The sequence below is a fragment of the Dipodomys spectabilis genome, unplaced genomic scaffold (assembly GCF_019054845.1).
Source record: "Dipodomys spectabilis isolate Male_0828 unplaced genomic scaffold, ASM1905484v1 ptg000002l, whole genome shotgun sequence".
NCBI classification, from domain to species: domain Eukaryota; kingdom Metazoa; phylum Chordata; class Mammalia; order Rodentia; family Heteromyidae; genus Dipodomys; species Dipodomys spectabilis.
In genome coordinates, this window is record NW_024870679.1 from 53,039,036 (window position 1) to 53,098,717 (window position 59,682).

Consider the following 59,682-nt stretch of genomic DNA (forward strand, 5'->3'; position numbering starts at 1 on the left):
TTTGATCCTTGTATACATATATTTCTACATCATTTCAAGATACTGTAGAATTGCTGTAGTTAATTTGTTTCACAGAAAACTACTTCAAATGTGTCATACTTTTTAATAATGTATGAATTTGAGCTGGTTTGTAATTCAGTGGTTGAGCTCTTTTCTAACATGAGTGAGGCCCTGGAGTCAATCCTTGCATAATAATAAAAACTAAATAAAATGTAAAGCATAGTTTTATTCCATTAATTGGCTGCACAATGTTTAAAAAATTTATCCACAATTTTACATCTCAACTGCTATAGATTGTCCTGCCCAAAGTCTTTTTTTTTTTTTTTTTGCCGGTTGTGGGGCCTGAACTCTGGGCATGGGCACAGTCCCTCAGCTTTTCAGCTCCAGACTAGCACTCTACCACTTGAGCCACTGCACCACTTCTGGTTTTCTGAGTGGTTAATTGTAGATAAGTCTCAGGGACTTTCCTGCCTGGGCTGGCTTTGAACTTTGATCCTCAGATCTCAGCCTCCTGAGTAGCTAGGATTACAGGCTTGAGCCACTGGTACCGGGCTCCCAAATTCTTATGTTGACATCTTTACCACCAAAGTGACAGTACGTGGTAGAGCTTTTGGGAGGTGATTAGAATGTGAGAGTGGAGTCTTCATGAGTGAGGTTAGTGCCCTTATAAAAGACACACACACACACACAGACACACACACACACACACACACACAGACACACACACAGACACACACACACACACAGACACACACACACAGACACAGACACAGACACACACACAGACACACACACACACACACAGACACACACACACACACACTAGGTTCTTTGCCCTTTTTCATCATGTGAAGTCACAAGAAGATAGCTGTTTGTGAAATGGGAAGCAGGCCTTCACTAGTTTCCTAGCACCTTGATCTTCAATTTCACCATTTCCACAACTATGAGAAATAAGTTTCTCTTGTTTAAAAGTTACCCAGTTTATAGCATTCTGTGGTAGTGATTCAAATGGAGTAAGACAATATATACCATTTTTTTTTTCTTACCCTTTTTCAGTACCTATTCAGGTACTGAACTGTCCAGAACCTGACAGGTTCTTCATGCATACATCAGGTAAATCTTCAGTGTTATAAACCCTGATGGTGTGTACTGACAGACGGCCTGTAAGGATTAAAGATCTATTGTTACACCAGGAACAAGGAAGTTGAAATCAGTTATTTCTCTTTTTACCTACTCTCTTCCTTATTTACTGTACTAAGTTTCTCCAAACATCCAACTTTTCCTCTTTCAGTTACACTTCTGAGTTATACTACTGCTTTTAAAAAACAAGCACAGCTTTGCTTTAAAGGAATATGTCAACTTATGGAAAACTCTTTTTAGATATTTATAACACACTGGTAACTTCTCTAAAACTATTTGCTGAATTGAGTTCATATGCCATCATCCTGACAAGAAAATGGTAGGTGGGCAGACCTACCTAAGCTTGACAAGTCTTAGGGAGTAATGATGCTATGAGATTAGTTTAAATCAATGTCTCTTCACTGGTCAGCCTGATTTCTGCAGTATGGAAGTGACTTCCAGGAAGGTAAGTCTGTCTTCTGTTGACAGACTTGGCATACCAGATTTTCAAAGATATGTTTCCCTTAACTCATGCTCTCAGAATCATTAATACAGCCTTTCAGCAGTAACCAGGCAAATAGGAATAATAGAAACCTTAATTTTAGTAACTCCATTAAGCATCAAGTTGTGCAGTGGGTTAAGGGTCCCTTCAAGAAATAGATTACAATATACTAGGTAGTTACAAAGGTCTGAATACAAAACATGCAGCCTGTGTGCTTAAAGAAGTGGGTACTCAAAAGGGGTGGAGAAGGGTCAAGAGGAAAAGGGTAGATAAATGAAGAGGAGAAGGGGAGGAAAATGCAGACAAGAATCCAATATATATCCTATAAAATTAAGAAGAATGAGGGAAAAAGTGGGTAGGAGAGAGATGAGTAAGACTATTGAAAAGGGGTGACATTGATCAAGATATTGTATTTCTAAACTGCTTTGTTAAATGATAAAAAAAAAGCATAAAAAATGACTAAAGACAACATTTCCCATATGCCCAAATGCTCATAGAAATTATGTAATTGGCAGTCCAATGCCCCATGAAGTGGCCTTGTGGAGTTATTGTCCAGTAAATATTGGGGCCAAATTTGATTGTATAAGTGTATATTGTTTATGAGGCTTAAGATCAGGCTCAAACTTAAGCAGTTTTAGGTTGTGTCCTGAAGAATTTTAGACTGTGTCCCACCCATGGTGAATGACAGAGTGCTGACTCTAGAGCTCCCATTGGGGTCCTCAGAAGTACTCTAGTCAGCTAATGTGGAGGGAACAGGCAGCAAGAAGGGATAGTCACCTGCAATTACTGAATTCCTTGGCTTATTCTGGACTGGTGGCCTAGGCCCTGGAGTAGGGCTGGGAACGTGGCACCAAGATTTTCCTCCCTGTTATAGCATGATGGCCTTACAGAAAATGGACTCTGAGTCCCCAGCTTACTGTAAGTGGTCACTCACCCGGGAAGAAGTGTGAATTGGATGGGGAGAAGGGATTCAGTCAGAAGGAGGTCAATTTGGCAGTGTTCTGGGTGGGCTGGGGCTAGGTCCCTGGAGCAGCTCAGATTCTCCAAAGGGAAGAGCAAATCCACCAAGGAGCCAGTGGATTTTATTGCCAGCCAAGGCTAACAAGGCCACCTTCCCCAAGAGGTGGGGAGAAATGGCACTTGTCTGTTTCCCACGGGCATCCTTACGTGGGGCTAGAGGCAGGAGGTACTCTGAGTGGGCAGCTGGACACCAAAAACAGCCTAGAAGCAAGGCAGAGTTTAGGTCTGGGCAGAGAGTGGGAATGCGGACTGATCCTGATCCTAGAGAAAACCAGCAGGAGCCAGGGGAGAGTGTTTTTTTTTTTGTTGTGAAGGGCAGACTGGAGTCCAGGTCTGGGTGGAGGGCATTCTGCTGATGCATCTGGGGGCTAGAGATACCTGCTGGGGCCTGTCAAGCCCCAAATGGAAGAGGACATACTAACAGTACCCTATTACAAATCAAACAAATTAACTTTTTCCTTAAGACCTTTTACATCACCCATTGCCACCCACAAGTTCTTTTTTTTTTTGGTCGGTCATGGGGCTTATACTCTGGGCCTGGACACTGTCTCTCAGGTCTTCAGTTCAAGGCTAGTGCTCTACCACTTGAGCCACAATGCTACTTCCAGCTTTTTGTATATGTGGTGCTGAGGAATCAAACCCAGGGCCTCATGCTTACAAGACAAGCACTCTACCACTGAGCTACCTTCCCAGCCACTCCCCCCCCCAAGTTTTTTGAAAGACATGTTTTCTTTTTTCTGTCAAAGCATTCATAGCAGCTCAAATAGGAGCACTAATATAGTACTCCCCAACAGAACTTCTTGTGATGATGGACAAGTTGTGTTTGTGCATTACACCAAGTGTAATGTGTAATGTGCGGACACAAGTGACTGTTGGGCCTTTGAAAAGTGGCCACTGTGCTTGAAGAACTAAATTTTAATGACATTAAATGTAATTTTATTTTTTTAATCAGTATCATTTCTTAGCATTTATTAGGCACACAATTAATCACATGTAGCTAGTGGCTACCATATTGGACGGCACATTTCCTGTTCCCTACCCTAAATAATCCATCTTTATTCCCATTGTTTGCATTCCTCATCTGTCCACATTCCTCTTTCAAGTTTGCTTCAACATGTGTGTGGTAAGATCCTGCATTGGGCAAGATCATTAGTTTCTTTGTTATGCCAAAACCAACTTAACTGTTGTACCCCTCTGCCTTTAATAATATTCTCAATACTCTTAAGTTTTTCTCCATCATTTCCAGCTCTTACTTCTTAGGTTCAATCTAACTTTTATTTATTTATTTATTTTTTATTTTTTTGGGTCCTGTCGTGGAGCCTGAACTCTGGGCCTGGGCGCTGTCCCTCAGCTCTTCAGCTCAAGGCTAGCGCTCTACACTTGAGCCACAGCACCAATTCTGGCTTTTTTCTTTTTGCTTATGTGGTGTTGAGGAATCGAACCCAGGGTCTCAGGCATGCAAGGCAAGCGCTCTACCACTGAGCCACCTTCCCAGCCCCTCAATCTAACTTTTAAAGGTTTGAGTTCACCCAGTCTCAATATTTAGACTCCTTTTGTTCTCCTTTAAGATTTTCCCTAAAAAACAAAACAAAAAAAAAAACAAACTGGGAAATGGAGTTCTAGTTAAGGGCTTCCCATTGCGATTAGAATATCATCCAAATTCCTTTCCATAGCCCAAAGTTCTTAATGATCTGCCACTTGCCTCACTCTGGTCTGTTTTTGCCTCCCAGTGTGGGACACTGTCCTAGTCTTTCCCTAGCGTTGCTCTTTCCTACCTTTGTGTCTTGCTTGATGTCCCCTCCTTTTATTTATTTTGTTATTATAAAGGTGGTGAACAGAGGGGTTTCAGTTTTTTTTTGTCGGTCGTGGGGCTTGAACTCTGGGCCTGGGTGCTGTCCCTCAGCTCTTCAGCTCAAGGCTAGCTCTCTACCACTTGAACTGCAGCGCCACTTCCGGCTTTCTGGTGGTTTTATTGGAGATAAGAGTCTCACGGACTTTCCTGCCGGGGCTGGCTTCGAACCGTGAGCCTCAGATCTCAGCCTCCTCAGTAGCTAGGATTACAGGCGTGAGCCACCGCCGCCCCCCGAGAGTACTTTTTGGACAATGTCACTCACCCCTTCTCCCGCGGTCTCCGAGTTTTTCCCGCCCACCTCCATCCGCAAGTCGTAAAAGTTCATTTTCCACACCGTGTCAACAGAGTACCACTGCTGCATCTGTCCACCCTTTGTCCTCCTTTTCTGTGTTTAATGTCACCCCTTTTGAGGTCCTGAGTACCTTAACCAAGTGGTGTCCTCGGTGGGTCCTGCGTTTTGTTTCCTAGAAATGGATTCGTGCATTTGGTAATTCGGGCTAAGCTGCCTCCCCATCGGAACTCGAAGTCCAGGGGAACAGACCACAGATTGGCACGCGCGCGCTTCCCGCCTCGGCGACTCAGCTAGTGGCAGGGCGGGGAAAGAGTCGCACCCGGATGTGGAGCCGGACTCGGGCCTCCTGACACCGCGGAGGCCCCGCCCCTTCCGCCGCCGGCTGACGCCCGGGCCGCAGGGCGGCGGAGCCCGGCGCCTCTCGGCCCGCCCCTTTTTCCCGCCCCTCCCCGCCTCGCCCGCCTGTCCGTCCGTCCGCGCTGGCTGCTGTCAGAGACGAGGTGTATGCTGAGCCGCTGTCGCTGCCGCTTGCTGCGCACCATTAACGCCCGACCGCTGCCGCCGATCCTCCCGTCGCTTCTCCTCTCCCCTCGCCGCCTCATGAAGCCGGTGGTCGTGTTCGTCCTCGGCGGTCCCGGCGCCGGCAAGGGGACGCAGTGCGCCCGCATCGTCGAGGTGAGGCCGGGCGGCGGCGGGCTCCTCCCGAGGCTTGACGGGACCGGGCGGGCCCGGGCCGCCGCGCTGGCGGTCCGCGTCCTCCTCTACCTCCCGGCCGCCGACTCCGGGTCCCGGCGGCCTCCGCGCCGTCCGCGTGGTCCCGGCACCGGGGCGCCCGCGCGCGGCTCTTTTCGGGGGGGTCGCTCAGTCCTCTGTGCGGCGGGGAGGGACTGCTCCCGGACGCTTTGTTCCCGCGCGGCTCCTTCCTGACATTTTGGAGGCTCGATGAGTCTCAGGGGGATGCCGGAAGAAGGTTCTGGTGGGGTCAGCCTCGGGGACCCGGCTCACGGAGGGCAGGGTGGGACCGAGCGCGGGTTTGACTAGCAAGGGACCCCGCGTCCTCTCCCGCAGGCCCGGTACCTCCCAGTCGGCGTTTAACCGGCCTGTACCCCCAGAAGGGAGTCCTTTCGGGAAAGGTCCTGCTCCGCACGTCCTGCGGGCTCGCCAGGCCCCGCCCACCCCAGGCTTCTGGGTCGGGACAGCCCTGGAGCTCATACCGCCTAGCAGTTACCCAACTCAGGCTTCAACCCTTGGCCCTGTTGCCACCTCACGCTTTGTCCTTGGAGAGTCACTTCCTCTCACCGAGCCTCACTGGTTCCCAGTAATAAGATACGGGGCTCTGCACCTAGATTGAGAATGTCCCAAATGTTAACCACGGTGGTGTTACCAGTTTTTGCTTTGTTTTGCTTTGCTTTAAGGCGTGGTAGGTTTGCCACTTAATTCTGTCAACAGTTTTCTGTGTGGAGTGGTAGATTCACTACTAGATGCAGGGATACTTTGAGTAAGGTTGAGTGGGTAGTATGGATGGGAAAACAAGACACCTAGAGCCAGTGGGGGGGCAAAATACCCCCCAGTTACTGAAAATTCAGTGGTCAGCAGACGTTTTTGACCCAGGAACATTCTAAAACAGTTTGACATGTCCTATATTCACTGGGCTTTTACTTCTCTCCTACCTTCCTACAATCAGCTCCTGTCCTATATTGTATTATCTCTGGAGTATCCAGGAAAAGTGGGATGTGTTCTATAACTGTATTTATAGTTACTGATCATTTTAGGACCTAGTTCAACCAAACAAGAAATACATGCTATTATTTTTTTTGACTTTTCAGTTTTTAAAAGACTGCTGATATTGTGCACACCTGTAGTCCTGGCACCTGGGAGGTTGAAGCAGGAGACTAAATAATTTAGACTCAAATAGATGTGGGTTTAAATCCCTATTCTGTCATTACTGTTTCTCTAGTCTCAGAAAAGTTTCTATTTATAGCTTCATTTCCTTTGTAAAATGGGAGAAAATAGAAGAACCTAAGTTATATAGTACCTTTTTTTTTTTCTGGTGCTGGTACTGGGGCTTGAACTCGACCTCAAACTTATTGCTCATCTGGTGCTCAACCACTGGGGTCACACCAGTGGTCTGGCATTTGGCTAATTTTTTTGGAGATGGAATCTCACAACTTTTTTGTCCAGTCTGTTTCAAACCTCAGTCCTCTAGGTCTCAATTCCTGAGTAACGAGGATTACAAGGGTAGCTTTGTAATGGCACGTGTAAATGGTAAATGAGGTAAAATATCTGGCACACAGAGGCACATGCAAATAATTTTTTCTCCACTTCAAACTTATTGATTTATTGTATTAGTTATTTTTATTTTGAAGTGGATTTAAAGTTTAATTTATGACTTTTATATTTAAATGCACTTAAATATTTTGTTTCTGAATCGTGTCTTTAAATATACACACTCAACCTAATAATACTCATTATTCCACTGTACTAAAAATAATCTATGTCTCATAAATATATACTTTACTCTGTTAAAATAAAGATTCTACCATGAGATATGTCTATAATGAGTTATGTAAAATTTCAGCAATTACATGTCACATCTGTCTCCCTCTCGTATTTTGACTCAATATTATACATGTGATCGTAAGTCAATTGCCAAGAGACTGTAATTTTTGAAACTGCATTTTTTTCTCTCATAAATGTGTGTGTTGTTGTTGTTGTTGAACTATTATCTATCATGCCAAGGCTAATTTATCTCAATGTACCTGAAATGGCTGAAGTAGCATTATTTCTTTGGGGAAATAGCACTGATTTTCATCTCAGGCTGGCAGCAAGTTTATTTTTGTTTTGTTTTTTGAGACAGGGTCTATCTTGTAACCCAGGCTAACCTGCAACTTGCATCCTCCTGCCTCAGCCTCCTGAGTGCTGGGATTACAGATGTGTACCACAGCCAGAAGTCCATCTCTTGAGTTTTGGCTGTAGAACTTGAGGATGGATATCTTGTGGGGGACGGGGCTTAGTTGGAAGGAAGCTGATACTTAATCTCTTGAAGTAGTTTTGCTCCACGAATTGCTTGCTCTCTGAGAAGGAAAAGGCAAATCTGATATAGTACCTTCTGTAAGTATTGCTGTTAGAAGAAAAGATTTAGTGGAGGTTTAGGGAGTGACTTTTCCTGCTTATTTGTACTGGACTTTTTCAATCCAGTACTGTCATTTTAACATTTTTTTAAATTAAGCTTTATTTATATTTATTTTGGCCCAAAAGAAATGGCACTGTAACAAAACAAAACAAAAAAACACTTATCTTTGAAAATAACCACAATTTGCATGTATTGGTTGGAAAGAGTATTTAAACCTCTTCAGTATTTAAACTTTCAGATTGTTAACATTTAGCTTACATAAATAATAAATAACGTGTATCCATACTAAATTAATTGCTTTCTGTGTTTTCAGAAAGCCTATTTGTCATCTATGTCATGACTTCCTCAGGGATTGTGTAGATGAACCTTGCTTTTCATGGATAGCCTACTCACTGGACTTAGGTATTGACTTTAAGTAACTTGACTGTATTTATCTTTGTGACTCCATTGTTGAATGTTGTATTTGATAATGATACTCTTAATGAGTATTGGTTGAATATTGATATGATGACTGAAGACATTAATTTATCCCAAAGATGATACATTTACAAGATTCAGTCCCAAGGGGGCGCCCAAGTAGCTGTTCTCCCAACTTTCTGTACTAAAAATATGAATGAGACCTTCCTCTCTCCTTCAGATTTCTTGTGCAATACTCTGTTTACTCTCATTGAATTAATAAGCCAAAAAGATTTTCAAAAATTCATAATTGTAAATTCCCAGAATAGATCTAGCTTCTCTTGAGAAGCTAAATAGGAAAAATCTGCCTAACATTAGATCTGGTGTTTAAGAATAGAAAAATAAGCTGGGGAGGTGGCTCAGTGGTAGAGCACTTGCCTTGCATGCATGAGGCCCTGGGTTCGATTCCTCAGCACCACATAAGCAAAAACAAAAAAGCCAGAAGTGGTGCTGTGGCTCAAGTGGTAGAGCACTAGCATTGAGCTGAAGAGCTGAGGGACAGCGCCCAGGCCCAGAGTTCAGGCCCCACAACTGGACCAAAAAAAAAAAAAAAAAGAATAGTAAAATAAGGCTCTTCTTGGAGTGGGGTACTTTTTTTGCGGGGGAGTGTATACTGGGGCTTGAACTCAAGGCCTCATGATTTCACACAGCTTTTTCATTCACAACTGGACCTTTACCACTTGAGCCACACCAGCAGTACCCAAATAATTTTCTAAAGAAAATTTAATCCATAAAAGGACCACAGAATCCTGATTTCTGAAACACCAATGTTTCAACAGGCATGCTTGTTGAATTTTTTTATTTTGAGAACTTGAGAAGGAAGATTGTCTTATTATTTCCAGTGCTTTTTTTTTTTTAAACAACTTTAAAGTTTTGGTCTTTCCATTTTAGGTTACAAAAGTAGGACATGCCTATTGAGAAAAGTTAAATCTCTCCTGAACCTGAAATTACCAGTATTAACTGCTTCTCCATTGCTTTATTAATACTCTTACAAACATGCAAATATTTATATGTATTTTTTTACTTCCAAATAGAATTTTTTTCATGAAAATGTGTCATTATCCTTTGGGCTTTTATGTACAGAATTAGTTTTTTTTGTTTTTGTTTTTTGTCGGTCATGAGGCTTGAACTCTGAGCCTGGGCATTGTCCCTGCATTCTTCAGCTCAAGGCTAGTGCTCTACCACTTGAGCCATGGCACCACTTCTGGTTTTTTGAGTGGTTTATTGGAGATAAGAGTCTCACAGACTTTCTTCCCTGGGCTGGCTTTGAGCCGAAATCTTCAGATCTCAGCCTCCTGGGTAGCTAGGATAACAGGTGTGAGCCACTGGTGCCTGGCTATTTATTTGTAACTGCACAATATTCTGAGTGTTATCTTAGCTTGGTTGTACTATCATACCCTTTGGAGTGATATTCAGGACGATTTCTGGGGGTTATTTTGCTATTGCAACAATGCTTCGGTAAACCTTGTTGTAAATGTAACTTTGAATATAAATGTTTTTATTTCATAAACAAAATTCCTAAAAGTGGATTGCTGGGTCAGAGTCAGTGACTTGGGAAAACACAACAACTCTTAGGAGATAGATTCAGAGGGAGTTTATTTGTAGAACTGGCCAACACACTTAGAAAAACCAAGAAGTCACATGCTTTGCTATGTGCAGGCTGAAGAACCAAGAAACCTACTGGTGTAATTCACTGTCTGAAGGCCTGAGAGTCTAAGTTTTGATATCTGAGGGCAGAAGATAGTTGTTCCAGTTCTTAGAGAACAAATTTACTCTTCTTCCTCCTTTGGTCTAATAGTGCTCAATGGATTGGATGATGCAGTTAACTTTACTAGAGCCACTGTTATAAATGCTAGTCTTTAGGAAACATTCTCACAGGCTTCTGAAAAAAAAATATTTGACCAGCTATGTGGGTTATCCCTTGACATATCATATTGACACTTAGAATTAATTAAGCATCACAAGCCCAATGCTTACAAATTTCTGTCAGAAGGACATTAATTCTTTTTTTTTTTTATTGTGAAAATACTGTACAGAGGTGTTACAATTACATGGGCAAGATAATGAGTACATTTCTTTTTCTTTTTTTTTTTTGCCAGTTGTGGGGCTTGAACTCTGGGCCTGGGCACTGTCCTTTAGCTCTTCAGCTCAAGGCTAGCACTCGACCACTTGAGCCACCGTGCCACTTCCGACTTTTTCTGCTTATGTGGTGCTGAGGAATCGAACCCAGGGCCTCGTGAATGTGAGGCAAGCATTTTACCGCTGAGCCACCTTCCCAGCCCATGAGTACAGTTCTTATCAAGCATTGTAGCCTCCTCCTTTGTTTCCCCTTCCCATCCCATCCTTCCCCCCCCACCAAAGTTGTAAAGTTTGTTTTTTGACATATCGACTTGTACGTCTCATTGTTGCAGTGGGTCCACCTGTATCCCTAGTTAAACGATTTGGTTTTTCCCTTCCCCTCCACAAATTATACCAACATCAAATACAGTGAAAGCAGGGGTTATACCCTAGGGGAGGGACATACAAAGCAACAAAGAAATAATCTTATAAATGTGTTAAAAACAATCGCATGAAAGAAAAAAAAAACGTTTGAATACATATCGTAGGTTTCATTTCCCTAACATCAACTTATCTGACCTTTTCTGCTTGACTCAGACATACACTGGTTATTGCAAATAAGGGAAACCATAGGACCTATGTTTCTTTGGGCCTGGCTTACTTCGCTTAATATATTTTTTCCAAGTCTTTCTATTTCCTAATAAATGGGGCAATGTCATTCTTTCTGATGGAGGCATAGAATTCCATTGTGTATATATACCACATTTTCTTGATCCATTCATCTACTGAGGGGCATCTGGGTTGGTTCCATATCTTAGCTATGGTAAATAAGGCTGAATAAACATAGTTGTGCTGGTAGCTTTAGTGTGGTCTTGTTTGTGAACATTTGGGTAAATGCCCAAAAGTGGGATTGCTGGATCATAGGGGAGCACTATGTGGAGTCTTTTGAGGAACCTCCATACTACTTTCCAACTTGGTTGAACAAGTTTACACTCCCACCAACAATGCAGTAAGGTTCCCTTCTGTCCACATTCCCAGGACATTAATTCTTTACCAACACTAAATATAGATAATTACCTTACTTTTTGCATATTTGTTGTCTTCTTTCTAAAATTTATGAGTAAATTCCTCATTTTTTTCTAAGATGTTTATTAAATCCATTAAGGTAAAATGGCATAATTAGCTCTCTTGTTCTTGCTTTCTCTGTGTATTAGTCATTTTTTCAGTAAAACTTTTTTTTGTGTGTGTGTGTGCTGCTCCTGAGCCTTAAACCCAGATCCTGGGTGCTATCCCTGAGCTTTTTTTTGCTCAAGACTAGCATTCTCTACCACTTGAACTACAGTTTACCTCTCGCTTTTTTGATGGGTTAGTGGAGATAAGCGTCTCATGGACTTTGCTGCCTGAGCTGGCTTTCAACTTTGATCCTCAGATCTCAGCCACCGGAGTAGCTACAATTATAGGCATGAGCCAGTGGTACCTAGCTTTAGCTCTATTTTTCTATCCTTGGCTGTTTTCTGAGATTTTAATGCTATATTGACTTTTTTTATTCCCATAAATGACATGTATAATGTTTTATAACAAAGATGTAATGTTTGGAATAACTTCCATGTCTACATACCATTTTCTTTAGTCAACATTTATTTTTGTATTTCAGGTCTCCCCTCTGAGATCACTTTTCTTCCTGAAGTATAGGCTTTAGAGTTTTCTTTAATCAGTATAACTTGTGATTAGGAATTTTTCTGTTTTCTCTGGGTAGTTTTTTCCCCCTAGTTAAACCACTGAGGGTATATCATCGTTCTGGGATCCTGACTTTTTCAGGCAATCTTTGAGGCCCCAAAAGGACAGGTCTTTGGTGTCTCTGCAGTGTGTTCTTGGCCCTTCCAATTCCCTAAAAGACCCAGGCTTTAGTCACTAGGGTTAATGATGGGGAGTCCCCAGGGCAGCCACAACTCATTCAATCATGAAATTAAATATATATATGGTTTGAGTATGTGACTCAATGGTAGAGCACTCGCCTGGCGTGTGGAATGCCCTAGGTTAGATTCTCAACACCAAGTTAAAACAAAAAATTAAAACCTTCCAATGATATTGGTGTGTTGAGCTGTGTGTGTGTGTGTGTGTGTGTGTGTGTGTGTGTATTTTCTCTAGGGTGAAAAATACAACTTTTTAAAAATCCCAATCAGATATGTTTCTATGTATAGCCGCCTTACCTCACAATCCATCTTCAATATTCTCTCCCTTGTCTCTCCCTGTCCCCCCGCCCCCCGCCACCCCTATCCCGCCCCCTATGGAGCCTGAACTCAGGACCTGGGGTGCTGTCCTTGAGCCTCTTTGTGCGCAAGGCTAGCACTCTGCCACTTAGCCACAGTACCATTTCTGGCTTTTACTGAGTAGTTTTTTGGAGATAAGAGTCTCATGGACTTTTCTATCCTAGTTGGCTTCAAGCCTCAATTCTTAGATGCTTCAAACCTCAATCCTTAGATCTCAGCCTCCTGAGTAGCTAGGATTACAGGTGTGAGCCACTGGCACCTGACTTAGTGATGAGATTTTTTTTTTTGGCTAAGAGGGCAGGGACAAGGTTAATGGTTATATTCTTTATGTCTTGTTGGCCTGTTCACACTGATTCTTTTTTTTTTTCTGGTCATGGGGCCTGAACTCTGGGCCTGGACGCTGTCCCTCAGCTCTTCAGCTCAAGGCTAGCACTCTACCACTTGAGCCACAGCACCACTTCCGGCTTTTTTTTTCTGCTTATGTGGTGCTGAGAAATCGAACCCAGGGCCTCATGCATGCAAGGCAAGCACTCTACCACTGAGCCACCTTCCCGGCCCTTTTTTTTTTTTTTTTTTTTGGTTGGTTGTGGGGCTTGAACTCTGCTGGGCTCTGCTCTTTAACTCTTCAGCACAAGGTGAGTGTTTTACCACTTGAGCCACAGCTCCACTTCCCATTTTTTGGTAGTTAAATGGAAATAAGAGTCATGGACTCTCCCGTCATGGCTGGCTTTGAACTGCTATCTTCATATCTCAGCCTCCTGAGTAGCTAGGATTATAGGCATGAGCCACGGATGCCTGGCTTCACACTGATTCCTACTACCTCAAAGTTAATACTTCCAGCCTATCACTATATGAACGTTTATTTGTTCTAACATTTTAGTTGCTTTTACCTTACACATCAAGACTACTTTTATAGACTAAACATGTGATAAGAGCATTTAGGACTTAATAGAGAACAGGTGTGGCTGACTGACAGATGTTTGCTAACAATTTTACACTGTCTGTTGAGTAAAGTTAACAACACATCACTTGTAGGAAAAAGCATCAGTTATTTCATACTCTCAGAAACTGTCACTTGAAGAGACTGTGTCTCATGAGACATGTTCCATTCCTGGTTTCTGTCAGTCTTTCCACAAGACTTGTAAGTTGCTTCCAATCACCATTAGGACATATCCCACATCAGTAAGCAATTAAATATGCGTAGCTTGGGGTCCACTACTTTCCTGCCTTCTTTCTGCTTGAGTCTTTAAGATATATTATTCATTGGAGTTTACTATTGGAAAATGCTATGTATGTAACCCACAGGCCTTACCTTTAAAATTATATATGGTTTAGATAGATAACATGAAAATCCATTCTAGAAGATGTTTTCCTTGTGTAATTTGTCACTTACTAAATGGCTAATTTAGATACTCAAATAGTAGCACTGTTTCTTTGGTAGTTATTTATTTAGTGATTATTGTACAAGGCAAGTAGAAATGGTAGGGTTTCAAAAGTGGAAATAGTAAGAGTGATGCCAATGAAACAATGATGATCAGAGTCTGATTAAGGTGGGCCTAGAGTACCTAGCTTGCCCTGCATGTGTGGCTCACACCTGTAATCCTAGCTACTCAGGAGGCTGAGATTGAGGATTGCAATTCAAAGCCAGGCAGATCAGGAAAGTCTGAGACTTCTATCTCCAATAAACTACTCAGAAAAAAGCTGGCACTGTAGCTCAAGTGGTAGAGCACTAGCCTCGAGCACAAAGAGGCTCAGGACTGGAAAAAAAAAGAGAGGAGAAAGAAACTCAAAGTTAATGGCTTTGTTGTATGCTAGCATGAAGATGACATCAGAACCATTATCCCCACACATAGAGCTAGGTACTCTTTTTATTTTTTGCTGGTCCTGGGTCTTGAACTCTGGGCCTGGGCACTATCCCTGAGCTTCTTTTTTTCAAAGCTAGCACTCTACCACTTGTGCCACAGTGCCATTTCTAGCTTTTTCTGCTTGTGGTACTGAGGAATGAAACCTAACATGCTTCATGCATGCTAGGCAAGCACTGTACAACTGAGCCACATTCCCAGCCCCAGAGTTTCTCTGTAATGTCTGTCGGAAGCTTCTTTTCAAAGACTGCAAAAGCTGGCAGGCTCTGTATCTGTAAACTGGTCACCTGAGGAATTATCTCGGTAGTCTACTAAGGAATGATTGAAACTGAGAGTCAGGAGGCCTGGGTTCAAGTGCCAGTTTTCACTAGCCAAGTTAGCACATCTCAGATTCTCCTAGTAAGTTATGAAGGTTGTCGAGTTTGATGGTCTTGCCAGTCAGAAAAGAGATCTGTATCATAAGACTTCATTAGGTAGCATGTTATCCAATCTGACCATACTCAAAAGGCAAATGACTCAGTCACTAGGTATATGTGTGCAGATGTTTTCTCTCATTCTGTGGGTTGTCTTTATTTTGTTGATAAGTGTCCCATAAGAAAGAAATCTTTAACTTTTATGAGGTCTTAGAGCTTTCAAATTTAAAAGACAATATTCTTTTTCTTGCCTCATACTTGGGACTATGAGTTGGGAGTAGAGAAGAGCAGGGATAGTGCTAAGAAGAAAGGATAAGAAGGTAGGTGACAGATTCTCCTTACTTCTTATACTTATTCCAGGACATAGTAGTTGGATGGGAGAAGATGCCCATTTTGGATGTTATGGTTGTATACTCATTATAGGAAAGAATTTTTTATGGAAAGTTTTACTCTGAGCTTATTACCACTTTTCAGGCATTTCTTTTATTTTTTGTTCATATTGATTTATTCATTGTCAATGCACATTAAAAACTTAAAATCTTATTCATTTGATGCCATGCCATGTGTTTCTATGATTGTGTTCTGTGTCCTGTCTCCTCGCTTGTCTCCAGTAATAATGGTGTCCCAATTCAGCCCTCCATCAGAGCTGAATTGGTTTGTTGGTATTGTTTTTGTTCTTTCTTTCCTCCCTGGCCTGTTTCCTAGCTGTATTAAGTGTGTTTGTAGGCTGCATGCAGGCTTTTGTTACAACTGGCTGTCTGCAGCCCGCTGTGAAATAAAGACTCCAAGAATCTATCTTCCAAAATTTACCTTACAACAGATGGGGGCTCGTCTGGGATCCCAGTGTCAAGGAGGGCATCTGGGTTCCTTGAAGCCATTGGCAGATGGCCTCCACGGCCCAGCTGCCAAAGTACAGAAACCCCTACAGGGGAGGTGTGCCCCCTGAGAAGTTCCAGGGCCTGTGGTCTTTCTGCCATCCTGACAGCCAGCTCATTGATACTGGACATGCCATCCAAACATCTTTTTGGAGTCACTTAGAAATCTGCTGGAAGTAAGTCTCTGTTTCTCTGTCCTGTTTTATGTTTATATATTTTTCTGAAACCTGGGGACTGCTCCATATGGAAATTGAAAAGGAATGGGGAACAGACATGCTTGACAACTCGCCCTTCTTCCTCTCACACTGATGAGGTAGAGAGGTTCTGGTGGCTGAATGGGTAGTGGCTCACTCAGACTCTTGTACTGTGGAGAGTTCTGCAGCCTCTGGTGGGAAGATGTATGGATTAAAGCCCACCTACTTTCTACTTTCAGTAGAAAATTCTGTATACAGTTGTGTTGTGTGGTCCCACTCATGGTAAGAGAGCCCCCACTTCAGCGAGCTTTTTTCTATCTATGTCTTGGTCTTGAGTGTCTTGTGTTTGGTCTTGTGTCTCCATGGGGGAAATCAGAGCCTGCTGTGTGCTTTGTTCCCTCTGTAAGGAGGCAGTGTGCAGGAGTGTGCAGGCATCTGAGGGCCTGGTTCATTTGTCCTAAATTTAATTAAAAAGGAAGGAAAAATAGCCAGTGTTGCCTTTTCCGTGTACCTCCATCTGCAGTTTTCAGTGGTAAACACATTAACTTAAGTATGTTTTCTGAGGGACATTTTTTGTTTGTTTGTTCTTTTGGTTGGTTGTGGGGCTTGAACTCTGGGCCTTGGCACTGTCCCTCAGCTCTTCAGCTCAAGGCGAGCCTTTACCTCTTGAGTCTCAGTGCCACTTCTGGTTTCCTAGTGGTTTATTCGAGATGAGAGTTTTGGGAAGCCAGGCACTGGTGGCTTATGCCTGTAATCCTAGCTACTCAGAAGGCTGAGATCTGAGGATCTCAGTTCAAATTCAGCCTGGGTAGGAAAGTCTGTGAGACTCTTATCTCCAATAAACCACTCAGAAAATTGGAAGTGGAGATAAGTGGTGGAGTGCTTACCTTGAGCTGAAGAGCTGAGGGACAACACCCAGACCCAGAGTTCAAGCCTCACAACCGACCAAAAAAAAAAAAAGTTTCACGGACTTTCCTGATGGGGCTGGCTTCAAACCATGAACGAACCTCAGATCTCAGCCTTCTGAGTAGCTGGATTAAGGCGTGAGCCACCGGCACCCAACAAGACACTTCTTTTAATTAAGAACTAAGCCCCTAGTGCTGCTCTACCAAAAAAACAAACAACAACAACAAAAAGTATCTATGAAAACAAAATCCATGAAATCCTGGCTGGGCTAGGTTTTGATTGCCCTGTCTTCAAAAGTACTAGACTGACTCTAATTTTTGAATTACATATATTCACAAAGACCATTTAAATTTTATTATTATTATTAAAAAGGTGATATACACAGGGGTTACAGTTACAGAAGTCAGGTAATGAGTACATTCAGTTTTGGACAATCACAAAGATTTTATACCAAAAAAACCTTTTAAGTACTATTTTTCAAAGCCAAGAATGATTTTTCTCACTTCTGTTAATACAAGTTGTTAGACTAAAAAATGAAGGTGGTTTTGTTGTTGTTGTCTAAACAGCGATTAATGTTTTTCTAAAGCTAATTAAGAGAGGTTGCTTAGCTCAATATAGCTCTAAAAATGTTCCAACAGATAGAGATTAGGAGTATATGCTATGGATGTGTCATTTCTAGAACATTTTTGTAATTTTGAATTCTAGTTTCTGGAGTAGGTCTTCATTGAATATGTTTCTTTTTAAATCTTTGAATAATCTCAGTTGCGTATGTATCTGAGTTTACGTTTGTTTCTAGGCTATGAAATTGGACTGTTTTCTGTCTCTCCTATAATTCTTGACTTTATGCCCAGATTATGTTTCTGTGTTGCTATATTATACTTTTGTTTTTCCATTGTTTAAGGAATGGGTCACTTTCCAAAGAAAATTTCATTTAAAGTTTGAAATTGTTTTTGATTTTAAGAAGTTCAATGATACATATCTCTAAAGCTGATTTTTTTTCCCCTACAATGGTTTATTTAAACTAATTTAGATTTTGTTTTGGTATCAGAACTTGAACTAAGGATGTCCAGCTCTTGCTTGGTTTTGTTGCTTAGTGTTGTTGTTCTACCACTTGAGTCATGCCTTCAGTCCGGTATTTTGCTGGTTGATTGGAGATAGAGTTTCACAGGATTTTTTTTTTTTTTTTTTTTTTTGCAGTGGCTAGCTTTGAATCATGATCCTCTAGGTCTTAGTCTTCCGAGTAGCTAGGATTACAGGTGAGAGCCACTGGGCACTTGTTCCTCAAACTCAAGGTCTCCTGCCTAATCTAATCCCAAAAAGGGATTACAGGTGTGTGCCAGTGCACCTGTCTTTTATTCTCATTTTAATAGCCTTAAAAAAAAAAGTCAGTTTGATCTGCTTACTGGTTAAGAACCTCTTGTTTTATTATTATTTTATTTGAATGGTTTGATGTATATAAAGACTTAGTCTTAAAAAAAAAATACCTAGGCTTCCATTGCTGTCTGCAAATGTTCTCCAAACATTCTTACAGGGACTGAGCTAACTATTTAGACCACTTGGGACAATATTTGTCTTGTAGTGAGTGCTACATGAGAGATTCCTTAAGATACTTTTTCTGCCCAGACATAGAATGAGTATGTAGTTTACAGACTTTGCATTGACAATAAACATTGATTGCTTAACCAACAAGACTGGATGAGTATTTACTAAATGTTAACAGGTTCTATCCATCAGTGCTGGAAGTCTTCAAGTTATTGCCTCTCAGTTTCTGAGCCCATGGAGGTTTTTGAGCCTGGTTTTCATTTTGACTATTTTTCATCCTCCTCTAATATAGATTTAATCAGAATGATGGAGATAAACTGAAAGAAATACTGGAATTGCCCAACTACAGAATAAAATCAAAGTGTGAATATTCTAATTTAAAAAATTAGAAAATTATAATTCACAGATGCTGTAGGGGCCATTGTTATATAAATCAGATAACACAATCCATCCTCAATTATCAGAGAAGCCTTCTGGCAAATGTTAGAGTGATGTCTAGGTTTTAACAGCCTGGAGGCTCTTGACTCCCCTTTTCTCTTAGTTTTATTTATGGTTCTGTCTTGCCATTGCTTCTGAAGATTCACCTTCTTCCCTAAGCTGACAAAATTGGAAAAGACATAAAATTGTGAAAATAAGAATTGCCTTTGCTAATCAGTAGGACTCAAGTCATTTTGTAAATGCAAACCACTGTTGTATCCTTTTTAAATATAACCTGTTTACCTCCTCTGAATCAGCATATTGCCCAATACTTTGTAGATAAATATTTATAGATATAAAATATTGCCTGATTCAAGGTTCTTTTATATGAAGGAGGAAACATTGGGGAAAATGAAATAGTAGCAAGGTGCTCATCTGTAATCATAGACACTGGGAATTTGATACCTAAGGTTGGAGGTTTGGAGATATAGTCTGCTGGACTTTTTTCCTGGGCTAGAGACATGGCCCAAATGGTAGAGTGCTAGCTGTGAGTAAAGATGCCAAACTAGATCAAGAGACCCAGAGTTCAAGTCCCAGTTACACAAAAAGGGTTATAATTGTTTGTAGTTGAGTACATTATATCCCTCTTTTCTCTTTTGCAGAATGCAAAATACCACTCTTTAGTTAGAGGAAGCAATTTGCTTTGTGTTAATTTAGTCTTGTCTGCTAAAGCTTTTAGCTTAAGAAAGGATTTAATTTCATTTATAACTTGTACATTTCGTAATTAGTAGTCATGGTTAAGTATAGCGCACCCAGTTAGAAATACAATGAGGACAAACTAAAATGAGATTGGAAATTCACTAGCAATTTAATGATACTTAGCTTTTCTTCCATTGGATATAGACTTTCTTAACGATAACCTTTAATAGTGGTTACTGTAGAAAAAAAAACATTTTTAATTCTTTGCAGTTGGTACTAGATAAAATCTTAAGCATTGTACTCATAACGACTTATGGAATTGTTACCCCTTTGTACACCTACTTAATAACAACAACAAAAAAGAAATCCTAAAAAATTGGCCAGTAATATGTGAGATACTGTGACAGAGAAAAGGATGCTCTAATAGGAGTGACAAGTACTGTTTTGGAAAGCCTTCTCAAAGAGAATTTCTACTAATTGGAAAAAGTTGTATTGGAAATACACCTTTGAAACAAATTATATCTTTTTTTTTTTTTTTTTGGCCAGTCATGGGGCCTGAACTCTGGGTCTGGGTGCTGTCCCTCAGCTATTCAGCTCAAGGCTAGTGCTCTACCACTTGAGCCACAGCTCCACTTCTGGCTTTTTCTGCTTATGTGGTGCTGAAGAATCGAACCCACAGCCTCATGCATACAAGGCAAGCACACTACCACTGAGCCACCTTCCCAGCCCCACAAATTATATCTTTACAGAGTGTTCATAACACTTTTTAGACTGTAAAACAATATACTGTTTACTGACTAGGCAGTGGGTGCATTCCTGTAGCAATCCTAGTTATTCAGAAGGCTGAGATCTGAGTATTGCAGTTCAAAGCCAGCTGGGGCAGGAAAGTTCATGACACCCACATCTGCAATTAACCACCAGAAAAAAAAGAAAGAAAATGATGCTGTCTCAAAGCACCATGACTAACACACAAACAAAAAAAAAAAACTTGTTTGCAACTCGTCCCTGATATGAATATAGATGATTCAGCATAATTTTCACACATTTGTGGGTATTCTTCTGAAGGTAGATTGTTGACAGTACATGACCAGAATGTTGATTTTAAGGTTCACTAATCATATAAATAATGCAAAGTAAACTTAGTCTTAAATACTTAATAAATGCATATCTAAAGGACACCTAATAGTTAATTTTGTTTGTTTGCCAATCCTGGGGCTTGACCTCAAGGCCTGGGCACTGTCCCTGAACTTCTTTTTTCTCAAGGCTAATACTCCACAACTTGCGCTAAGGTGCCACTTCTGGCTTTTTCTTTTCTTTCTTTTCTTTTGGTTGGTTGTGGGGCTTGAACTCTGGGCTTGGGTGCTGTCCCTGCACTCTTCAGCTCAAGGCGAGCGCTCTACTGCTTGAGCCACAGTGCCACTTCCGGTTTTCTAGTGGTTTGTTGGAGATAGGAATCTCAAGGACTTTCCTGCCCTGGCTGGCTTAGAACTGTGATCCTCAGCTCTCAGCCTCCTGAGTAGCTAGGATTACAGATGTGAGCCACTAGTGCCTGGCTATCTAATAGTTTTGATTTACCATATTCACAGTTATGTCAGACCCTTGGAAGTCCAACAAAGTGCTGCAGTTACAAGCCCCATCAAGCAAGTATAACCTGGCCTTGGATTACCTGACACTGAACTCTGGGACATGTTAGGCCTGATTTGCAGCATGTACTGCTCATTCTTAAGCCATAGTAGACTGCTCCCTTATCAGCTTTGCAAGTCCCAGAGCTCAGGGAACACAGCTAGATGATCAGTAGCTTCATATCACCCATCTCTGTTCTGATAATGTCCTATCTGCAGATGATGTCCCTGTTCCCTGTCCTGTAATGTCCACTTATAGAAGCCATATCCTGCATCCCCATCCCTCTATGTACCTTCCTCCAGGCCTGCCTGGCCTTTGGCTGCTCAAACTCCTGCCCTTGGCTGCTTGATCTGTACTTTTAAGGGTGGGAGGAAACTTGCTGTGTTCCCCTGCAGCCTCATTTCTGCTGGGGTATAGCCAGAAGAGTTGCTTAGCATCTGGATTTCTTTCTGCCAGGCATCTGGATCTCTTTCTGCCTTCAAGGACTTGCCACGTATGCATCATTTGTGAATTCTGTTTTGTGTGCTTTGTTTTGATTGTTTTTGTTGTTATTTACATCAAATCACATTATCTAATTCTTTTTCATTCTTTTATATTGCAGTGCTTGAGGTTGAACCAAAGACTTTGCTTATATTACACAAGTGTTCTACCCTGAGGAGCATTCCTACTTCTCACATTATCAAAATTTAGAAGAAAAGAAAGGCAATTGCTAGGCAGTGAGGAAAATTGCTCCAGTGTTTGAGCTGATGCCATGGAACGAATAGTATTTTCCTACTGACAGTAAATTAATGCTGTTGTGTGTTCTTTTTCTCCCTGTAAATCTTAGTGTAATGATTCATAAAGGTTGTTGATTTGTTTTTCAACTTCATAAAGAGAAAATGAAAGTGAGAACTTTACACAGTTACTTGGAGTAACTAGAAACCTTTTTGTTTAGATAGTAGTGTGTAATTATAATTATAAGCTGCTATGGTTGTGAATGTTGATCTTCATTGCAGTTGGTGACTTACTAGGTTTTTTAATTACTGGGAAATCTCAGAGAATGTGAAGAAGTTTTGGTTAAGGTTGGAAAATACCTATTCTATTCTTCAGAACTGGCATCAATGATTACTTAAGAACAGCAGAATGTTTTGAAAATGTGCTTTTTGGAAGTCTAGTTACTAATAAGATGCCTTAATAACTAGTATGTGATAGTTATCTTTTTCTTGCTGTTGAAATTCTGTGTGGTAGGAGGAAAGCTTCAGCAAAATCCTTAAGGAAAATACAGCATGAAAAAGCAAATAGCAATTAGAGGATTTTTAAAAATGGAATGTGGGTGAGAAATTGAAAGATAAATGTATAGGTTATAAATGATTGTGTTTGGGGCTGGGAAGGTGTCTCAGTGGTAGAACGCTTGCCTTGCATGCCAGAAGTCCTGGGTTCAATTCCTCAGCACCACATAAGCAAAAAGAAAAAAGCTGGAAGTGGCGCTGTGGCTCAAGTGGTAGAGCGCTAGCCTTGAGCTGAAGAGCTGAGGGACAGCACCCAGGCCCAGAGTTCAGACCCCATGACCAGACCCCCCCCCCCCAAAACATGATTGTGTTTATTTACATCCTTTGTTTCCTTTGACTTTGTAGGTAAAGTGTTTTTTCTTCTTGACAAACTATAAAATTGTTTAAATATATCATTTTTATGTATCCACAGTTTACAACTACTTTTTATTCTTTTCTTAAGTTATATAATGCCAAACCCCATTTTAATGCAAAATAAAGCTTGCAAATTTGAGCTCTTGAGTATCAGGAAATGAACAGTAAATATACTAATTTCGAAATTGCTAGCTGGGCTTCTTATGTATATGTTGTTCATACAGCAGAGCATTACCGAGTAATGTATATGTCTGGCATTTTCACTGAGTGCTTGTCATTATTTAGTTCTGTTTGTCTCTGCCTTTATTTAACATGACTATATGTTGTAATCATTAGACCAGAGTTGAGCATCCGGCAAGCAGAGACTTCCAAGTAGGAGCCAAAATAAACAGTGGGAAATGAAGCTGCTATAAAATTTTTTGGACAGTAGTTGTAAAATGCTTTTTGAAAATGGTATGTAGTAAGTGGGAAAATAAGTCAAATTTCATTGTTTTATAATGTCCTTTCTGTACCCATCTCTCAGAAGTTTGCCTATACTTAGTGATCAAAGTAGGGATTTATAGTTGGTATACAAAGAATTGTAAAATACCAGTTTGAATAAATTTGTATGTACTTCTATTTTCTGTAAGTTATGGGAGTTTTCCTTTAAAACCTGTTACAATAATTAAATAGGCTTTCAGCAATTTCTTTTGGTGGAAGGACTTTATATGGCTAAAACATAGATTATATGATGGTTTTTGCTTAGTCTCATCCAACTTTATACCCAAATTCAGTCATCAAATAATCTGTTTAGGGTTTGTTTTTCCTTCCTGACTACCTTACAATAGCTTACAATTTAATAAGTGAAAATGAGCTTAACCAACAATTTTGGGAAATAGAAAGGGATAGAAATATTTGGCTTCACCGGGCACTGCTGGCTTACACCTGTGATCCTCCTACTTAGGAGGCTGAGATCTGAGGATTGCAGTTCAAAGCCAGTCTGGGAAGGAAAGTCCATGAGACTCGTCTCCAATAAACCACTCAGAAAACTGGAAGTGGCGTGGTGGCTCAAGTGGTAGAGCGCTCGCCTTGAGCTAAAGAGCTGAGGGACAGCACCCAGAGTTCAAGCCTCATGACCAAAATTTAAAAAGAAATGAAAGAAAAGAAATGTATGGCTTCTGTAGCCCAAAATAAGAAAGCTCATCATAAGAAATAAGAAAGCCAGATAATTGGAAGAGTTAATATGCATAAAAGGAGCAATTGGAGCCAAAACACCTTTTTGGGGGGAGCAATGGGGAGCCAGTTCTTACTATATAACCAGCTTTCTAGAATTTCAAAACTGAATTAAAGATAACATTTGCATACTAAGTATAGAAAAATAAGAACTCACTAAGGTAGTCTTTCAAATTTGGGATAAATTGATTATTGTAACTGAACATTGGATATACTCATGACTTCAGAATAAAAAGTTTAAAAATGGATTTAATTTAGGTAAAGGAAGTTCATATGGAGGGAGAAACTTTTAATTCAAAATTCTCATTTGTACTATATTGTTTTCTCAGTGACACTGTGGCTCAAGTGGTAGAGCACTAGCCTTGAGCACAAAGAGGCTTAGGGACATCACCCAGGCCCTGAGTTCAAGCCTCACAATCAACAAAACAAACAAAAATATCCTTAAAAGTACTGTATTGTTTTCTCATTGCATCCAAGGAGAAATGGCAATATAGTACTGTTGTGTCATATATGACTTAACTATTACCCTCAACCCTGGCCAAGCATGGCATTTCGAATGGCATTGCCTTAATGGTAATGATTATCACTACCATAACAATACATTGCTGATCTTTCGTATCTCATTTGATATCTCTTGATAGGGTTTTCTACCAAAACCATTAAAGTGTATGTATATTTACAGGCATGCACTACAAGTAACACTTCAGCCAGTGGCCAGCTGCATATATTAACTTGGTCCCAAAATATTGTATTGCCTAATAACTGATGGAGCATAGACTGTGATGGTCACCCAAGAACAAAATTGCCCAGTGACCACAAGATATCCTTGCCAGTAAATCACACATCACTCTCTGAGAAATGCATAGTCAGGTTCAAGCCCCATGACCAACAACAACAAAAAAAAACTGTGGTCATTTATGATAAATATTTTCCTAATAGCAAAGAGATAATTGATAGCTTTTGTTATATACTATGTGTTAGGTGCTGTTGTTGGTAGTTTTTTTGTTTGTTTTGTTTTTTTGCCAGTCCTGGGGACTGAACTTGGGGCCTAGGCACTGTCCCTGAACTGCTTTTTTGCTCAAGACTAGCACTCTAGTACTTTGAGCCACAGCACCAATTCTGGCTTTTTATGTTTATGTGGTACTGAGAAATCGAACCCAGGACCTTATGCATGTTAGGCAAGCACTCTACCACTAAGCCACATTCCCAGCCCTGTTGTAGGTAATTTTTAATCAAACCCACAGACTTACAAAATAGGTATCTGTGTTCCCATTTTACAAATGAGATTTGTTTTGTTTTGTTTTGTTTTAGACTGGGTCTCACTTTGTAGGACAGACTAGCCTGGATCTTGCAATCCTCCTGCCTCACCTTCTAAGTGCCAGGATTACAGCTGTGCACCACTGTGTCCGCTCACAAGTGAGACTTCTTGTCATTAGTAGAAAGTTAGGAAATGGATTTTTAAAAGACTGGTCTTAAGTGGAGAGTCACTGATACTCTAAAATATATTTGCTTATGAGTATTGTCCAAAGTGATCAGGAAAGCTGATTTCATGGAGGAGGTAGGATTTCCATTATTCACTGAGAAAAAGAAGAAAACATGAAAAAGGAGGTTTTGTGGGAGTGTTGGTGAGTTCAGTTTAGACATGTTAGTTTAAGAAAGCAGAATTTCCTGTTAAGACATTGGTTATAGCTGGCAGTTTTAAAAGTTTGGGATTTTTTTTTGTCTTGAGTCAGAAAGGTTTTTGTTAGACTTTTATTCTTTTCTTTTCCTATGTGGCACTGTGGTTTGAACTTGGCCAAGTAGGTACTCTACCACCTGAGCCATGCCCCCAGCCTCCTTTTTGCTTTTTAGTTTACTTTTCAGATGAAATCTTGTTTTGGATTGGGCTTCCTTAGACTGCTGCCTCGTGTAACTGGGATTAGAAGTATTCAGTCATTCTTGGATCGTTTTCTTGAGATACAGTCTGGCTTTCCTTTTTTTTTCCCCAGGACGGCTTCAAATTAGTATCCTCCCATTTCCATCTTCCCCATAACTTGGACTGCTGTTTCTTTGAATAGTAGTAGTAATACTTAGACTTGGGTCCTGGTTGTGAAAGAATATAATGGGATGTTAATGCCTTGAACACTTAGATAAATTTTAGATTGATTTCATGGTGTTTTTGAAGATTAAGGATAATAAGCAAATTGGGCTTTGTGACATCCTTAAAATCCTTAAAACTTTATTTTAGAATGTAGAAATTGACACAAAAATATATAGTCTTACCACTAGGTTGAGTGAGTTTTAATTTCTTTTCCTATGTGTTATTTCTTTCAGAAATATGGCTATACACATCTATCTGCAGGAGAACTTCTTCGTGATGAAAGGAAAAACCCAGATTCACAGTATGGTGAACTCATTGAAAAGTACATTAAAGAAGGAAAGATTGTTCCAGTTGAGATAACGATCAGTTTGCTGAAGAGGGTAAGAAGAGTCAGTGTCAACTAGTTCAAATTGGCAAGAGAACAAGAAATTAAATGCACTTTTATTTGATTAATGAAACATTTCTTGCTTGTGGAAGGTAGTCATGGTGTTTGAGAATGGCAAGGCAGAGAACTCTTTTACCTAGGAAGACTGAACAGTAACAAGGATTCCCTGCCTTGGTTTCAGATCAGCTGTAGGTCAATTCCACATGCATATATGAGCACTTGACCCTTTCTTCCCAATGTTCAGACACTTACTCTTTCTTCCATTTGTTTCTTCTCCTCTTTCTCCTTCCTTCTCCTTTCTGCTTTCTTGCAAATCTTTGTTTCTTCTTTCTCTCTTTGTTTTTTCACTTATGACCCTTTGATTATGGATATTCTTTCTATCTTGATGCCTCCTTTTCTGGCATATGCATCATCTTTGTCAAGGTGATATCTAAAAAAATAGCAATCTCGCATTTGTTTGATAACTCTTCATTGTAGACCCCTTGGACTATAGTCATTCATAGGTATTTTGGCACACAAGAAACAGCTAAAGCCTGGTTAGCAGAGAGACGTACAGGCATCTAGATAGAATGAGAGACACTTGAGGATGAAGAGTGTACCTACATACTGTCTTGTGTCTCAGAGTCTGGAGTAACCTGCTTCCATTCCAGAGTAAATAGATCCTGTCTCACTAGACTCTGGATCCAGAGCCCTGGGCATTAGGGAAGTGGAGACTATATTCTACTTTTTCACTTTCTAGCTTTTTCAGTCTGTTTTGATCTCCATTGAAATTGTTCTTGCATATTACCAGTGGTCTTCCCTATCAAGACCAGGTAGTATTTTTAGTCATTATATTTTCTGTAGCACTTAGTTCTAATCATTTGTTCAAAGTTCACTGATCACCATTCCTCATGTTACCATTTTTGTTCACTTTAACAACTGTTCTTTTTCAGTCTCTCTTTTTTTGTCCTGGTTCTGGGCCTTGGACTCAGGTACTATGTACTGTCCTTTGGCTTTTTCCCTCAAGGCTAGTACTCCACTTATAGCTTTTTGGTAGTTATTGGAGGTAAGAGTCTCATGATTTTCCTTGCCTAGGCTTGCTTCAAACCATGATCCTCAGCTCTCAGCCTCCTGAGTAGGTAGGATTACAGGTGTAAGCAACTGCAGCCTGGCTTTACTTTTATTTTATCATAGCTTTCTTCGCATACTTTATCTTAGAACTTACATTTATATCTGTTACCCACTAGTCTGGGAGCCCTCCAAGGGCAAGAATAATGACCTTGCATTTCACATTCCCTGATTATAAGGCTCAATCATTGTGACTTTTTCAGATATCTTCCACAGTACAAATGCTTCAGCAGAAAAGTCCAAAAAAATTATTTTTACATTTTATAAATATTGGAGAAGAAGCCACCCTGAGATAAAACCAATGATTAGATAAAGGAATCAGGAGTCTAGGCAGTTATGGTTGTTTTTGAGGAGCAAGGGAAGTTTGAGATGGAGGGTAACAAATGTCAGTTTGCTTCAGACTAGAGGCCTAATCTAAAGCTTGTCACAGTCTTTTTCTGCGGTAACTGTAAGTGGCCAGCTTTTGGAAACTGGATATCTGTATCTACGTTTACACATTCCTATGTTCAAATTCAGGCTTCCTGAATGTAGTTTCTTGCCATCTTTCTGAATGTATTGTTTCCTTTCTATTTCTACTTGGGTTTTGGGGCAGCCAGTGACATTTAGATGTAATTAGCTTCAGGTTATAAAAAAGATAAAATCCACCAAGTATTACTAATTTGAAAAGAACTTGAGTTTTTGTCCAATCCACTTGAGGATTATTATTATAAGAATTTTAATTTTGTTCAAAGACTTGTTATTTGACTTAAATTATAGCAAAAACAAGCACCTGTAGAGTCAGTATACGTTCAATCAGTTGTGGTACACACCTATAACCTCAACACTTGGGAAGATAAGGCAGAAGTATCCAGAGTTTGAGTCAGTCTGAGCTATACAATAAGTTCTAAGCAAGCTTGAACCTATGATAAGATGCTGTCTTAAGAAAAGAAAAGGCTGAGTCAGGCACTAGTGGCTCAGTCCTTTAATCCTAGCTACTCAAGAGGCTGGGAGCTGAGGATCATGGTTCAGAGCCAGCCCAGGCAGTTTGTGAGACTTTTATCTCTAATAAACTACTGAGAAAAAGCTTGAAGTGGCGCTGTGGCTCAAGTAGTAGAGTGCTAGCCTTGAACATGAAGAGGCTGAGAGACCATGCCCAGGCCTTGAGTTCAAGCCCTAGGATGGGCAAAAAAAAGAAAACTAAGAAAAAGCTGGATGCTGGTGGCTCGTGCCTGTAATCCTAGCTACTCAGTTGGCTGAGATCTAGGATCAAAGTTTGAAGCCAGGCTAAGCAGGCAAATTGAAGAGACTATTGCTTGCAATTAACCAGAAAAAAGCTGGAAGTGGAAGTGTAGTTTAGGTGGTAGGGTGACAGCATTGAGTGAAAAAGCTAAGTGAGGGCTGGGTACTGGTAGTTCATACCTATAATCCTAGCTACTCAGAAGGCTGAGAGAGAACATGAGGCCCTGAGTTCAAGCCCTAGTACTGGCACCAAAAAAAAAAAAAAAAAAGAAGGAAGGAAAGCAGGGAAGGAGAGAGAGAGAGAAAGGAGAAAGAGAGAGACAGAGGAAAGAGAGAGAGAGAAGAGAAAGTGGGGGAAAGAGGCAGCATACCTCTTACCAAAGTAGAATGATTTAGGAAAAAAAGGAAGGCAAGACAGAGTCTCTAGACAACCAGAGCATAGATCTTGGTGAATGATTATTTTCCAATTCTTGCTATCATAATTATTTATAATTTTAAATGTATATGTGAAAGTAATCTATATGTGAACATAATATTTATGAAAGTAAAGTGTTAGTTGGTTTTCTGTCAATATAACAAAATACATGAGATGATTATCTCTTTTTTTCTTATGCAGGAAAAGATACCAATTAGAATTATTTATTATCTTTGTCTTTTTTTTTTTTTTTGGTAGGTCATGGGGCTTGAGCTCTGGGGCCTGGGCGCTGTCCCTGAGCTCTTCAGCTCAAGGCTAACACTCTACCACTTGAGCCACAGGGCCACTTCTGGTTTTCTGGTGGTTAATTGAAGATAAGAGTCTCACAGACTTCCCTGCCTTGGCTGGCTTTGAACTGTGATCTTCAGATCTCAGCCACCGGCGCCTGGCTAGAATTATTTATTATAAAGATTCTGAACATGACTTTTATTCTAATCAGGTTGAATAATACTTATAAAAGCAGAGGACAGAACATGCATAATGGTACACACCTATACTCCGCTATACAGGAAGTACCAATGGGAGGATTGCTGTCCCTGGTAGACAGGGTAAAGTATAAGAATCTTCCTAAACAAATCAGCAAAAGGACTGGGGTGTGGCTTAAGTAGCAGAAGAGATGGTTATCTTATAAAAAGAAAATGTGTGTTTTTGCCTTGTAGTTTTGGAGTTCCAGTATGAGATCACATGGCTACATTGTTTTGGGCCTATGGTAGGGATGCTGGATGATATTGGTGGGGAGCACATAGGAGCAAACTGCTCACTTCATGGCTAGGAAGCAAACAATTTGAAACAAAGAAGCCAGGGTCCCACAGTCCCCTTCAGGAGTGTATCCCCCAATAACCTAAGGAGTCTAAAAGACTCCTTCCAACAATGCCACCCTACAGGCCAGGCTTTTAACACATGGACCCTTGAGGGAGACTCAACATCCTGTAGGATATGCTTACTTTCTACACAAAATGTAGCTCAGCCATCTGAGGCAGTTATATTGAAACAATGGTTCATTTCCAATTGGTTTATTTTTTGGTACTGGTACTGGGGCTTGAACTCAAGGCCTTGGGCTCGCTTCACTCAGTTCTTTATGTGTGCTTTTGTTGTTATTGTTTTTGGTGAAACTGGAGCTTGAACTCAAGACCTCATGCTTGCTGGACAGGAAAGCTACCACTTTAGCCATGCTCCCAACCCTGAGTTATTTTTCAGATAGTGTCTTACATTTTTGCCCAGGACTGGTCTCAGACTGTGATCCTCCTACCAGCTGGAATAATAGCCATGTACCTTATTTATAGTTCAAAGAGTAATAACAAAATAAACTACTGCTTAAGAAATCATACTTTGTTAATGTAATATTAAAACTTAACCACCTTTTTTCTTTAGGAAATGGATCAAACAATGGCTGCCAATGCTCAGAAGAATAAATTCTTGATTGATGGGTTTCCAAGAAATCAAGACAATCTTCAAGGTTGGAACAAGACCATGGATGGAAAGGCAGATGTATCTTTTGTTTTATTTTTCGACTGTAATAATGAGGTAATGACAATATTCATCTGTCCACCTTTTGTTTTTATTTTTCAACTGTAATAATGAGGTAATGAAAATCTTCATCTGCCTACCTTTTGTTTTATTTTTTGACTGTAATAATGAGGTAATGAAAATCTTCATCTGCCCACCTGGGCTTTAAGCAACTGAAACAAAAGGATGTTTACTTATATGTACATTTTCTCTAGGCAGCAGTTTTTTTTTTTAATTAGTAGATTGGGTAAACAAAAGCAGTGCTGTGCTGTTGAAGTATTAACAGCTATTTGGCACCAGAAGCTTTAGCAACATGAAATTTGCTTTAGTCTTGTGTTTTGTCAGTCATGGGGCCTGAACTTTGGTCCTGGGCGCTGTCCCTCAGCTCTTCAGCTCAAGGCTAGTACTCTACCACTTGAGCCACAGCTCTACTTCTAGCTTTTTCTGCTTATGTGGTGCTGAGGAATCAAACCCAGGGCCTCATGCATGCGAGGCAAGCACTCTACCACGAGCTACTTTCCCAGCCCCTCCAAGTCTTGTTATTTTAAAATAACAAAAATTGTTTTTTTAAAAAGAATTGACATGTACAATAATGTTAAATAATAAAGTTGAACTACTATTTAATTAAGTGTGCATTGTTTTCAGAGAACATGTTGCTTACTGACAAAGAAACATGTTTTTGGAAAATTGAGGAGGTTCTTCTCTTTTTTTTGATGTCAATTCTGGGGCTTGAACCTAGGTTCTGTCCCTGGCCTTCTTTTTGCTCTAGGCTGGTGCTTTACCACTAGAGTACAGCTCCACTAACAGATTTTTTGGTAATTTAGTGGAGGTAGGGGGTCACAAACTTTCCTGCCCAAGCTGGATTCAAACCTCGATCCTTAGATCTCAGCCTCTTGAGTAGCTAAGATTACAGATATGAGCCACCAACACCCAGCATTATATTTTAAAGGGACATATAGGACAGCTTGGGTTATCTTCTAAGAATGAAATAAACTTACAAAAAAAAGCCAAGTGCTTGTGACTCATGCCTGTAATTGTAGCTATTCAGGAGGCTCCCCGACCTGGAAGATTTAAGTTTGAAGCCAGCCTGTGCAGAAAAATCTGCAAGATTCCATCATCTATTAACCAGCCAAAGCCTGGACTAGAGTTGTGACTCAAGTGGTAATATGCCAGCTGTAAGCAAGAAAGTTGAAAGTGAAAAGCCCCAGTAGAGCAATACTGGCAGACAAAAAATAAGAAAGGGTCATTGAGGTGGGCCGCCAGTGGGGCCACCTGTAATCCTAGCTACTCAGGAGGCTGAGATCTGAGGATCATGGTTCAAAGCCAGCCTGGGCAGGAAAGTCCTTGAGACATTTATCTCCAATAAACCACTAGAAAACCAGAAGTGGTTCTGTAGCTCAAGTGGTAGAGTGCTCGCCTTGAGCTGAAGAGCTGAAGGATAGCACCCACAACCAACAACAACAAAAAAAGTCATTTCAACCCTTCCCTCTTTGTACTCCTAATAACATACCCAGACATACCTTTGAAAAACTAATAAATAAATTTCTTAGAACCATTTAATTAAAAGGCCTAACTCTGCTTGTCAGCAGCTGTGATATAAACTTCATTAAATTAATGCCAACAGTCTGAAAAAATAAGAATTTGAAGTAGTACCTTGAAGGAAGTTGGCTATTCTTAGATTGAATTACAAATGTGCCTCTAGTAGAGACTTTCTGCAGTGCTGAGTTACTTTAAAATGTAACTCTCTTCTTCCAACCCTAAAAATATGTTTCCACTTACCCTTCAAAGTTAACTTAAGAGTGTTACCGCAGCTTTATAAGTAAGGAATGTTTATTCATGATTAACAAGAGATGCTTTATTCAAATATGTTGATTCAAATATTTGGATATTTATGGAATTATCAAGTAAGCAAAAATGGCACAAAATTTGAGCATGTAATTCATATGTATAATAAGTTAATAAAATATCTAAGATGGGACCATACACATACAGATTTTCTTTTTATTGCAGTTTAAAAACATACACACACACACACACACACATACACACAGAGGAAAAACTGAGTCATGAATGAATTCTTACTATGCTCTGTACTTATTTAAACTAGTTTATATAAATTGAACCACATGTTTAAATTGAGAAAGATTTTACATGTTGATTAATGAGTTAAACACATTGGGTTGAATGTGAGTTTTTGTTGTTGTTGTTGTTGTTGAATCTTCAAATTTTATTTTCTTTTTAGGTAAAAAGAATGGTAAATTAATGCCTTTGTTTTCTAACCTAACTTTATATTTTCCTGTAGATCTGTATTGAACGGTGCCTTGAGAGAGGGAAAAGTAGTGGTAGGAGTGATGACAACAGAGAGAGCTTGGAAAAGAGGTACTTCCTGTTTTTTTGTTTTAGCTACCTTAGTCCCAGTGCAGAACTGAAGTGATAGATGAAATTCCTGTCCTACTTTGGTCCAGAGAAAGAACAGGTTGTGCTTATCTAGGTACAGTGGCTTGTGTAAGGACATGATGAAGGAGTCAGGTGGGAGTCTGCTGCCCTCTGAGCATCATGTAGTGTGAAGGGGGGGTGGACCCCGCGGGGCCATCCATCTGTAGAACCTAGCAGGTGTTTTGCTCCTTTTGCAGAATTCAGACTTATCTTCAGTCAACAAAACCAATTATTGATCTATATGAGGAAATGGGGAAAGTCAAGAAAATAGATGCTTCTAAATCGGTGGATGAAGTAAGTGTTCTTGGCTTGGCTCTGAATAAAAAGTAATCAAGTAAAAATGTAAGTGTTTCTTTTGAAGTATTATAAGAAAAATAAATACTATGATAGGTAAGTTTGTTTTTGAAACAGTTGAGACTAAATGTGAAATTAGGATATTTTTTCCTTTTTGAATAGGTGCAATACAGGTTTTACAAGTTTAGACTTGTTTTTCATGAGAAGTAGATGGTCATTAATTCCAAACTTCTTTCCTAAATCTTGGATATCATTATTTGGAATATGTTGTTCTTTTGTTTTGGGGGGTTTTTTTTGGTCTGAGACCAAGACTTGAACTCAGTACCTGACACTAGTTCTTGGCTAGTGCTATACTAACTGAGCCATACCTCCAACCCCACATGTTCATTTTCTTTTCTTTTAAATGAATTGGTTTAATTTCAAGGTGATACAGTATCCAAGAGTAGAACAAAGAGCAGACTCTGGCAGGAATCTAGTCTGGGTTTACTTGAAATTTACAGCTGAGATAGGAATGTCTGACACAATGACTGACAAACTAGAGACTAAGCCACTGTAGGATTTTTTCTTTTAAAGGTTGTTCATAATGTTCAGAGTCCTAGACAAAACTTCATTCTTACCTATAGGTGGAGAGAGGTTATGACAGGAAATCCAGATGTTGACGGGGAATGGAATCAAGGTTCACCATCATCTCAGGGACAAGGAACAGCTTACTTTTTGCCAGATTTCCTAGCTCAAGAGCCCAGGTTACTTCCTTTTTCATAGACAAGTAGCTTCAGAGGTACATGTTTTCCACAATTTCTTAGCTTTTCTTTTCACAAATCAGCCATCTCTAAATTATGGTTTGAGTCCACTGTGCCTAGAAAGATTTCTAGTGTGTCTTAATTGATCTAATCTCCTTCCTCTTCAAGATTCTTGAATCTTCTTCCTCTTACAAAAAAAAAAAGGTCCTGAGGAAGAACATCCAGGAAGTTCTTTTTATCCATTGCCTCTCTAGAGGTGAAGTAATACATGAGAAAACTGTGGGTTCAAGATCAGAACTAAAAGAGCCATTCCAGATACATTTTACAGATTATTAGTAGTTTATAGAGAAGTATGTTTTATTGGAAAAGCAATAATAATAATAATAATAAAGTTGAATGACAATAATAATAATAAAGTTGAATGACAATAATAATAATAAAGTTGAATGACACGTTTGTCATCTCATTTGTTATGTTGAAAGTGAAATAGCTGAAGCTAAGACATTGTAATGTTGTAATGTATTTTGTTGTTTTGTGCTGGTCCTGGGACTTGAGCTCAGTGCCTAAGCGCTGTCCCTGAGGTTTTCATAGCTAGCACTGTATCACTAGAATCATAGCTCCATTTCCAGCTTTTTGGGTGGCTAATTGGAGATAAGACCCTCCTGGGCTTTTCTGCCCAGGCTTTCTTTGAGCCGCAATCCTCTGATCTTATTAGCCTTCTAAGTAGCTGGGTATGAACCACTAGCACCCAGCCTGTGATCCAAGTTTGTAATAGTTAAAATTGACTATTTTAGTACATACTTAGCTACTTGGTAGATTTTTGTGTTGGTTCTTATCTTTGTTGCTGGAAATTAGACTCAGGTATAGTGTTTTAAAGAGTATTTGCTTTAAAAAATATTCTTTTTGTCTTCTTTGCAGGTTTTTGATGATGTGGTGAAGATTTTTGACAAAGAAGGCTAACTTCAAACCCTATAGCATCCTTGAAATCATGCTTGAATATTGCTTTGATAGCTGCTACTACAACCCCTTTTTAAGGCAATTTTAATGTTTAAAAATTACATCTCAATGCTAGAAAATCTATAGTAAGACAGATTTTTAAATTTTTTTTTAAAATTTTGTCACAACAATAGACTGAATTCAGGTTTAACTTCATCGTAGTTATTATGGTGCTCACCAAACAAAGAAGGGTATCAGCTAGTTCCTTGTTTTTATTGAAAAGACTATCCCTTTTATAGTTTGTGCCTTCTGTGAGCAAAATATTTTAGTGTGCATGTTTGTCCCTTGTAATACTATACCATGTTAGGATTAGGGATTCCCACTTCCTCTTTTTCTTACAGGTTTTAAATTTGAAACCTGTTAAGCAAATTTGTGGACCAAATTTCAAAGGAATTTTTTGGGAAGCCAGTTCTTGCTCAAGGTCTTCAGTACACAAAGTCATAAAAATGGATTTCTAGCAGTGCTTTAATGTTTATCAAGTAACTGACCATCGCCTATACAAAGAAAATTTAGACTTTGATTTATTATGACTTGTACAAAGTTGTATGACAGGGCATACATAGTCTTTGCTTCTGAGGTTTGGGTTGAGGGCACAGGAGTTCAGAGCCTGACAAAATTGTCAGCCTTATTCTGACAGATTCTGAGGGTGTGGGGCAAGGATCACATCTAATGACTCGTGTTCCTTAAGCTCTATCAATGGTGTTATTCATTTCAACAAAATTATTCACAATGAAACCTTGAAATGCATGTGCTAGATTTATGTTAAAATGATTCTGTTCTCATTTTAAGGTTTTTTTTTTGTTGTTTGTTTTGTTTTCTAGACTAAATAATAGGGGTAGATTAAATTAGAAATGGTGATCAAATGGTTACATTTCCTATTTGTATTTTATTTTCTGGAAAACCTTTTTCATAGTTATTTGTTTAAAAAGATTTAAAAATCATTGCACTTTGGTCAGAAAAAAGTAATAAATATATCTTCTAAATGTTTGATATTCTTCCTGGCTACTTTTCTTTTCCTTTCTTTTGGGGGGGGAGGCACCACATTGAAACGCTGAAATTTACACAAGATTATCAAGTACAAAGGAATTTTCTCTTACATCCATTCTTCCTTTAAAAATTATCTCTCAAGCAGTGCGCCCATGGCTCATGCCTATGATCCTAGCTACCTAGGAGACAGATGTGAGGGTCACAGTTTGAAGCCAGCATGGGCAGGAAAGTCCATGAAACTCTTATCTCCAATTAAGCAAACACACACAACAAAACAGCCAGAAGTGGAGCTATGGCTCAAGTGTTAGAGCACTAACTTTTAGCAAAAAACAAACAAACAAAAAACAACAAAAAACTCTCAGGGACAGTGCCTAGGCTCTAAGTAAAAGCCCCAGGACATGCACATACATACATACATACATACATACATAAATCTCAAGCTGGGCACCAGTGGCTTATGCCTATAATAATACTAGCTACTCAGAAGGCTGGATCTGTAGGATTATGGTCAGCTAGTTGAGGCAGAAAAGTCCGTAAGACTCATTTCCAAAGCAGCCAGCAAAAGGCCAGGCTGGCGCTGTAGCTCACACTGGTAATTCTAGTTATTCAGAAGGCTGAGATTGGTATTGTGGCTTGATGCCCGTGTAGGCAGAAAAGTTTTAAGGCCCTTTTTCAACCAACAGCTGGGCATAATGACATGTCCCTGTCATTTGTACGGAGACACATGATTCTGTCCAGTTCTACTTCCTAAGTGATGGCTCTTGTCAAGGCTGAATAAGTATTCATCTAGTTATGGCTCCTGCCAAATACGGTTGTTTAATGTACCCAGAAGTCTTAGTAATCATAGGCCACATTCCCACTCCTCTTCATGAGTACTTCATTGATTAAATGGTTTCAGGAATGTGACTTAATACCACCGATCTGCATTTATCTTCAGTTTGTGTTTTGAGTAATTTTATGGATACGTATAAGTTTGTGTAAGAAAGCAGTTGTCATTGTTTTATGTGATTATCCACATGGCTAATTGATTAAATAATTGCTGTATACACATAGGAAGTGATGTTACAGTCTATTCACATTCATGCCAGGGTCTGCCATCTTAATTTAGGTAGCTAGCCACTAGCAAATCAGCTCAGAAATGCAGACCCCCTGACCTTGGTTGCAGATCATTCACACTTTCTTGAGCATTGTGTGTCATCAGATCAAAGGATGACAATAGCAACAAATGTTCATGTTAAAAAAAACCTGGCCATTCAAAACATGTTTGAGACATTAGGGATACACAATCAATGAATACATAACCACTGTGTTCAACAAGGTTACTAGACAAACTCCAAGTCTAGTGGTCTCTTACCTGTTATTTCAGTACATGCTTTTAATGTGGACAAACTTTTAATGTCATGTTATATTTTCAACAATTGAAAGAATGATTTTCCTTTTGCATGGATGACTTAGTAGAAGGTGAGATGGATTTTGGACACCATGATTTTAGACATCATTGTCTTCCGTCAGCTTCCAACACACAATTCATAGAAAGGCATAAAATGTGACTAATTCAGAAGGAAAAAAGAAACATCAGGACCAGAAAACAATGTTTTGACAAAAATCTCATTCATCTACAATCTGTGTTCAATCTTTGTTGATGGATTTTTTTAACCTATTGCATCTTTATTTCAGTATTACTGTGTTAGGACATGGAAAATCTGTTTTATAGAGTCAAGTTTCTAGTTCATGCTACAGATTTGAAACCACTTAGCATTTCTCTTTATCAGATTATATTACAGCCAGGTGCTGGTGGCTCACGACTATTATCTTAGCTACTCAGGAGGCTGAGATCGGAGGATTGTCATTTGAAGCTAACCCAGGCAGAAAAGTCCCTTTGAGCCTCTTATCTCCAGTTAACCACTCAAAAACCAGAAATGGTGCTGTGGGTCAAGTAGTAGAGTGCTAGCCTTGAGCACAAAGAAGCTCAGAGACAGTGCCAGGGACTGAATTCAAACCCCACAATGGACCAAAAAAAAATTATATTTTATCCTCAGCACTTTGACAGCAACTATATTGAACTTGGAAAGTGAGATTCTTTCAGCTTTTCTTCTCTCTCTCTCCCATCCCCTAGAATACTAGAGTTTGAACTCAGGACCTTGCATTCGTTAAGCAGGTGCTCTTCCACTTGAGTCTTTTTTGCTTTAGTTATTTTTCATGAGTCTTGCATTTTGCCCGGCTGCCCTGGTTCTGAGATCCTTTGATCTACAGCCTCCAGCAAAGCTGAGATCACAGGTGTGCACTAGCACATCTGGCCTATTAAGAATTTTAGTGGTTTCATCATGCAGTTTTTATGTATGTATCTACTTCTATGATAGTCATCCCCTATTACTCTTCCTTCCCACCCTGAAACTGGAGCAGACTTTTTTTTTCTTTTTTTCTGGTACTGGTGCTTGGACATGTAGGTACTTATGCTTTCACTTGGCTTTTTTGCTCAGGACTGGCACTCTACCACTTGAGCTACAGCTCCACTTCTGGCTTTTTGCTAGCTAATTGGAGAAAGTCTCACAGACTTCTCTGTTCCAGCTGGCTTTGAACCTCTATCCTGAGTAGTTAAGATTATAGGTGTGAACCACCAGTGCCCAACATTAGATTCTTAATAACTTTTCTTTTTTTGAGATAGGCTCTTACAATGTAGTCCAGGCCAGGGTTACACTCATGATCCTCCTGCCTCAGCTTCTTGAGTGCTTGCCTTACACTCATGTACGCGATATCTCTTAAGAAACTTTTACATAGTGGAAGGAGTGTCCTTGAAGCTCTGACAGTTGTTACCAGAACTCAGCCTGGAACCCTAGTGTCTTCTTTCTGTTCTTACCCCAGTGTCAGCAGGCCCATTAAGGGCCTAGAAAGGCAAAGAAGTTATTGTATGATACTCTACCACCACTGTGATACTGTGGGACAGGACTTTATTCATGGTTCTGAGCATTTACACGGAGTATGTATTTGAAACCAGACTTAAGACACACAAAAAAATGCCTCAGGCCTCCCTCTAGAAATTTGAGTTTAAAGTCTCCTCAGGTGAATCTAAAACCAGTGGTTCTCAAGAGTTAAACAGTATCCGCTTCACCTGATGGCCTCATTAAACCCAGATAGCTGGGCTCACACAGTGTTTCAGTGAATCTGGGAATCCAGTCCACAATTTGTATTTCTTAGGAAGTTTCAGGTGATGCGATATTGATGCTTTGGGAACCATCTTACTGCAATGAGTGGGTATAGCAGATACTGGAAACACAGCTGTTCTGCTTTGTTGACAAGGAACTGAGTCTTCTTTGCCTTTGCATTCACAGTCCCTGGCACAGGAGATGCTCTTAGTGTTTGGTAGATTGACAATGGGCGACAACTACATGACAGCTCACAAATGAGATTGGCCTAGTCTGCCATCCTAGAACCTAAAGTACTGAAGAGGAGAAGTACTTCCCAACTTATAGTAGGCTTCCTGTGGTCTTAGCTGCCAGTCTCAAAAGGGGAAGAGAGCCCAGGGGACAGCCATCATGGTCGCCAGCCTCTGAAGGGAGATAGCAATGGCTGTGGTTTGAATGGCAAGGCTAGGACAGTGGAGCAATGGAAATAAGACCTAAGGTTGCCCATCCATTAATTAGGTTGTTTGAGCACATGATTTCCCCATCACTGGAAATGTGTAAACAGACCAGATCGTAGAGTTTCCTAGCTCTGAGTTCTGTGGCTCAAGTATCACCTTGTTCAAATTGTAGCTAAGTCTGAAATCCACTTGGAACCCAAGCCACGTTCTTGGACACGCAGGACATAGGAGTTCTCTATCCACACAAGTGAGGTGAAAGGTGAAGGTATCATAAGGATCAGTGCCTATATGAACTCAAATGCCCAGAAGTTTTCTGGGCCTCTGTTTCTGCCTCCTAAGGGCTAACCACAGTGCATGAGGTGGCTGTTCAACAAAGTTTGCTTGTGGAAATGCTACTCATGGTTAGATCCCTGGTTTGTAATGGAGGAGAGGAAGAAATAGCACCAGAAAAAAAGACAGCAGTGGCAGGAAAGGGGAGAGGAAAAGCAATAGGAGTATGCAATGAAATAGGGAAAAACATTTAATAATGGATAAATGAATATATGGGGACTTTGTCCTGTGATTATTTAACTGAGTTCATACAAGAAAGCTGGGGAAGTGCTAGGCTGGATGAGTCAGTGTGACAATGGCATTTCAGATTTTGGTGGCTGCTCTCCTGTTTTTCTCCCTCCTCTTCCCCACTGTAAGCTCCCTTGAGTTCTATTCTGGAATCCTTAATGGTTTTTCCATCCCACTAGGGGCAGTTTGCAAACCCTCCCTGGCTTGGCCTAGGTTGGGGCTGGGCCCAGGGCAAGCTGGGGAGAGGAGGTGGATCCCACCAATAAGCAACCCACAAAATTGTGTCTGTTATTTAAGAAAAGTTTCTGGGTTTTCGGCTAATTGCAAAAATACATAATGGATGCTTTTTGCATCTGCTAGTTATTCTGGAACAGGCCTTCATCCAAGAGCAAACTTTAAACAAACAATAAGATTATGGTGCTTAACTATTTCAATGTGTAACAGAATGGAAAGCCAAGCCCCAAGAAGTTGCATTAACACATGCACTCAGACCTAAGCACACAAGTGATCAAACCAACAGATATACAATACAAACATGTCTCTGTACAAATGTACAGAGACATGGTCTGGTACTCAAAGTTATGCTTGCATGCTAGCACCTAGTACATACATGCACACATGCCTTGCATGCTTGTGCCTACTTACCAACACCTGTAAACAGGCTTACATCATATACACAAATGGCACATACACACATATGTCTACACTTTTGGAAATCACAAGCCCATGGACACAAAGAACCCCAGACACAGATCCATTCACGTGTCAATTTTACTACAGTGAGTGAGTCTTCTGGGTGAGTTAGTCCTCCCAGTTTGATACATGAAGCATTCAATCCTCTGGGCACTGGATGGTATCAGGTGTAAGTAGCCATGTGGCCACCAAGGGGCGCCCAGGATCCATCCTGCAGTCACCATTTGCTGGGTCTGTCAGTTCTGCACACACACACAAGCCTGAACCTTCCTGTTCTGGTTCCCTCCTGGAAACTCTGGACTGCCAATGGCAATCTTCCAGGATCCACTGTACTGTTCTTACCACCTCCCTGTCCCACATCAAACAAATACAAGTCCCCATACCTCTCATAGAAAACTTGCTCCAAATTCGGCGTTCCCTGTCTGTCCCTTGGATATTTGGATCTGCCAGGGTTTGATCATTATGTGATTCCTACCTACAACTTCTTCTCCAGCAGTAGCTATCCAATCCTGCCTGATTTTCAGTAACTCTGAGTATCTCCTGGTGCAGGACTTCTGGGAGTCACCCACATCTTAAAGTAACTGAGTGAATGAGCCCAGTCCAAATCCGGACTGCTTTCCCCAGCTCACTAAACCAGAGAGGGGTCCCAACCCTTCAGCACTCACCTTTTGTGCTTCAGTGATGCAAATAGAAATTTCAGAACATGAGCTGAGCACCGAAAGACCCCAGAATGTCATGATGTCTGTGCTTTTTGGCATGCCTGGCAGGTAATTATGCTGCAGCCCACTTCACTGGGTAGCTTGGAATTCCTCCCCTGTGCAAAGCCACCACTCTCAAAGTCCATCCTCTTAACAGGAGCTGGGCCAAGCTCTAGAATAAGATTTCTGTCCTCCAAGGTATTAATGACTTCCGAGGGAATGCAGCCAGTACAGCAAGAGGTATGTCCTAGTAGAATGAGTAAGTACAATGAGCAGAGGAGGCTGGAAGGAGCTCTGCAGAGTGGAGGCTCTAACAGAGGGAATGAAGACTGGTCAGAGACGCACAGAATGAATGCAAACAAGCATTATAGTTGCTGGTTTAGTAAATGTCTACTGTGCTTAGGTCTGAGTGTTAATCCACAGAAAGCTTTAGAATCCAGGGCTGGGGCTGGGAAGGCGACTCAGTGGTAGAGTGCTTAACTACCATGCATGAGGCCCTGGGTTCAATTCCTCAGCACCACATAAGCAGAAAAAGCCAGAAGTGGTGCTGTGGCTCAAGTGGTAGAGCGCTAGCCTTGAGCTGAAGAGCTGAGGGACAGCGCTCAGGCCCCACGACTGACCAAAAAAAAGAAAGAAAAAGAAAAGAAAATTCAGGTCTGCCTGTCTATGGTGTATGAGTTTCACCACCAGTCTCGAATACCTCTATTGACATGATCAAAATAAGATTTGGAACAGATAGATGAAGGTCAGTCCTTCAGTGATTTCTATTATCACTTCATAAATCACTACAAACTGGCTGACTTACAACACTTGTTTATTACCTCACAGTTCCATAGGTCAGAAGTCTGGGTGGAGTAGACTGGGTTCTGGGCACACAGCACCAGGAGCCCGAAATTAAGAGGTCAGCTGGGTGGGGCTCTCACTGGAGCCTCTGGGAAAAAAAATCTACCTTCAAGCTTGTTCACATGGTTGGCAGAATTCAGTTCCTTATGATTGTAGGACTGAGGTCCCTGTTTTCCTTACTCTTGGCCATGGATGCTTTTGGCACTGGAGGTTGCCCTCAGTTCCTTCACATACATCTTTTCTTTCTTTCTTTCTCTTTCTTTCTTTCTTTCTTTCTTTCTTTCTTTCTTTCTTTCTTTCTTTCTTTCTTTCTTTCTTTCTTTCTTTCTTTCTTTCTCTTTCTTTCTCTTCCTTCCTTCCTTTCTTTTTCTTTCTTTCTTCTTTTCTTTCTTTCTTTTTTTGTAGTATTGGGGATTAAACTCAGGGTCCCATGCTCTTACTCAGCTGTAAGGCTGATTACCCTTTGAACCACACTTTCATCTCCCATATGTTTTGAGGGAAAAAATGGAAATAAAAGACATATACTTGTCTGTTCTAGCTGGCTTTGAACCTGGATCCTCAGATATGAGCCTCCTGAATAGCTAGGATTATAGGCATGAGCCACTGTCAGTCAGCACATCCTCCATTTTCAGTGGAGCAAAGGCAGACAAGCTTTCTTATGCTTGAATCTTGGTCTTCTATCACAATCTGGACAAAACACTCTGCCTAAATGTAAAGGCCTCATATATATTAACATGTGGCTGGCTGGTGTCATCTCCTATCTTGTCATTGTATCTGCAACATGTGTACATATTTATAGAGGAGGAAGGCATCCAAGGGTGAAAGTCATTGGAGTGTTCATAAAACTCGGTGATTCTCTTGTATAGTCGCTTCCCCTTGGAGTGTGGGTTGAACATGTTAGGTGGCAAGAAGTAGATTATCTGATGGGCCCAGACAGGTCACATGATTCTACAGAGTAAGAGAAAAAAATCAGAGGGATTTGAGACACATAAGATTACATACTTGATTGGTGGCTGCTTGGTTGCTTTAAAAATGGACCAAACCCTATGCTGGGAAGTGGGGAAGGCTTCTCAGAGCTGAGTGTGGGCCCCAGCTGACAGCAAAGACAGTTCCAGGCTTGAGCATAACTGAATTCTGCAAACAACTGAATGAGCTGCAAGGTAGACTCTTTCCCAGAATCTCCAGGTAAAAGCCTGGTCCAGCCAACAACCTTGTTCTAAGCATTGTGTTAACTATAAGCAGAGAACCCAGTGGAACCTACCCAAACTTCTGACCTGCAGAACTGTGAAGAATTAAAACAGCTGTGTTAAGCTGCTAACTTCTATTGCTACGCCAGAAAAATCATGATCGTGCAGTCAACAGACCAGGTTGTCTTTGATTATCTACCTAGATCTTTCTCCTTTAACTCTTCTATTTAAGAAAATGGTTTTATGGGAATATTATTCAGCCTTGAAAGGGCTGACTCTGGCTGGAGATGTAGCTATGCCCAGCAAGTGCAAGGCCCAGGGTTCCATTCCAGCATCACCAAAAAGAAAGAAAGGGTGCCTAATTCTAGCATGTGCTACAATATGGATGAATGTTGAAGACATTACATAAAATAAGTAAAATAAGCCAGTCACAAAGAGATGAGCGCTGTGTGAATCCATTTATAGTAGTCAAGTTAATTGAGACCAAGTTGAAATGAGGTGGTGGGGGAGGGCACTATTCAAAGCGTATAGTTTCCGTTGATTAAGATGTAGGTTCTGGTGTCAGCTCACACCTGTAATCCTAGCTACTCAGGAGCTGAGATCTGAGGATTGCAGTTTGAAACCAGCCTTGTCAGGAAAGTCCGTGAGAGTCTTTATTTCCAATTAACCACTCAAAAACCAGAAGTGGAGCTGTGGCTCACCGTGGTAGAGTCCTAGCCTTGAGCAAAAAAAGCTCAAGGACAGTACCCAGGCGCTGAGTTCAAGTTCTAGGATTGTAGAGATCAGTTGTGGTGATACCACACAGAAAGTCACACAGTATAATATAGGATGCCTCAATGGTGAATTTTATGTTCTATATTTACACACACACACACTCACACACACCAATTTACACACACACTCACACACACACACTCTCTTACACACACACCAATTAAAAAGCAGCCACTAGCCACCCTCTCCCCCACAGTGCTGAGGTGAAAGACTTCAGGCCTTTATCTGTTTCTTCTGTAACTTGCCTCCATGTATTTATACTTCTTTTTCTTTTTAATTCAGTTAAAATGACATGGTAAAGATTTTGAAGAGAAATTCATGTCCCTATCCAACCTAATTTTCTCACCTCACAAGCTTCCCCCCACCATCAAAAAAAGAAAAAAGAAAAGGCCAGCCTGGGCACTGGTGGCTCACATCTATAATTCTAGCTACTTAGGAAACTGAGATTGGAGGATTGCAGTTTGAAGCCAGCCCAAGCTGGAAAGTCACTGAAATTCCTTATTTCCAATTAGCCACCAAAAAGCCAGAAGGGAGGTATGGCTCAAGTGGTAAAGCACTTTGAGAAAAAGCCAATTGACAGCCAGAGGCCCTGAGTTCAAACCCTGGTATCCACACTAAAACAAACAAATTTCAAGGGAGAGTGAGATAAAGCAAGCCACCAGTTTACCATCTCCACTGACACATAGGCCCCAGCTCTTTCCCCTTTTCCCTTCTTATCACCACTCTGGTCCAAATGGAAGGTCCTCAAAATGTGCCTCTGGGCATGCTTATTCTCTCCTCCCTTAGCCCCCAGCCCCTCGCTGGCTGTTCATGGCATGTTCCCCTGGAAAGTACTGCACCCTGAAGCTGCTGTCATCTGGAAGCTTCTGGGAACACCATTCCTACTCTGTTCCAACAAATGGACGCTGGGATTCCAGTCCTATGACTTAGATTGGGGAAGATGGGTCTTGGGTATGAGTGAAGTTTTGATGTCTTGATCCCCTGAAGTAAGAACGTGTTACTTACTGGTAGTATAAATAATCATGCAAGGCTGGATCTACCAAAAGGCTGAGCTAGGTCAGCTGTGTTGGAGAGGGGCTGCTGCTACTCAGAGCTGGCTTGTCTGTCTTTAGATCAGATATGTTGCCTACCATCACTGAGTGGAGGTTGCTTCTCCTGACCTTGGAACCATAGAGCCTGGTCACCCTGGAGGTGGGTCTGCATCTTTGGAGCCAGGTGACAGGCTGGAGGCCTAGAGGGATTCACCTGGAGGACCCTCTACACACAAGATCTGCCCACCAGCTTGGTTTGCTCAGCACTACTACTAAACTGGGAAAATTCTAGGCACACAGGATGAGGTGGTCACTCTAGTACACTACATTCCGCTGACCCCTCCCTCTGACCTCAGGCTGGTTTCCACAGAGGAAAGTTTGGTGGCTCTCACTAGTTTCAAGCATGGGCTTACTCCATCTCTTCTCCATCACTGAACTGTAATGGACAGACCAGGTTTTCTTGGGGCAGATGCCCTCCCTCATGGACTACTTAGTTCTATTTGCCTCCCCAGAGACAGAAGCCACATCTCCATAGACGAACCTGAGTTTCTCACAAAGTGGTTTTCAGATCTTTCCCCTCAGCATGACCTCAGGAGCTATGCAAGTTGCATTCCTCTTCCTCATCTCAATTAATAACATGGTAAAAATGACACTACTTTAACATTTATAGATCAGGCCTCCTGCCAACCTCTTATCTCATTGAATCTTTAGAACATGAGGAAAATCAGGCACAGTGAGGCTAACTTGCTCTGAGTCATCCAGCTAATAGCACTTGGAGAAATAAAACTGATGCCAATGTCTAAGAATGGGAAATGGTTTTGAAATATGAAGTGTCTTCTTCCAGGAAGCCTTCCTTTTCTGATTCTTTACTCCCTGCTCCCGACTTTCACAGAAACCCATATCACAAATCCTTGATCCTCTAGGACATTATTCTTTCACTCACCAAGAACTACAGAAGGTTTGTCTAGAACTGGTACAGTAGCTGGTAAAGCACTAAGGCCAGAACGCCTCCATCTTACCATATTGTAATAATTAGACTTCATCACTGTGAGAGAAGCAATTGAAAAGGAGGAAGGATTTGTTTTGGCTGTAGGAGCACTCTGAGAGCCGGAGCCTGGCTCTGCTGTGGTGAAAAGTTGGCAAGTCAGTTTACATTCTGTGCCTATTTCTCACCTGTATAATGAGAGGGCTCCTTCCAGCTCCTTCAGGCAGAGGCCAAGGTGAAGGGAAGTGCTAGAGTGGAATGTGTAGCGTGCGTAGAGGTGGTGAATTGCCCAAGTCAAGCTCAACAGAGCCTGCCTCCAGCCACTAGTGTTGGGATTGGCCAAACAAACTCTAATCACTTAATGAGAAACGAAAATGGTGCCTTCCTCCACTTAATTGCTCCTTTGAAAACAGCACACAGGAGATTTATAGTAATCACCATAATTGCCTCATAAAACCTGGGAGTTTAAAGACTGACACGCCTCATTTCTGGGAGGAATTTAGAAGCAACAAATTGAAGGGAAGGACTTCCTGGCCAGCCTTGTCTTTGGTTCCCTGGAGCCCAAGACTTTGTGAGTCAAATAATGCTTCAAGTGTTCCACAGCCCATGTCTTCTTGGAGGCCTGTTTTCTGGGTCCCCTCTGCTTAAGGAAGATAGGCACAGAAGGAAGAGGACAACCCAGCCTCTGAGCTCACTTGCAACATCTGATTTAAAGGACAGGAATGGGGACATACACAGTATACCCCTAGCCCTGGAAAGATCTATCTCAAAGGTTTTGCTGAGGCCATCCAGTCCTGACTTGCATGTCCCCTGTGACAAGGACTTTTCCACCACAATGACAGCATGAAGGTTCACACTTTGCTCAGCACAAATTGGTTCCTTATCATGGCTATATAGCTCAAACCAAAAGCTGGGTGCCAGTAACTCATGCTAACTCAGAAATCCTAGCTACTTAGAAGGCTGAGATCTGAGGAACCTGGCTCAAAGCCAGCCAGAGCAGGAAAACCCATGAAACTTTTGTCTCCATTTAACTACCAATAAAGCCAAAAGTAGAGCTGTGGCTCAGTGGTAGAGCACTAACCTTGAGCATAAAAAGTCAATCCACCTTGAGCAAAAAAGCTCAATGACAGTTCCCAGGCCCTGAGTTCAAACTCCAGGACTGGTATGTGCACACATGTATGCACGTGCACGGGTACATACACACAGAGCAAACCAAGTCATCAGAATCCAGGTTAGCCCATCCTCTGATTCGTCTCCAGCTTCGTCCTTCACAGCAATTCTTTTCTTTTTTCCTCTTAACCCTCCTGTTCCCCACCCACCCACTCACCCATCCATCCATCCATCCATCCATCCATCCATCCATCCATCCATAACTATCTCTTAAATCCCTTAAATGACTCAAAGATTTATATTGTATGTGTTTGCAATTCTGAGGATTGGACCTAGTTTCATGCATCTTAGGGAAGTGCTCTACCACTAAGCTACAATCTCAACCTATTATTTCTTAATGCAGTAGACTGATAGAATGATAGCCAGAAGCTGGACCTTTCAGGACCTAAATCAGATCATAGTACTTTGGAATTCAGCAACCTCTCAGATTAGAACAAATGAGTGGCACTGGATGAGCCTTTTTCTTTCTTATTTACTACATCACCTTCCTCATCCATTCATTCAACTTCTTCAAATCAGTCTTCCATGTGTCACCTCTGAGAAAGAGGTCAGCACACTGTTTTCTCTCCCTGCTTCCAGGAAGGAAGCATGCTGCTTGCTTCAGGGAGGACTTCCTGGCCACTCCATCCTGCTCTGGCCTCCTGTGTGATCACCAAATTGGCTCACGTTCTCTCATGAGTTCCTTCAGTAGTACCTTTTCAGGAAAAGCACTGTGCCATGTGTGATGTTAGAATGTTATTTACTCAACATGAAATCCACTACAGCCAGTTTAAACAAACAAAGGGGCTAAATAAATCTCTAAAGGAATCTCATGCAGAAAAAATCTTGTCCTAGGCTAGGGAAAGCCCTCTGTAACACAAGGGGTGGGAGTCTTTCCTTGTGTCTCTGTTTTTCTTTCTTCCTAGATTGGTTTTCTCTGCCCTTCAGGTTATATGAGGGAAGAATACGACTGATAGGTCAAGCCATATTAAAAACCTCCAAATAGGGGCTGTGAAGGTGGCTCAGTGGTAGAGCACTTGCCTTGCATGCATGAGGCCCTAGGTTCGATTCCTCAGCACCACATAAGCAAAAAAGAAAAAAGCTGGAAGTGGCGCTGTGGCTCCAGTGGTAGAGCGCTAGCCTTGAGCTGAAGAGCTGAGGGACAGCGCCCAGGCCCAGAGTTCAGGCCCCATGACCGGATCTAAAAAAAAAACCCTCCAAATACTGAAAAAGATGATTGGTTCCACTGAGCCAGGAGTCCAACTCCAGCACAGTCAGCTTTGCGTTGAGGCACAGGATCATATGGTACTGAAGTGGCTGCCAAGTTACACCTCTGGGAGGCATTTCCCACTCTTATGGAGATGGACAGGTGGGCTGTTCTGAGAGAGATGGACTTGTCATGACCCAAGCAGATACTCCAAAGATGCCTGTCCCACACCTTATGACTTCTCAGCTGCAGCTATCCTAATGACCTGCTCTGTGACTTTGGGCAAGTAAGCCTTGGTGTTCTTGCAGCTATAATTTCTTCACTGTATGCCAAGGACGTAGACTGAGGTAATTACTCTCTCTGAACCTCAGTTTCCTCATCTGTAAACTGAGAGGAATGATATCCACCCTCAGAGTAATGGTGAAACAGTAAGTCTTATGAATTGAAGATAGAATTGACAAAGAAATGGTAGGGACTCCAGTGGATTTCAATCAGGGTGGCTCCCCAAACTTCAGTGAGTTCCTCCAAGAGTTGTGGCTAGGATGTTCCCTCCACCCCCGCCATATTTGACTGCTCCTCCTCTGGCTCTATCCTCAGGGCTGTATTAGAAAAGAGCATAGGACCCAAACCAGACCACAGCTCTTTTATCTCCTCTGTCAGCAGAACTGTAAACAAGGGAGCAGACAGCAGGTTGCGGCTGGGGCCCCAACTTGGAGAAAGTGGACTGTGACAGGGAAAGAAAGGAACATGAAGAGAACGTGGGTGGCCAGACGTTCTTCACCCAAAGTTGCCACGGTTTCTGGCTTCAACAGTGCTTGAACAGAACCCTGCACTCAGCCCCAGGGGTGGGCTGGCCAGCAACTGGGAGCCACCAGCCTTCTGCTATCTCTTTGCCCTATCCTGGGATGGCCTCCGGGCCTCTCCCAGCCACCACCTTGTGCCCCTGTCCCCCTTGCAAGTGTACCAGAACTACTACTTGGACTCTAAGGGCCGCCATCAACCGCCAAGTCCACCTGAAGCTCTGTGTCTCCTGTGTCTACCTGTTCATGTCTGACTACTTTGACAGAGATGATGTGGCTTTGAAGAACTTTGCCAAAGATTTTCTTCACCAATATCATGAGGGAACATGCAGAGAGACTGATAAAGCCCCAGACTCAGCAAGGTGGACACATCTTCCTGCAGGATATCAAGAAAACGGACCCTGAGGACAGGGAAAGGGGGCTGAATGCACTGGTGTGTGCATTGCACACAGTTGTGAATCAGTCACTACTAGAACTGCACAAACTGGCCACTGACAAAAAAACAATGACCTCCACTTGTGTGAATTCACTGAGACGCATTATCTGAATGAGCAGGTGAAATCCATCAAAGAATTGGGTGACATGTCACCAACTTGCATAAGATGGGAACCCCTGGGAGGCAGTGACACCTTAGGAGACAGTGACAATGAGAGCTAAGCCACAAAGCCACAGAATGAACTTGTGGTCACCCAGGCAGTGCATGCATGTTGGAGTTACCATTAACTTTTCTGTAAGTTGTACCAGAACATCCTAGTTCTTTTCACTTGCACCATTCCTTCAAATAAAGTAATTATTTGGAGGCTGGAAATGTGGCTTAGTGATAGAGTGCTTGCCTAGCATGCATGAAGCCCTGGGTTTGATTCCCAAGTATCACATAAACAGAAAAGGCTGGAAGTGGTGCTGTGGCTAAGGAGTAGAGTGCTAACCTTGAGCAAAAGAAGCTCAGGGACAGTGCCCAGTCTCTGACTTAAGCCCCAGGACTGGCCAAAAAAAAATAAATAAAGAAAGAAAGAAAGAAAGAAAGAAAGAAGGAGGAGGAGGAGGAGGAGGAGGAGGAGGAGGAGGAGGAGGAGGAGGAGGAGGAGGAGAAGAAATGCTTTGGGACCTGAGAGTGGGGGGGAGGAGAGAGGAGGGAGAGAAATGAACATGAGAATGCTTGGCTCCAGACACCTCTATGCTCAATTCCATGCTTGACATGGTTTATGTCCCCCCACCTCAGTATTCTCAAGCAACTTTGAGTTGGTATTCTATCATTTGCATCTACTTATTCTTGATACTATCTTATTTTCCTTTGCTAAGCCTCAATTTCCTTATCTGTAAAATGAAGAGAGTTTATTTAGTCTCGTTTCATCTGTGATGCTCTAGTAATATAACCACCAGTCTAGTCAGCCAGCCAGTCAGCATTTACTATACATCTGTTCTGGCCCTGGTTCTATGTTGGAAACTGGGAATCTTGCTATAGGAATCATTCACATTCCAGTTCTCAAGGTGCTCCCAGCTAGGGGAGGGAGCTGAGCAAGCAATCAGGATGTCATGAGACCTTAAAAAGCAAACACAAGCAGGGTTCCAGGGGCTCAGGCCTGTAATCCTAGCTACTCAGGAGGCTGAGATCTGAGGATCTTGGTTCAAAGCCAAGGGCCAAGAGACTCTGATCTCCAATAAACCACCAGAAAACCGGAAGTGGTGCTGTGGCTCAAGTGGTAGAGTGCGTGCCTTGAGCTGAAGAGCTCAGGGACAGTGCCCAAGCCCAGAGTTCAAGCCTCATGACCGACCAAAAAAATAAAAAAAGCAAGCACAGAAGGCCTAGCTGAGGGGAGGGGAACTGGGGCATGGGGCATGTGCTTGATCAGTTTTTCAGATCAGGGCAAGGGCAGAGAGAAGGGTTTTTCCAGACAGAAGAACCAACCTTTGTACAGGGCCCAGTGGAGAACGAAAGAAAACAGCAGCCTGGAGTGGGAGAAGAAGAGATGGGAGGCAGGGCTACAGATTCATCTCCACTTTTCCCAGGTTTATTTTTGGTTTTCACCCCTGAAGTCTCCTAGGTGGGGATGGGGGTGGGGTGGGAGATTGGGGTGGTAGGGAATAGGAAGAAAACAAGCAAAACAAAAATACTCCCCCCCTCTTTTGTTTTGAGGAACTGGAGTTTAGCTCAGGGCCTTGTGCTTGCTAGGCAGGCATCCTACAATTGGAGCCACATCTTCAGCCCTTCCCCACACCAATATTCCATGTATTTTTTAAGCTTAGAAAATCTTCTGATGGAGTCCTGAAGATGAAAAGAAGTGTCTTGACCACATTAAGCCCTGGAGTGGGTTACCCTCCCCTCATTAGGCTGCTTGGTCTGGAAGTGGCAGTCACATGCAGCTGCTGGACCTCCAGGCTGTGGGATGCAGCTAAAAATAGGAAGGCGGGTGAGGCTAACACCAAGCAGACAGCAGAAGAGCTGGGCAGGCAAGCCTGAGAGGAGTGCCAGTGTCCCCCTCCCTTGTAGGAAACATGCTCATTACATTCTGAGCAGAGGTGGCTCACAATGGGCCCTGGAGACAACACGCAGTTATTGCCCCCAAATGTGCCAAAGCCTTGCTAATGACTGCCCGCCTGCTCCAGGGGCACAGCGGCTCCAGACGCTGTCTCCAGCCTCTGGGAGAGTCTTCTTTCTCTTGCAGCTGCCCAAGTTTCTTCCCTAGTCTTTTAGGAGATTATGATCTGCTGGAGGTCTTAGGGCAAGTAATGGCCATCTCTGGGCCATATGAGGCAGTCTAGGGGATCCTTAGCATAAGGGACTAGGGTAGGGACTGCTTGATGGCTCGGGGCCACAGTGAGGAAAGTGCTGGGACTGTGAGCCAGGCACCAGGCCTCCATATGACTGAGGCTGGGGAATAGAGGCTCAAAACTTGGGTGTTCTCAATTTCTGCATCTGTTAAATGGGGACTCTATTGGGAAGCAGTAATTTGTTAAAGCCCCAAACACATTCAAGGGTGTGTCCTGGAGATGGAGCCTTTTTCTAGCTGGATGGCTCTGGGTAGTTCTCTCCAATTTGGTGGCTCTATACTCTCACATCTGTAGTATTGGGGGTAGATTTTATTTTATTTTTTCAATTTGCAGGTACTGGGGTTTGAACTCACACATACTTACCTGCACTCCAGGTTGGAGTTAACTCCAACCTGCGTTTTGCTAGTTAGAGATAGAGTTGCATGAACTTTTCTGCCTGATCTGGCTTTTGTTTTGTTTTGTTGATTGTGGGGCTTGAAGTCTGAGTCTGGATGCTGTCCTTGAGCTCTTCAGCTCAAGGCTAGTGCTCTACCACTTAAACCATAGCACCACTTCCAGTTTTCTGGTAGTTAATTGGAGATAAAAGTCTCAAGGACTTTCCTGCCTGGGCTGGCTTTGAACTGCAATCCTCAGATCTCAGTCTCCTGAGTAGTTAGGATTACAGGCGTGAGCCACCAGTGCCCAGCCTGAACTGGCTTTGAACCTCAATTCTCTGGATCTCAGTCTCTGAGTAGCTAAGATTACAGGTGTGAACCACTGGCATTCAGTAGGATAGTTTGTGAAACTAACAGTTTTTCTAGTTAATGAATTTGTGCATACTTTTTTTTTTTTTTTGAAACTTAAGCCAGTTTTTGAATGGGGGCTTAATTAAGTTTTTTTTGAGTAGTATACAATGATCATGATTCCAGATTCAAAATATGCAAATACTATACCATAAAGTTTCCCTCTCACTTCTGTTTCCTGTTCTTTGTTTCTTTTTTGAGGTACTGGTGTTTAAACTCAGGGTCTCTATTAGCTCTGCACAGGCATACTATAGCCCTTTATGCTTTACTTACATTTCAGAGTCTTGATTTTTATTATAGACTCTTGATTTTTCCCTGGGACTGACCTTAGGTTGTAATAATTTTTCTACCTTGGCCACCACCACACCTGGCTGTTTGTTTTTCTTTGACATAGCGTCTCGCTATGTAGCCCAAATTGGTCTCAAACTCCCAGAGTCAAATGATCTTCCTGCCTCAGGATTCTGAGCAGCTGGAAATACAGGCATGGGCCACCAGGTTCCTATTTCTTAATCACACAGTTCTTTTCTTCTAAGGTAGTTATGGATATTAGTATTTTCCATATAAAATATGCACAAATTTGAGCTGGGTTCTGGTGGCTAACACCTATAATCCTAACTCTCAGGAAACTGAGATCTGAGGATCATGGTTCGAAGCCAGCCTGGGAAGGAAAGTTTGAAATATTTAATTACAATTAACCATCAAAAAACTGGAAGTGGTGTTGTGACTCAAGTGGTAGAGCACAAGTCTCGAACAGAAAAACTCAGGGACAGACCCAGACCCTGATTTCAAGTTCCAGAACTGGAAAAAAAATGCATAAATTTTCAAGCTTTTTTTTTAGAGTATTTATATATACATACACAGTGAAGTGCACAATTTGATGAATAATGTTTAGAGTTTTAGAAGACTTTTATACTACCAGGGATCAAACCTAGGGCCTCATGCATTTTCTTCTTTTCCTTTCTTTCTTTCTTTCTTTCTTTCTTTTTTTCTTTCTTTCTTTCTTTCTTTCTTTCTTTCTTTCTTTCTTTCTTTCTTTCTTTCTTTCTTTCTTTCTTTCTTTCTTTCTTTCTTTCTCTTTCTTTCCTCGTGTGTGTGTATGTGTGTGTGTGGTCATGGGCCTGAGACTGTCTCTGAGCTATTTTCTCAAGGCTAGTGCTCTACCACTTTGAGCCACAGCATCACTTTGAGTTTTCTTGTAGTTAATTCGGGGTAAGAGTTTCACAGACTTTCCTACTCAGCCTGGCTTTGAGCCATGATCCTCGAATCTCAGCCTCCTGAGTAGTTAGGATTGCAGGCGTGAGTGCCTGGCTTCCTCATGCATTTTATATGCAAGTGCTCTACCCTCAGTCCTCTATTCATACTTTTAATCCTTAAGAAAAATAAAAAATTAAAATCATCTATAAATAAAACTGTTGATATTTTAGTGCATTTTCATTCCACTGTTTTTCAAACACTGCAATCATGGGTATAATTTTATAGTATATATTTGATATTTTTATTTTTTTGTTGTTGCTTTTTATATTTTATTTTATTGTAAAGATGCTGCACAGAGGGGTTACAATTACATGAGTAAGGCAATGAGTACATTTTTTTGGGGGGGGGTTTGGTTGTGGGGCCTGAACTCTGGGCCTGGTTGCTGTCCCTCAGCTCTTCAGCTCAAGGCTAGCTCTCTACCACTTGAGCCACAGTGTCACTTGCGGCTTTTTCTTTTTGCTTATGTGGTGCTGAGGAATCGAACCCAGGGCCTCAGGCATGCAAGGCAAGTGCTCTACCACTGAGCCACCTTCCCAGCCCAATGAGTCCATTTCTTGTCGAGCATTGTTACCCCTTCCCTTGTTGTTCTCCCACCAACCCCTCCCTCCCCCACCTCCCTCACTCCTTCCCCCCTCAAAGTTGTAAAGTTCATTTCCAATACACTGTCTTGTGACATTTATCATCTTATTATGAACATTTCCTCATGTCATTAAGTATTCCTCAAAAATGTTCATTTTATTTTAGAAAATCATTTTTTTTATTTATTTGACAGCATTAGGGTTTGAAAACAGGATCCTATTCTTGCTAGGCAGAAAAAGAATCCTTTTAATGTTTACCTAATGTTCTGTGTGTGAGTGTGTGTGGGGGGTGGTTACTGGGAGTTGAACTTAGAGCTTTGAGTTTGTTAGGTAGTCACTCTAGTACTGAAGCCAAACCACCAACACATAATGTTGGCATAATGATCTAAGGAATTAATCCAATCTAACAGCAAGATACTCCACTCAAATTTTACTCTGTACTGAGTTGCATAGCAATGGACATGCATCATTGAAGCATGTGTCCCATGCTTCAGTGTGTCTCTAGAAGATATTTGTCTCCTTTAGAATTAAGGGTAAAATACAGAGGATCCAGCCTTATAGAGCCACTGTTATGTAAGGCTTTGGCTTGGGGTTGGGCACTGGCATGAGCATCGTGTTAGCCTAAGGGCAGAGAGAAGATAGATGTCTAGTTTCCTCCCTTCAGAGGCCCCATCCTAGAGGCCTCCTCTCCCTGAAGCTTCCTAATGGGCCTCATGGGAAAGTCTCAGTCTTGTCTATTTTCATTGCTGGAGTCTTCCCAAGTGGTGAGCTGGTGAATGAATGTTTAACAGCTGGATTTTTGGCTGGTAAAGGTACCCTGATCTGTAGCATTGGCCAGCTTTTGTGATGTAAATATCCCCATGTAGCTCACTTCAAACCACCACCAACATGAGGTCATTAAAAGCACAGCTGGGATAAGATACACACACTTTCTCAAGCATACTAGTTCTTGTCTGTCCATCCCAGTCTCCATCTCCTCCCTTTTCTCATGCTCTCTCTACTCTTCACCTTCTAACTGGAAGCTCTAAGGAGGTGATAAGGATATAACATTTTATGGAAGGTGATTGTTGTCAAAGAATAAGAATTTCTCTAAAGGAGAAATTGAAGCTCATGATAGTTAAGGAGACTGTCCCGGGTCACCCAGAAGAATGGTCCTCCTTTGGGTATTACAATCAGGTCTCTGCTTGGGACATTTTGCAAATGGAAGCCCGTATGTCTAACTATAGAAGTACACTATCTTATTTAGATCCACAAGAGGATCTTGTGTCAGGCCTTGCCCTCAGGTGTTGAGAGCCAATTAGGGGATCCAGACACACAGAGCAGCTTGCAGAAGGCAGAGAGGTGAGTGTGTAAGAGAAGCTGCCCTGTAGTGTCAACTCCAGTATGGCTTTCCAGCCTCCTCTCTTCTCCCTTCATAGCAGACCCTGTGGAGGGCTCTTTCCTATACCATATCCTTCTTCATCAGCAAGTGACCCAGGTGTTCCTTTGGAGCAGTGATTGGTATAAGACCAAGAAAGGGATCCACTTCTGACCAATGAAAGAGGAGGAGAAATTGAGGATGAGGCCTGGGCGCTATCCTCCCCTAAAGATATAGAGACAACTTCCTTTATTCTGGACAATTGGAACTCATGCTGTACATCTGGGTGCTGTCCTTACCTGTTTCTGCCTAGAGATGGCCCACTCAGAGGTATAGCCACGCTAAAAGCATCAAACCAGAGGCCTACTTATATACTACCTCAGACCCTCTTGTGAGGGAGAAATACATTTCCCTATTACTTAAATTGGATTATTTTCTATTGCTTGAAGCCAAATAGATCCTATGCTGTGGTCAACAGTCCCTCTTCCACATTACAAATGAGAGGCTGTTGTACAACAGAAACCCTATCCCACTTTCCCATTTAAGACCTTCAATGGCTGCTTTTGGTAATTAAGATAAAGCTTTTGTTCATCATCATAATTGTTTTTTGTTGTTGTTGTTGTTGTTGGTCGTGGGGCTTGAACTCTGGGCCTGGGTGCTGCCCCTCAGCTCTTCAGCTCAAGGCTAGTGCTCTACCACTTGAGCCACAGCACCACTTCTGGTTTTCTGGTGATCAATTAAAGATAAGAGTCTCATGGACTTTCCTGCCCAGGCTGGCTTTGAACTGCAATCCTCAGATCTCAGCCTCCTGAGTAGCTAGGATTATAGGCATGAGCCACCAGTGCCCGGCTATCATAATTGTTTATCATCTCCCAAATGTCAGCCCTTGAGGGTGGATGAGCATTGTTTTTCATCTTTGGCTTCCCATGTGCAACATATAGCCTGCCATCAGTCAGGTATTGTGTAAAAACTGTTGAATATATGTGGAAAAGAAGTTGAGGTGGGGTGAGGATCAGAGACCTAGGCTCCATTTTTGGCTTTGCACTGACTTGCTTTGGGACTTTAGACAAGTCTCTCCTCTTTCTGACCCTCAAGATCTAAAAGAAGGCACAGTGTACCCTAGCAGTAGTTTGGGAATGATTATTTAGAAAACACTTCCCAGCTACCCCACCTGAGAGTAGCTGTGCTTAATGGATTACAAAATCATGACTGGCCAGGTGCTGGAGGCTCACACCTGTAATCCTAGCTACTCAGGAGGCTGAGGTCTGAGGATGGAGGCTCAAAGTCAGCCCAGGAAGGAAAGTCCCTATGAGACACTTATCTCCAATTAACCTCCAGAAAACTGGAAGTGGTGCTGTGGCTCAAGTAGTGGAGCACTTGCCTTGAGCTGAAGAGCTCAAAGATGGCACCCAGGCCTAGAGTTCAAGTCCCATGACCAACCAAAAAAAAAAAAAAATCACGACTAAAATTAAAAAACAACTGCAAAGCTTTTCAAATGTGGTTGTGTTTATCCATCACAGCCCCATCTATATCTATTTGAGAAGCATTCATACTTGTCTATGTGAGATGTTGTGCATCCTGCTTACAGACAGTGCTGGGTACCACGTGGCTTCCAGATGCCTTTAGCTAAGGGAAAGGGCTTGAAGGTTGGGAATCACTGGCCTACGTCCTGTCAGTACTAGGAGCCTGTGCATCTCTCATGGGCCATCGGGTGTGTGAAGCACATAGAAGATCAGTAGTGAGCTCAGACTCACTCTTCTCCAGCTTGGGCTCCCAGCCCTGGCAGACAGCACCACACTCTTAGCTTCCGCAGCAATGAGAACCAGGGAGGCCTGAGAGCACTGAGACTTCGAGGGTGCAGAGGCGAGGTAGATGTCAGAACGCTGACAGCCCCAAATGACAGGGAGCATACTTGAGATGCTGTGTGTGTGGCTTGGGGGAGGCTGGAATTACACATTCAGGGCTGAGCCAGCATTGTCTGAGCCCAGGCTGAGCCTAGACCCTGCTAAGGCAAGGACAGTGTGGGGGGTCTCGGCCCAGGGCCACAGTGCTGCAGCAGAGAGGCAGTGAGGGCAGGAGGCTGACTCCCAGCTGGAAATCAGACACGGGGACTCTTTGCTTTTCCAGATGTGGGTGGCCATTTGTTCATTCATTCACTCATTCATTCATTTGGCAAGATGGCCAGTTGAACTCTACAGCCTGGCTCAGAGGTCAAGGAAGAATGGCTCAGCTCTAACTCAGAAGCTGCTCCTCTTCCTCTGAAGGAGGTTAGCATACAACACATGTCAGAGTCCCCCTAGCTACAGGCAAGTCTAAGGTATTAACAGGCCTTTTGCCTGGGGGAGGGGAAATTTGTCTTCTAGAAGATGAAATGGTTATCTTCTAGTCATGTGCCAGTGGTGAAAGCTTTTAATCTTAGCTACTCAGGAGTCTGAAGTCTGAGGATTGTGGTTCAAAGCCAGCCTGAGCAGGAAAGTTTAACCACCAAAAAGCCAGAAGTTGGGCTTGGGGATTTAGCTCAGTGGATGAGTACTAGGCCCAATGTTCAGTCTTCAGCTCTGAGGGAAAAAAATGGGGGGGAAAAAAAAGCTAAAAGTAGAGCTGTGGCTTAAGTGGTAGAGTGCTAACCTTGAGCAAAACAATTCATGAACAGCTCCCAGGCCCTGAGTTCTAGACCCATTACAGGCACACACACATACAAAAATGGTTATCTTCTGAGAGTGTTTCTGAAGTCACAAGTATGGAGGTTCTAGGCAGGTTGGGAAGACTCCACACTGAGCCAGTGAAGAAGGGATTAAGTTCTCTCTCTGCCTTTGAGTGAGAAAGCCCTCAGGGTTTTATGCATTGATTTGTTGGTCATTTGTTTGACAAATGTAGAAGAGGAGTTTTTCTGAGGGAAAGGTGAGTCTAACTACAATAAAGGGCTTAGGAGATCTTGAGGCTGTTTGGAAAAATAGATGTAGCTGTGTGTTATTCTGTAAGGCGGAGAGAACCAGATTGTCCTGATTTTGATTAGCCAAGGCTCTGAGTGGAAGGGGATCTGGTGCTTGGACTGAAAGTTGCTCTATTGGTGCTGTACAGAATGAGATGAAAACTGGGCATCCAGGGGAGAGTGTGGTAGAGGAGATGTACAGGTTGGTCCTGCT

At 41.8% G+C, this 59,682-nt stretch overlaps 1 protein-coding gene across 1 annotated transcript; it reads left to right on the forward strand.

Annotated features, from left to right (window-relative positions):
* The first annotated feature begins 5,235 nt into the window (after positions 1-5,235).
* Positions 5,236-36,291, forward strand: Cmpk1 (cytidine/uridine monophosphate kinase 1). Its single transcript, XM_042676374.1, has 6 exons — positions 5,236-5,460; positions 26,381-26,527; positions 30,704-30,856; positions 33,141-33,217; positions 33,472-33,568; positions 35,227-36,291. Exons 1-6 carry the CDS (start codon positions 5,290-5,292, stop codon positions 35,266-35,268), a joined length of 687 nt encoding a protein of 228 aa, XP_042532308.1. The 5' UTR covers positions 5,236-5,289; the 3' UTR covers positions 35,269-36,291.
* Positions 36,292-59,682: the final 23,391 nt, after the last annotated feature.

What these genes read in the sequence shown, in the direction of transcription:
- Cmpk1 (XM_042676374.1), top strand. Translation starts at nt 5,290, where the DNA reads ATGCTGAGCCGCTGTCGCTGCCGCTTGCTGCGCACCATTAACGCCCGA. An exon ending in TTTTCGACTGTAATAATGAG is followed by an intron (nt 30,857 to 33,140) that starts GTAATGACAATA and finishes ATTTTCCTGTAG; the next exon opens with ATCTGTATTGAACGGTGCCT. An exon ending in AGAGAGAGCTTGGAAAAGAG is followed by an intron (nt 33,218 to 33,471) that starts GTACTTCCTGTT and finishes CTCCTTTTGCAG; the next exon opens with AATTCAGACTTATCTTCAGT.